Genomic DNA, 72089 nt, shown 5'->3' on the forward strand with positions numbered 1-72089 from the left:
GAGGGCCTGTTGCTGAGAGACGCTGTGGCAAATGTGCAAATATCATCATCCTTTGTGCTTTGTGGACCTATCAACAAAACTAAGCTCCAGTAAGAGATCCCCGCGATGCGGAGGGGCTTAATTCCTCGGTTTCCTCCGGCAGGTCCCACACAGGAGGACATGTGGGTACCATGACCTAGTCTCCCAGCCTCAGAAGACAACCCCAAATCTCTCTAGGAGTGAAGAGAAAGGGCTTGAAAGCGCTGTGGACAGACAGAGGGAAAGAGGGTTTGGAAGGAGAAGAGCAGTTAACAGCAGTAGCTAAACTGTAACCCCCTATCTCTGCCCTCCAGACCGCACCCCAACCGAAGCCAGCGCACCCCGCCCGCGGGCCGCAGGCGCAGGGCTTATATTCACGCGCGTCCCTCACGACTGTGCCATCGGGCCTGGGCTCACCGGGTGGCCTCTGGTTGCAGGTTCAATGTGTAGGCTCCACTCGTGGGGTGTGGGCGCGTTTGAGAAGGGTAAGGTAAAGGGCCTGGCAAGAGGGGCTGGCGTGCCCAGGGGTTCGGGACGCGGCGGGGGCTGGGGGTGGAGAGAGGGGTCCCGGAGGTGCAAGTCTGGGTTCTTTAGAGCCGTTCACCTGCCCTTCAGGAGGCCGCTGAATGGCTCTCTCTGGACCAGGACGGACCCAGGAACACAACTGGGACAACCGGTATTCCTGGTAGATACCGGGGCATGTGCAGGGCGGGCGGGGAGGGGCGCGCCGGGCGGGGGGCCGCCGCAGCCCCGAGGCGTCCGGGGACCCGAGCTCGGGCCGGGCGGGTCCCTGGCTCGCTGCTGGAGGTGACCCCAGAGCCCCGCGCCCCCTCCGCAGAGCGCGGCTCGGATCCCCGCGCCCTTCCCGCCCTCTGATGCCGGCGCTCTGAGCGAGCCGCTCTGCGTCCCGGAGGCTCCGCCGGGCGGCCGGGGGCCGGGGGGCCGGGCGGGGCTGTAGCTAGATACCTCTATGGAAAAGGGCTTTCTTTAAAAGTGGGGCGGGGGGGAAGAAACAAAGAGAAAGGAGAGAGAGGAGAGAGAGAGAGAGAGAGAGAGAGAGAGAGAGAGAGAGAGAGAGAGAGAGAAAGGAAGAAAAGAAAAGAAAAGAAAAGAAAAGAAAAGAAAAGAAAAGAGAGAAAGAAAAAGAAAGAAAAAAGGAGAGAAAGAAAGAAAAAGAGAGAAAGAAAGAAAAAGAGAGAAAGAAAGAAAAAGAGAGAAAGAGAGGAAAGGACGGCGCCCCGGGGCTGGGGTTGCGCGCAGCGCGCCCCGAGGCCGCCCCTCCCCGCAGCCGCCAGGCGGCGGGTGCGAAGCGCTCCGCTCGCGGGCCCCGGGGGCCGAGCGCCCACCTCTGCCCGCCGCCCGCCGCCCCGCCGCGCAGCCCCAGCCCGCCCTCCCCGGCGGCCCCGAGCGTGGGAAAGCCCGGCGAGCGGAGCCGGCCCGCGATGGCGGCCGCGCACGTTGCTCGCGGCGGGGGAGCGGCCGCGACTCCGGAGCAGGGCGTGGGGCGGCCCCGCGCTGGGTCGGCGGGCGCCTGGCCTCGCGCCGCGGGGCCGCCGGGAGGGGAGGGGAGGGGCGGGGAGGGGCGGCCGGCGCCGCGGCGGAGGGAGCCCCGCCCCGGCCGGTATAAGGCCGGGCCCGTCCGGGCGGCGGCGGCGGCGGCAGCGGCGGCGGCGGCACAGGGGCGCTGACCCTTCGCTCCGGGGCTCGGCGAGCCTCCCCCCTCGCATAAGGCTTTGCCTTTCCAACTTCAGCTACAGTGTTAGCTAAGTTCGGAAGGGAGACCCCAGAAGACCCCCGGCCCTTCCCGCCGCTCCTGGCCGCGGTCGTCGTCGCGTCCCTGCGCACCTGGCTGTGGCGCTCGGCGTGCTCCCGGCTCCTCGCACTCCTGTGAACGCGCTCCTCACCGGCGGCGGGCCAGCGAGCGGGGGCGCCCGGGGTCATGACCGGGGCGAGCGCGCCACGCCGCGCGGGAGGATGCTGCGGTGAGCGGGCGGCGGCGCGGGCGGGCGGGGCGCGGGCGGGCGGGCGGGGCGCGCGGGCGGAGCGCGGCGGCCGCGGCTCTGCGGCTCGCGGGACGCGCCCTTGGGTGGGCGTTGAGCGAGAGGCGAGTTTCAGGCGTGCGAAGGGCGCTTGCGAGGACTGAGCGGCCTGGGCGCTTGCGTTGCCTCGTTTAAAAAAATGGAGCCGAGGAAGGGTGCCAGAGCTTTCCCCACCGTGTGTGAAGTTGTGCAGTGCTGGCCAGTGGGTCGTGCCGAGTGGGAGTGAGTGTCAACTTGGTAAAATGTACGTGGCTTACCCCACAAAATGGTTTTTAATGGTCATGTTTAACTGTCACGTTAAATGTATACAAATTCCAACCTTGTCTTACTCCAGTGACAAAATATGCTTTTGATCTTCGGCCCCTGTGTCTTTGCAGGATCCTTCACGAGCTACCTGACCTCCGCAAAATTCCTTCTCTACCTTGGACATTTTTTGTCCACTTGGGTAAGTGAGCGTATACAGTACATCTTACAACATACTTTCACAATTTCTTGTTTCCTTTGACTTGGGCCAGTTGTTTTACGCCATCTTCCAGTTTTGTTACGCAGCTAAAGAAATAAATTATCCGAACGTAGGCTTTAATGAAAAACTTTTTTTTTCACCAAGGGTATTTTCTCATAGGTGTTAGTAAATACTATTTAATTATCAGGTTATTACACTTTATGTAGATTGGCAACTATCCAAAGGCAGCATTAACTAGGACACTAATATTTGCATTGTTTGTAAACAGTATTTTGCATTATTAGGCCTAGTAAATGGTAATATTTGCTGCTAAGAATGAATGGATGTCTCATATACGTTCTCTTCTTTCATATTCTAAGATATTTCTTTGTTTTCTTTTTTAAAAAAATATATATTGATTTCAGAGAGAGGAAGGGAGAGGGAGAGAGAGAGATAGAAACATCAATGATGAGAGAGTCATTGATCGGCCGCCTCCTGCACGCCCCCAACCGAGGATCGAGCCCACAACCCAGGCATGTGCCCTGACCAGGAATCGAACCCCTATTGCCTGGATTCCAGGTCGATGCTCAACCGCTGAGCTACGCCCAGCTGGGCTGTATTTTCTTTTGTTAAATTTTTAAGTTTCAGCATATTGCACTATGAAAATACAATAGAATAGTAGAGTGACTGACAGGCTAAAAATAGCATCCTAAGTTAATTTAAATAAAATTGACCCCCAGAACAAATATCTGAGTGATGAAAATTCTGATCTTTAAAAGTGTTACCTGTAGGTAGATATGTGTGGGCCATCTCAGGCTACCTTGAAACCATCATGCAATAAAAATCATCAACTGATTCATAATTCTTCCTCTGACTTCCTCTGTGGTCTTGGAAGGGTCCCAGTGTTTCTGTGGGCCTGGGTTCTTTCATCAACCCCCTGCAAAAGAAAAGAATAATCCCAAAAGGATGTTGGATGTGTGTTTAATTAATGATTATACTCTTTAAAATTAAACAATTGTTCTTATTGTTTAAAAGCAGTAAATCTGAGTATATTCTAGTCATGCCTCATATGTGATATTTAATTAAAAACAACCATAAGTAAGGAGAAAGGATTTTGAGAGAAAATTTTGTGAATGTTGCTTTCTTTTTAAATTGGAAACTTGTATTGAATCATTCTTAAGACATGAATGTACACTATTGTATGAGGAAATCTGTACCCCCTGCCCTTAGGAAATTCTTACGCTAGGTTATCAGCTCTTTAAGAAATAGCAATTCACAGATGGCCCTTTTAGGAAGGCAGGCTCCTACCTTCTCAGAGGCTTAGACAGGGATGACTGCAAATACAGGTAAACAAAGTGGAACTGGCGTGAGTTTGTTTCATTTCCAGTAGCTGATGATTCTAAGTAGAAGTCTAGTGAAACCACTCTCAATTAATGTAAATCAGTAGTTTGATTTTCCAGTTTAATTCAGTAAGTATTAAAAAAACAATAAGTAAAAAAACAGTAAGTGATGGAGAATCTGAAATTCTTATCTTGTGGTCTGGACCTATATATTAGAGCCACAATGTGTGTCACTTCCAAATACTGATAAGTTTAGGGTTTATGTGATATTTTGTTAATGGGTTGAGAGGTCAGATTTGCCAAAAGAGTGTTACTGTGGTTTTTTCCGGAGGAATTTTTGTCATGTTAATGAAAAGTCCCACTGTAAAGTGACAGAAGTTTATACCAATTTTACAAGTAAGTTGAGCAAAGGGAGTTCTTGTGGGGAAGATGTATTTAAAAAAACAAACAAAAACCCCAGCAACTACAATCATATAAGGTTTAGAGGATTTTTACTTTTCACTGCAAAGGACTGCAGAAGAGGAGTGTTGTCTAACTCTAAATAATTTTACCTTTTGATTTTTGTATCCTCTTTGACATCCTGCCTGATTTTATTACAACATAACATGTGTGCTTATGTATATGCATCTATCTATCTATTCCCCTGCCAACGCTCCCAAACCATGGTTTCCTATACACTGAACATGAAGTGTTAGAGTAGATTATATGAGGTTAGATTTGTATAGGGTTGAATGCTTTTTACTTCTTACTTCATTTCTATCTGCCAGTGGGTCTACACGTTTTACTCTATACTGTCAGAACACAAAGTACTGTAAGAAGTGGATTCTGCCCAGGAACTTTTAATATAGTTTAGTATGGGCTTTAAAAACTATAATAACAAAAAGATAACTTATAGTATAAGGCAGTGAAAACAGTCTCTGTTTATAGCCCAGATGTCTGCATGGCTCCAGTCCTCACTTCCTTCAGGTCCCTGCTCATCAAGGTCTCTGTCACTGCTTCATGCAAAAGGCCACCTTCCAACCCCATCCTACTTTATTTTTTTGTCATTGCGTTTACACTGCTTGTTCTATTCTAGATTTATTTTTGGTCTGTGTTCACTGGGATGAAAGCACGGACCTTGATTTTCATGCGCAGCTGAATTTCTAGTGCCTTCATAGTAGCCTCTCAAGGATTAAGTAGATGAATGACAGATATTCAGTTGGTCTTCGGCTCTTAGTCTACTGGGTGTAGATGGACATGTAATCAAATCATCAAAGTGTAATAAGAGCTTATGGGAGGGCAGGAAATGGACATAAGGAAGGAATGGGTGGGCTTGCAATTGCACTTGGTGAACATTTACTTAGAGTTTAACCGATTTGAGGGATTTGTGAGCATAGAATCTGTTGTCTCTTAAAACCAAAAGCCTTTGGAAATTGGAGTAACTAGAGCAATTTTACTCCTTTCCATCAAGGAAGTGGCATGCCCTACAGGAAAAAGCAAGAGAGAAAATTTTCACTTAATAGCACTTGTTTTGATACTCTAGAGGAATCTAAAACAAATTCCTTTGGAAAAATGATAGGAGTAGAAAGACAAAAGAAAGAAGCAATAGCAGTAGGATAATATTTCATACTCTTTAGGTTAAAAAAGAGGAAATTCACTCATGGAGGCAACCTATCATTTGGAGAGCATGTATGTGTTTTAGTATTTTCCTTGGGAGCTATTCAGAGGAGTGGAGGTTAGAATCAGGTACCTCATTTTTATTGACATCTTTATCTTAATATATGAAATTGTCTTTTTTATTGGTTTCAAACAAATTGTATGTGTATGGTACATTTTTAAACATTTAGTACAGTTGTATTTGAACTCTACCAATTCCTACTCAAGTGGAAAAATTTTTTTATGATCAAAGCAAACTTTAAAAAATAGCTCTCTCAGAAATATTCATCATGGTACAGATTAATTCTCAAACTTCTTGAACATTTGAAAACAAATCTAATGTACTAGAACAGTAGAGTTAATTAATCAGTCTAGGTTTTTGCCACCTATTCTTTATTCACTCATTCACAACTGGGATCCACTCCATATCCACCCCTTTGTTGACTCCACAGTTGTTTGTTATACGTCTACTCCAGGCCATGCACTGTGCTGAGGGCTGAAAGGGCAGAAGGTCCTAGAGCTCATCTTTCAGACCATCAGGTGATAATCAGTTTTTCAAACATGGTGCTTCCAGTGTGTGTTTGTTTTAGTGTTTACTTGACTATATCCAGTCTACCCTCTAAGGCCCAAGTCATATGTTAACTTTGAATCATGACTCTAATTTATGTTCATAATCCTCTACACTAAGGTTTCTCTACCTTGGAACTATTGACATCTTGGGCTGAGTAATTCTTTGTTGTGGGGGACTGTCCTGTGCATTGTAGATGCCAGTAATTGGACCCCCTCCCCCGAGTTGTGACAAGCCAAAACAGCTCCAGACATTGCCAGGTGATCCCTGAAGGGCAAAATCAACCCCCACTTAAAAAATACTGGTGTACATGAAATTTATTGTAAACCAGTGCTACTGTGCATGTGCATCAATTTAAGCTTTAAATGCATAAGATTGTGGCTTTGACTTCATTAAAATTTTAAACTCACTTGACATACCAGGATAATACTTTACTCCTGGTCGTTAAATTTATCAGAACAATGTTAACAGATTTGGGAAAGAACTAGGAGTGTAAGTACTTCCATATATGGTCAAATCCATAAGGAATCTAGCCTGAAAATTTAGTTTCCTGTAGTGATTTCCAGGGACAGGTTATGATAGAACAGTGTTGTCTTATTTTATGTTAATCTATTAGTCAGGAATGGAGCCTAAAATCTCATAATAAGGTCCATTATAGATTTCTTATACATTAATTTACCTAACTCATTTAAAAGTTTGTCATTCCACATTTTGCAGTAGTGAATTCCTTAATTCCCTATATGCTCTGGAATGAAAAAATAAGTTATTTTTCCCCCTTTCAAAACCAATCTGTATTAAAATGTAAAAATGGCTACTTGATATGCATTTATTTCTGATATCTTCTTTCATTCAGTGCCAGAATTTGCCCATATAAATTTCAGCCTTCTGGTTGCCCTGCTGTATTATGACTTTGAAATTTGTTTGTGAGATAGAGCATAGATTTTAGAATATTAGAGGTAAAAGAGGCTTTAGAGATCACATAGTCCATTCTTATCATTTGACAAACTAGGAAACTGGTTTTTCCCCCCTTTTTTTTGGCATTCAAGGCATACTAATGTTTATTAACTCTACTGTAGCTTCATTCTGTTTCAGCAGCAAACTACTTCAGGATAGGTAAATTCCAGGCTCAGTTAGAACCTGACACACAAGGAAACAAGGTTTTATCTTAAAACACCTTCTTGGGTTTGGAAACTGCTTTTTTTACTAGAATGAAAAGGACTTTGGGTATTTTCATTAGTATCATGCTTTTTCAGGCTTACTTAGCCCTTGAGCAAGAATATTTTCTATTGTGCCAGCATGAACAGTGCTGGCATTGACACCTGACCAGTATTTAGTCCATAGAGGAATTGACCTTGAAAACCGCACAATGTAGCCAGAAAGTGTCCGTTTGATAAGAAAGCAATTTCCTGAGTATAACTGACTGGAAACTAAAACTATTTCAGCCAAACATTTTCTCTTCTCTTATTCAAGGGAGATCGAATGTGGCACTTTGCTGTATCTGTGTTTCTGGTGGAGCTCTACGGAAACAGCCTCCTCTTGACCGCAGTCTATGGGCTGGTGGTGGCAGGGTCCGTTCTGGTCCTAGGAGCCATCATTGGTGACTGGGTGGATAAGAATGCCAGGCTTAAAGGTGAGTGTTGTTATAGCTGTGCCTTTGCATTCATGGGACCGGTGCCCGAGCTATAGAGAAACCACTGTGGCTCATCCACTGCAGGCCTGAAGGCCACACTGCGTGATGGGAGGTTGGTGGCAGCGCCTCTGCCTGGAGGGCTGTGGGCTCCTGCACAAGGTTAGGATGACAGAATATTGAGCTTATAGATTTTCGGGGGGATCTTTGGCTGTTCATAAATTGCAGGTGTTAATGATTAACAACATAGCACTTTTCTGAGAACCAGGTTAAACATTGAAAGTTTGCTTGACTCTGGCGTTCTTTCTAACCATGACTTACACTGGAGCCTTTTTAGTGTGAGGTTCCTGGGTCAGCTTTAACATGTATCCTCAGTAGGGTTACTGTCTCTAACATAGAGGTTGTATGTAGGGGAATTAAAAACTAAAGATTCAAGAGAGAATATCTGAGTTTGGATCAGAGAGAGCTGAATTATACATTTTTGAGGGAAAAGAAGAAATAATAATATATTAACATTTACTCTAGAGTATTAATATTGAAATCTTCAGTTTTATTTCAGAAAGAGAGATTGAGCAGTCAGTTATTCAGACTAATAGGGCAAAGTTTTCCTGAATTGCTCATTATACATAGGAGCATAGAAACATTCTACATAGAGATGTTTAACCTTATGATTGTTGAGCACTGAAATCGTAGGTTAGGGAGAATGTTGAGTTGGAGGAAAGTGCAGTGGGCTAGCAGTCTTCCTCTTGGATCCATGTAATCAACTTATATGTCACCCTCCATGAAAATCTTCTCTGATGTCTCTAGGCTGAGTTAACCATTTCTTCCTCTGTTCTCCCATCAGGCTTAGTTAATACCTGTGCTATTCTACTTATACTCTGATAATTATCTGTTCACATGTCTGTTCTTCCTCTAGCCTATGAGGTACTGCAAGCTAAGAACCTCATTCAGTTGCTATTTAATCCTTGTGCAATAAGTGAATGCATCAATGAATGAGTTATGTGTTGGTATTTTATTTCAAACTAATCTCAAAAAGAGTTTGTTTGTTTTTTTCTTGAGGCTTTGATATGACCCTTCCAAGCCACAGTGAGCTTTACTGTCCTTAAAGACAAAAGCTATAATTATACCTTACATATACAACTCTTTATGTTTTCCAAAGTGCTTTAATAAGTATTTTATTTGAGCATCGTAATGACTCTAAGTAAAGAAGGCAGGTATGTACTGGCATCCTCAACTTACAGACACAGACAGGTATCCTGTCATAGGTCCTGTACTCTAGTAGGTGGCAGAGAAAAGACTATAAGATGTCCTTACCTGTAATACTTACCTGTCCTTACTCCAGCACTTTATCTACTTGGGTGCCTCAGTCTAAGAAAGTTGGCATTTTCTGTGAGGAAAGGTGTAGCTTAGAATATAATAACAATGATAAACAGTATTAGATGCCAAAAGAAACACTGCAGCTTTATTCCTGACAAATTTTTACATGTCTCTTCTATCTATCTGTTCTACCTTATCAGATTCAGCCTGAGAGTAGGAGGTTACGATTCCGTGACCTCTTCCTTAACCTCCTTCATCATTTCCTACATGTTCTTATTTTAGCTTAAGCAGCAAAGAGGTGAGAGGTGGATCTTGTCTGTGTAATATAGTTCTGTTTATGATAGTAAACTTCCATGAGAATAAACTAAGTGAAAATGTGGCGGTTATGAATGGTTTCAACTAACAGAAAAAAGTAATGGGGACTTCATCATTCTGCCTGCAGGTTTTAGTGGTAGGGTATGATTTGGTAGGTTGTCCTGTGAATAGCTGAGGCAGGATTTACTTCAGTAATTTTTAAATTTTATTTCCTGCAGTAATTTGCATATGCATTATATAGTAGAACACTGATGTGTGGATAAAAACAGCCCCATTGAGACATTTTGGTGTAGTGTTTAGTGAACACTTTGTTTCTCTGTACAGTGGCCCAGACTTCGCTGGTGATACAGAATGTTTCGGTCATCCTGTGTGGCATTATCCTGATGATGGTTTTCTTACATAAAGACGAGCTTCTGACCATGTACCATGGATGGGTTCTTGTAAGTTCTCAGTGAGATTCTTGATGGCAGAAAATTGAACTTCTGGTAGTGGTAAAAGATGAAAACCCTTTGAGGCTAGGGAGTATCTTTTTTCAAATGGGACCTTTTAATATTGATCTCTGTGTCTATGTTAATATCCTCCCAATTTTTTGTTTTGTTTAGTTTTTGGGGTTTTTTGTTGTTGTTGTTGTTTTTGCCTGAAACAGGTACTCATTAAGAGTTGTTTGAATTTAAATTTTGTCCTATTGTGGTTTTTTTCTATTTGTTTTCAACAGCATGTCTAAGAGTTTATTGTATAACTCAGTTGTTAGTTTTCAGCTCATTAGTATTAACCTGTAATTTGCTCACAGTACATAAGAAATATTATCTATATATAAATATATATATATTTTAATCAGTCATGATTGTATTCTTCCAATAAATGATTGTGTACTTTTTTGGGGGGGACATGGACTAGTTAGTTTCTCACACTATGATTTTATGATAGCTTTATGGAAAAGAGAGACATAGGGTATGGTAGAAAATAATGGATTTGATGTCACTATTGACTCTTATGTATATTTGGATTGATATTGTAGAGTGTCAAAGCCAGATATGACGGTAGAAATCTTGGAGTCTATGTCTTTCATTTTGTTGATGTAAAAACTAAGACAAAATTGACATAGCTGATTGCCCACTGTTATGCAACTAGAAAGTGTTCGAACTCTCTCTTAAATGCAGGTTTCACTTGCCCTTTAATGTTTCTTCCAAAGGAGATATCTGTGGGGGAAACAGTAAAAACTATCCCTATGATACAGTTTATGATAATTGTCACATAAATATGCATATGACTATTATAATTTTCATATTATATGTACAACGGATGATACGAATTAGGAAGATACTATGCTCTTTAACTTGACCATGGGGATCTATTGTTTCATAGGTACAAGGCAAAATGATTGGTTATAAATGAAATTAAAATCAAAGTTTGATTATTATGCCACCAAAGACCATTTTAAAGCACATTGCATGCTAAGGTATAGCTTCAGTGTGATAGCACTGACATTTTTAATTCAACTTTTCCCTGTAATTCCTTAGACTTCCTGCTACATCTTGATCATCACTATTGCAAACATTGCAAATCTGGCCAGTACTGCTACTGCAATCACAATCCAAAGGGACTGGATTGTCGTTGTTGCAGGAGAAGACAGAAGCAAATTAGCAGGTAATTTGGTTTTCTCTTTCAACTAAATGGATTATATTAGGATTTACTTTTAATCGGTAATAAATAGGACTATAAGCCTTTTTTTTTTTTTCTGGGTATTTTTTTAAGGACAATAAATCGAAAGCATAGTCTTTTTCTTACCACATTATCAGTCTCCGTGCAAAGATTTATCTCAATGCTATAAAGTTAATTTATAGGATAGTGAACTTTTTTATTGTATGCAAACCTGGCAAAAGGAAGAACATTTCTTTTGAGCTGTTTCTTTTTAAAAAGTTTTGTTAACTGTTTCTGAATGTTTACTTAAGACTTAGAAGAGTGAATTTCACAGGGGGTCTTATTGGTCATACTATGGATATTATTAACTGTACTTATCAGTCATACTATGGATATTATTTTTCTCCAAACCAAATGGAAATAGCTTAATTCTAGGGGAGATTTTGTAAGTTAATTCATTCTACTTTAAAGTTATAATCTATAACTTTTATAACTACATTATGTATGATGTAGTATAATTGCTGTTACAAATACTAAAGAAATAAAGGAGAGAATGCAGTTTTTAAGAAGCTTACAATCTTAGTTCATTGGAAAACATATACAAGAGGCCCAAGAGAGACTGAGGAATGCTTACAAAGCTTCATGCCCTGTTACATCAGTATCACTTGGGCTCAGAATAACCTACCTCACTCAACATTCCCTACCTGCCCCTCATGCAGCACAGAGACAACAATTGGATTGATAATTACACAAGGTAAAGAAAGAAGGCCAAACCTATCTACTGATCAGATCAGCTGAATCAACATTGAGATAATGTGGATCACAAACACATTGCCCAACCATCCTGACAGACAAGAAAAGCATTCCTCATGACTTAAATAGCTTTTCTAGGACACAGAAGGCAAGATTAGGTGCTGAGGTTAGCAAACAACTTTGACTGGACCATGTGTTTTTTTTAAAAAAAAAGATAGAAAGGAGGTGGTGAGAGAAGGAACAAAATCTGTGGAAAGTCTAGAAGAAAAAGAATTTGCTTGAATCATCACTTTGCGGTAACAGAGTGGTACTTAAGTAAGAATGCCACGGTGATTTTAGAGGATGGTGTGTGCACAGGATGAATTCAGCACATGTGAATCTGTGCTGCATGAAATTCTCTCTGGAGCTAAAGTGGAGATTCTCACTGATTTTTCTTCCTGTGGTCATTTACTAATAAGAAATGATCCCATATCTCTTTTTGTCACATTGAACTATAAGATAAATCATCTTAACATACGAGTTTAGGTATGTAATACATGTCCGTGTTTTAAAATTCGAAGGGCATAAAAGGATATATTATGAAAATAGATCATATATGTGTGTTGGAATATATCTTGGGGAAAAAGTTGGCTTTGAAAATGATTTTCTTTCCCTCATGTGATTTTTTTAACTCATTTTGACTCTGAGGTCTGAGCAATCTGTAAAAAAAAAAAGTCTTGAGTAAAGACAAAGTTACTCAGAATCTTTAATTTTTTTCTAAGTATGTAAATAAATAAGTAAATAAAATAAATAATACATAACCTTGTGGGACCTTTGTGACTAGGCCGTGATGTCCCAGAATAACAACAATATATGACTGGCCATTTCTCAGCTATCTTTCTTTGTATCAGGAATTATTGCAGAGTGGAGGACTCTAGGCCACCTAGTCTATTTTCTAACCTTCTGGAGTTTCTCAAGTGTAAGGAAGGAAGTAAGCTGCCTGTTGAACTCTTGTCCACTGTGAGTTAGCTTTTGGTAAGTGGTGCTCATTCAGCCAGCAGTGGAGGTCAGTAGCCTAGTGAAGAAAAAACCTGCATGCTGTCTTTCCTCAAGTTTTAACCCCAGTACGGGTGTTAATTAGAAACCATGTTTCAAAACAGGATGCAAAAACTGTTTCAGTTCTGAGGGTCAGCAAGGGTCTAACCGGGGATTGTCGGTGCCATTTCTGCTTTAAGGCTGAACTAAAGAACAACAAAAAAGCAGGATAAAGGAAAAATAGATGGGAGACGGGAAAAGTACACGTAGAGGGGATTCCAGGTAGCTCCGAGGTTGTGTCTCTGTACACAGAGGGCCTACTCCAGGCAGGGATAATTTATGTGAATCCAATGATTTTTGAGGTTGCTAGCAAAGACTTCAAACCCAAGCAGAGCAGGGGTGGCTGAACCTGTGTGAATGTGGGTGCTCTGTGTGTGCATTGTGGGTCTGTGTGAGGGGGTGAAGGAGGGATGCGTGCATAAAGAGAAAAGATGAGCTGTATGCTAATTGCTCCCATTCCCTTATCCCATTGTTTATTTTTATTGTTGACAGTATTACAGAGATTTCGTCCCACTCCTCTTGCCCCCTCCACCCCAGGCCTTCACCACACTAATGTCTGTGTCCATGGGCTGTGCATATATGCATATAAATTATTTGGTTAATCTCTTCCGGTCCCCACCACACACCCCTCCCCTCTGAGATCTGTCAGTCTTGATTTCAGAGTAGGTTTTAAAGTTGGAAGTTGTATCACTTCGAGTAAAGACAGGAGAAAATGTCTGTAGAAGGTTGTAAAGTTTTAGAATTTCAGTGGCCTCAGGCTAAAATATAGCTGTTACCTTGTAGTTTAGACAGCTCCAGAAAAGGTATTGTTTTTCACATACTGTTAATTAATCTGTTAACCAATTTGCCTAGGCACTTGATTTAGTGTTTCATTGAAACATTCCCTTGTGCCCGTCAAACCTGTTTAAAACTCACTTCCTTTTCACAGACTTTTTGCTCCATCTGTTGTTTTATTTCCTTTCCTATTTACTTTGTTAATCACTATTTATTAATAGCTTCTGAGGTTTTTCTTGTCCACCATTCTAGAGCAACATCTGCTGGTTAGCGTGATCAAGTATGGCAGATAAATTTTGTGTTTGAACACTATTGACTAAAAATTGATTTCGTATTTGATGGATACAGACCTGCTGGCTGCTATTTGCTCAGCAGATCTGCTATTTTAAATTATTATTCTATGAGATGTAATATACCCTTTATAATAGCAGGCAGTTATTTAATGTCATGTTCTGTGTCACAGCTGCTGAAAACAGTTAAATTGGTTTTAAATGAGCACACATTTATCTGTTTGCATAGAATTTGTAAAAAGGGTATGTTTGCGCATTCAGATGACTAATTTTTCTCTAGCCTATTACCAGTGAAATGATTAGGTCTTTCAAAAAATATATTATTTAATTCACTCTGCTTCAGAAAAACATAAGCTATCTTCTAAATTACACCTAAACATTATTAAGTTCCTAAATCTAATGTAAGAGATAGAAATTGGTCGCATGAAGAAGTTTCATGAGCACTTGAAAACTGAGATAGTGAAAGAGCCACAAGTAGTTGTAACTCAATTAATTTTGTTGTTATTCTGGGGCTTTCAGATCCCAAGTGTCTCTTTCCATTAGTACTTGATTTTGGGATTCAAATTATTGAGTTACTTTGATCAATTCTGCATTTTTCTGTTAGCATATGAGTTGGAAATTCATTAGTGGGGGGCAGATGGAAGTTGAGTGAAGCCTCTGTTAAAATGGTAATGTAGGAGATCAATGAAAACTGCCTTGGCCTCTCCAGCGAAAGGTGAAATGTATCAAAGTTCTCCTGTTATCATATAAGCATTATACACTCATAGGACTAATTGGAAGGTAATTTAGGACCAGGAAGAACTAGAGAAGGAATGAAGGCAGTTTTCTGTTAATGTACTTTTAGTCACGTATTGCTTTTTCCATACAAAGCAGTGTTGATAGGACTTGCATGTTGATAGGACTTGCCTCATTACCTTTCACTTGGTGAGAGAGAGGAGACAGTAGGTCATTTTCTTGACTTCCCCTCCTTTATTCATCTTGTCCTCTACTCAGCGGTCTGTGTCCATGGTCACACCCCAGACCTGTCATCACCACTAAACTCTCCCCTTCCATAGTCTCAGTCTTAGGCATCCATGTCTTGAACTACCACCTATTTTCCCAGCTCACTCTTCCTGGTACCCAGCCCCAATGGCCCTCTAACTTGGTTGTTAGCTACAAGTCGTTAATTCCACTGCGTCTTCACTGTTTATGAGCCCTCTTGTCTCCCTTGCTTACCCAGCTTAAATTCCAAGGTCAGTGGTTCTGGCCACATGATCGTCAGCTCGCTTGGCCTTTTCTCCTCTTGTCACTTTCCTTTTGTAAGACCCTGGTTAAATCCGCCTCTCCACAGGGGAACATGGAGAACACACACCACCTTGCTCACTGCTCTTACTTAAAGGTCGTGGCCACTGGGTTCAAGTTGGCTATTTCATGCTGCCAGATGATCGTACTATTTTCTCTGTTCCTTTCCTTCTCCCCCTTTCCTAAAAATCTACTTCATTCCTTCATTCCTTTGTCGGCATGGATTCAGCACCTCCTCTCCCATTCTCACTTGCTTTGTGTTTTACTGGGAAAATGAAAGGAATGAGAAGAGAACTTCCATGTGCTCCCAACATCACATTGCTTTTTCTATCTGTACTCGAAGCCATGTATGTGGCCTGTGCTCTTGTTGCTAATGATGAATTGTTTGTGCTCCTATCTAAGAACAACTCTCCCACCTGTACCATAGATTTACATTCTGTACCTTGTCATCTACTGTGTCATTCCCATTATAGTATAGAAACACGCTATAATTTTTCTCTTCTTAAATATCCCTGTCTTTACCCACCTACCACCCCATTTCTTTGTTCTCTTCAGTGAAACTTAACAGAAAGAGATGTCTTTGCTCACTCTTTCCAGTTCCTGCCCTTGGTCAGGGCCTTGTTCCATAATGCCAGGGGAGCAACATTTACATTGTGAATGCTGGCCATGCCACTCACTCATTGTAACATACATGGTGTCCCCTGGAGTTGGCATCAGTCTCTTAAACCAACTTCAACCAAGCATCTGTCCTTTCTGCTCTAGCAGAACTGCTCCTTTGGAAGTCCTCATTACCTTCCATGTGACCAGTCCAGAGCATCTTCTCAGTGCTCATTTCCTGACTTAGCAGCCCTTTCCAGTCAATTACTCCCTTATCTTGGAAACACTGTTACGTTTTAGCTTCTAGGATGCCATGCTCTCCTGGTCTTTCTCCTCTTTGGCTAGTTCCTCCTCATCTTCCTGACCTCCAAAAAGTTGCATGCTCAGGACTCAGTTTTCAGACCCTTTCTCTTCTTGATCTACACTCACTCCCATGATGATCTCATCTAGTCTCATTACATTTAAAACCTACCAGCTGATGACTTGCAAAATAGCGTATACTCTTCCCTGAAACCAAACTCTGCCTCATGTGGCCTCTTGAATGTCAGTGGAACTATCAGAATCAAAATCTCTAGAACCAAATGTTTGTTCTTTTGCCCCAAACCTAACTCTTCTGAAGTCTTTCCCCTTTCTCAGTTAAGTGACAACTCTGTCTTCCCAGGAGCTGCTCAGGAAAAAAGATTTAGAGCCATTCCTAATTCCTCTCTTTCTGTCATACAACATATCTAATCTTTTTGCAAGTCTTCGAGATTTTACCTGTATAGTACATCCAGTGTCTGTTTCTCCATCTTCATTTTTATATCCTGGTCCATGCTGCCATCATCTCCCATTTGTCTCCTTGCCTCTATTCTTGTCTGACGTACCCTTCATTCTTACTCTGCAGTCTTTTCTCAGCACAGCAGCTAAAGGGCACCTTTAAAACTATGTCAGACTGCACCATTTCTTTGACAATAAGCTTCCAATGGTTTCATTCTGTGTAAAAGTTATTTCCATGTAATGTCACAAGAACCTTACATGAGTGGGCCAGTCTGCCCTCTCTCTCTGACCTCATCTTTTCCTATCCTTTCCCTTTCTTACCCTGCTCCAGTCCTACTGGCCTCCTTGCTGTTCCTCTAACAAACACTCTGGCATGCTCCTCTCGCCCCAGGACTTTTGTGCTCCCCTTGGTTTGGGATTCTTTTTTCACCAAAGTCCGCATGACTCACTGTTTTGTTTGCCGCTACTTCCTGTCTTTGCTGCGATGCTCCCTCTTTTTCATTGAGCTCTTCCCTGACCTTGCCGTGTTTAAAACTGAAGTGTCCCTTTTTCCTGAGCGACCTCCATGCCCCATTTCTGCTTTCTTTTTCACCATAATACTTAATGACCATCTGATGTACTATGTATTTGTAGGCTTGCCAATTTATTGTCTTTCTTTCCCCATGGGAATGTAAACTCCATGAAGACAGAAGGATATTCTTCATTTTCTTTATAGTGCTAAATGGTGCCCAGCTCATAATAGGCATTTAATAAATGTTTGTTGAAAATAAAATGAATGCAGAGTCACAATTGTATTCATCTTAAAAGCTGATCTTAGACTATTTTATACAATCCCAAGGGAATTATGACTTTTGAGGAAAATATATTATGACTTGATCCAAACAACAAATAACTTTCTAAGAAAATGGTTATGGTTTGCTCATAGAGTGCTTTTAGAAATTTATGTCAGGAATCTACACGCTTGGTCTCTGAATTTGTATTATGTAAGTGGCAGTCTCTCCCATAGGTTTACACACTTATCTGCATCTTTCACCTACCTCTGTAGATATGAATGCTACAGTTCGAAGGATTGACCAGTTAACCAACATCTTGGCTCCCATGGCTGTTGGCCAGATTATGACATTTGGCTCTGCGGTCATTGGCTGTGGTTTCATTTCTGGATGGAATTTGGTGTCCATGTGTGTGGAGTACTTTCTGCTCTGGAAGGTTTACCAGAAAACCCCTGCTTTAGCTGTGAAAGCAACTCTTAAAGTAGAAGAAGCTGAGTTGAAACAGCTGAATTTACACAAAGGTAAATTCAACACAATGATCAATTCTTTTATTCTGATATCCAGACCTTAAATGTTGGTGAAGACCAAAGTGTTTTGAATTTATATCAGATTTTATTACCACCGAAGGCCTACGTGAGGCTAAATATATCACTTTGGTAGGTAAAAAAACCCCAGGTTTTTGAGGGTCTGAGGAAGGACTTTGGGACCTCAAAGGGTTGGAATGGGACCCCTGACCCTTTTCCTTAATGTGAGTAGTAGACACAGAGGGGCAGTTAATTGGGGGGGGTGGCTAGGAAGAATTAAGCTATAGGAATGGGAAGAAAAATGAGAACAACAGAATTCTTAGGAGTTAAGTGCCATTTGAGGTGATTTGTAAGGCAGTGGAAGGGAGTGAGGACATGAAGGTGGATCTTTCCCAAGAAGAGGAAGATGGGCTTTTGGACAAATGGAATCTTAACAAGGCCCCAGAAAATAAGATGCTTTGTTTTTCTAGGCAATCATTGTATTTTGATCTGATGAGTTTTACTTTGGTGGGAGTATAATTTCAAAGAGCACGTGAGCAATTGAAGTCAATAGTATTTTGTTTATTTAATGTAGTTGCTACTTGGAGACTGTTTCTTGGCTGTAATTCTTAGATAAGAAAAAAAACACACATATTGTAGTAGCCAAGGGTACCAAGGGGGAGGGAAAGAGAAGAAAAAATACCATGTAAAATAATTGGCTGCTTTCCCCATGCCCTCTCCTCTAAATAATGATGTACTTTATTAACAGAAACTGAGCCAAAATCCTTGGAGGGAACTCATCTAATGGGTGACAAAGACCCTAACATCCATGAGCTTGAACATGAGCAAGATGCAAGCTGTGCCTCCCAGATGGCTGAGCCCTTCCGCACCTTCCGAGATGGATGGGTCTCCTATTACAATCAGCCAGTGTTTCTGGCAGGCATGGGTCTTGCTTTCCTCTATATGACTGTCCTGGGCTTTGATTGCATCACTACAGGGTATGCCTACACTCAGGGGCTGAGTGGGTCCATCCTTAGTATTTTGATGGGAGCATCAGCCATAACTGGAATAATGGGAACTGTGGCTTTTACTTGGCTTCGTCGAAAATGTGGCCTGGTTCGGACAGGTCTGATCTCAGGATTTGCACAGCTTTCCTGTTTGATCTTGTGTGCGATCTCTGTGTTCATGCCTGGAAGCCCTTTGGACTTGTCTGTTTCTCCTTTTAAAGACATCCGTTCTAGGTTCATTCAAGCAGAGCCACTGTCCACAATGCCTACAGACTCACCTGAAACCATCTTTACAACTGAAATGCACATGTCAAACGGGTCTGTTTCTACTGATGTTGCCCTGGAGATGAATCTTACCTCTGAGTCCATAATCTCTGTCAGTCTGCTGTTTGCAGGCGTCATTGCTGCTAGAATTGGTAAGACATCTCCTTTTGTGTGTGAATGAACTAAAGTATCTTTTTGCAATATGGGTTCAGAGAATACAACAATATTCCCTGAACGTTAATTTAAGCAAAACCCACTGTTCATCCTATATATAATCCAGTCTTTTATTATGAAATTTTTATTTTATAGTTTAAAACATGGTATTTGCACTTTTATAAAAAATTATTGGAGCTTGAAAATTTTTTCTAAATATTTTAAGTATTACTCTTTTAAATAATACTTTTAAATTTATCTCTATTGTTGAAAGTATTACATATGTCCCCCTTTCCTCCCCATTGACCCCCTCCATCCCACTGCCAACCCCTCCCCAGGCCTTGCCCGAACTATTGTGTATCCATGGCTAAGTATGACTTTTTTAATGTTATTTAATTAACTTCTAAAAAGAGATTAGCTATGATAATTATATTGCCATTTGGTAATTTAGAGTTTATATTGCTATAACTCTACCAAAAGGACTATAATTTAGAGGCTATGTCTATGGTACAAGGCAAAAAATAAGTTGGTACTTTTTTTTGGTTTAAATTTTAAAAAAAGACATGGTAGTTAGAAAAAAATAATCTTTCCAAGGTCCTCTCTAGCTGATGTGTATTTATTGTACACTTTGCCAAACAAATGGATTTTATAGCCTTGGAAAGAAACATAATGTAAAGACTTCTTACAAGGCAAAATTTAAGTAATCATTAATAGAGTGCTGATGAATTATCTCGTCCTGAATTCATTCTTGAAATGAAACCGTATTTTTATCTTGTGATACAAGCAGTTTATTAATTTATCAAAGACATTAATATTCAAGTAAGACAGCTTTATTGCAGGGGCTTTAGAACCCAAGCAGTAAATGTAATAATGGTTTAAAGTTTCCTTACACTTTAACCATAACAATATATGGGTCAGTTCATTTTAAACTTGAAAAATACTAGTGCAGTCATACGCTGCTTAACGAGGGGGACACTTGCTGAGAAATGTGCTGGTAGGCGGTTTCGTTGTGTGAACATGGTAGAGCTCACTTACACAAACCTAGATGGCATAGCCTACGCTGTATGGTGTAGCCTGTTACTCCTGGGTTACAAGCCTGTACAGCATGTTACTGTGCAAAACAACACCAGATTAAATTAAGCACAAGAGAAAATGATGCAATCAGAGTTTTGGAAACTTGAGATATGTGAGGCTGCTGCCAGCGTAACGCAACACACTGTTTCACAGCAAACTTTTTTTTTTTTTTTAATACGTAGAAAGTACACTTTAAAATAAGGAGAAAAGGTAGGGTATAGTAAATACATAAACCAGTAACTCAGTCATTTATTATCATTATCGAGTATTGTATACTGTGCATAATTGTATGCGCTATATTTTTTTATACATCTGGAAGTGCAGGAGATTTGTTTACACAGCATCACCACAAACGTGCAACACATAGTGCTACCACGTTACCACGGCGCTGGGCAACGTCACTGGGCAATATGAAGTTTTCGGCTCTAGCATAACTGTATGGGACCACCGTTGGATATGCAGTTTGTCATTGGCCATAACATCATTGTTCGGCACATGACTGTACTTAACAGAGAATTATGTCTCTGATTTCAGAGTTTTGCTTTCATAGTATGAATAATCACAGAAAAACAGAATTAAGAAGTTTGTAGATTAGACTTATTTTTGTCTGGTGGCTATAAATATCATTTCTTAGAGCCACTAATAACCTGGTATTTATTAATGAAAAATAATTCTCTAAGGCAAGGCTATGATAAACATACATATGGTGACTTTAAAGTAATAGGGCTAAAATGTGTATTTTTCACATATCAACAGACTTTTAACCTATAAATCTGAAATATATGGCTATAAACTTTAGAGACTGACCATCTCTAAAAAAATATCTTTTATTATAGGTCTTTGGTCCTTTGATTTAACTGTGACACAGTTGCTGCAGGAGAATGTAATTGAATCTGAAAGAGGCATTATAAATGGTGTACAGAACTCCATGAACTATCTTCTTGATCTTCTGCATTTCATCATGGTCATCCTGGCTCCGAACCCTGAAGCTTTTGGCTTGCTTGTGTTGATTTCAGTCTCCTTTGTGGCAATGGGCCACATCATGTATTTCCGATTTGCCCAGAAAATTCTGGGCAACAAGCTTTTTGTCTGTGGTCCTGTTGAAAAAGAAGTTACGAATGAAAATGAAGCTAACACATCTGTTGTGTAATACAGTTAGCTGTTTTTATGCTTGTTACTAGATTATGTAGAGCACATGTGCTTATTTTTACTTCAGAATTCCAATAAATGGCTGGGCATCTCTCTCTGGTTTTACCACACCTGTATCTTGAGGGCTAAAAGCTATTTAGGAAACCTAAGTCAGCTGAATGAACTGGTTAACTTCCGTTATGTTAAGGATGGAAAAAAAGGTAGGAAAAGAGAAAATTTTAGACATGGAGACTAAATGCCAACACTGATTTTCCCTATTTCTCATGAGTAGATAAAATTTTACATAAAAGAGTGTGAATTAAGTTATTTTTGGGCAGATATTTTATTATCTGTACTAGAATTCAGATGTCAGTTTTCCCTAAAACTCACTCTTGTTCAAGTCTAGCTAATTTACTTTTTTTTGGTATTTTATTCTGTTATATTATAAAAACAAATTCTATGCCAAACATGAAGATTAAAGTTTGATAACCAGTATTATCCTTATTGATCCTATCAACCTTAAGGGATTTGTATCTGTGTGGAAAACAAAATATTTCACTAGAATTCTCTAATAGGGTTATGGTTTAACTTTAGAGACCACCTTGGTATTTTTACTATCAGTGCAAAATATTGTATTAGTATATGCAGCACTTTGTAAAATGGCTATCATGTAAGCTGCAGGTAGAAGCAAAGCTGCAGAGTAGATTTATAGCACAGTGCATGCACAATAACTTCAATATGCCAATAGTTTGGCCACAGAAACTAGAAGCTGAAAGTCGCACAGAAGGGCAAAGATCTGCATTTAACTCCCGCCACACTCATTAATGATCTCTATGTTAGACTATGAGGGAGTCAGCTTTCTGCCTGGCAGGTTAACTGTAGAAAGCAAGCCCACACTTGGGAAGGTTTTGTCAATCTCTTGATTTAATTGAACACAGCGAGGTAGAGAATTTTTACTTTTACTGTTTTGTACCCGGGAGTTACTTTTGCCTAGTTGTAGAGCAAGACTGTTCCTAAATGTATTCCTTTTAAATGTCTCTGAAAAGAATGGAGGGGAAAAAATATGTTTGTATATATTTTTTAAAACTGTTTTACAAGTCCTTTTGCAACATGCCAGTACCAACATGGTACTTTGCCTTAACCGTTTATGCACTTTCATGGAGACTGCAATACGTTGCTATGAGCACTTTCTTAATCCTTATGGTTCAGTCTTTTTCTTCTTTCTATGGTATGACATAATGAGTTGCTACGTTGTAAAATCTTTGTAAAATATTTCTATATAAAAATGTTTTTAAAATCCTGATTTCTTTGTCCTCAATTGTGTTCTTTAATTATTTAAAATTGCTTTTGTTACAGATCATGTGTTTTGGATAATGTATTTTTTTCTCTACAAAGGGCTACAGTTTCACAATGACTCACCATTTTTAGTGTTACCTCTAGTTTATGGTGGCTTGGGTAAAACTGTAGTAAACACGAGGCCCAGTACTGTTTCTTTGACTCTGACAAACCACATTAAGCTCCCCGAGTTCTATTTTCTCTTCTGTAAATTGAATATGGTAGTATAAAACCAACTCTGCATACCTCACAACTTTCCTTGTTGAGGCAAATCATATGGAAGCACTTTGTGGACTAGAAGATGACGTGGTATTATATTATTAAAAGTTGATCCTAACTAATGACAGTTAAAATAGATTCCTGCTGATAGTCCAGAGAGAGAGAGTAGAGCCGCATTCTACATTCAACAAATGTTTACTGATTTATGCCCCAAATTTATGGCCCTGGGATGCAGCTATGACTCAGACATGGTTGATCAGAGGCTCCTTTTCTTTCCCCTAAAATTGGGAGCTTGGGAACTTTTAGCGTCACCCTGTAGCTACTAACCTGCTCGTGACTTTTGAACAGACTGCAGATGCCCCTGTTCGGCTGCTGACTTGAACAGGTCACTTGCTCTCTCCCACAGGGCCTGAGCTGGGGCTGGAGATCTGCCCTGAGTGTTTGTGGCTGTGACTGAGGGCCTGTGACCTTGTAAAATGAATAGAAACATATTAGCAAAGGAAGGTCTCGGCTCTAAATATGGGCATTTTGGCAGACTGTGGGCTTAGAGAGAGAGGGCCTGTGTAAGAGGAAGGAGCATGAAATTGCGGCGTTAATAGGAGTTTTCACAGCTGCCTCCTTTCTGCAGAATACTGTTCAGAGCAGGAAGAGGGAAGGGAAAGAATCTGCTGGGCTGGGCAGCCTTTGGTGTTTATTGCCGAAGGGCACAGAAGTAGGACGGGTGTGGATGATGAGGTGGGTATCTCTCTGTGTCTGGGTGTGTTTCTAAATGGGAGACAAACTCAAATACAACGTCAATTTGGTAATACAAGTGAGTGAAGTAGATTAGATATAGGAAAAACAGTCTTTCATTTAACGTGTGATTGCATTTCACTCCAGGATCACATTTAAATATGTTCCCACTTAGAAACAAATTCCTCACATTTTTTTTCATGCTTTTTGCTCTTCCATGCAGTCTCCTCCTCGTGGTTATTAATATCTTTCAGCACGGACATCCTTTGGTGGCCTATGAACCACAGCAATGCTAGCTGGATTCATTTCCATAAAGAGATGCCTAGTCGCATTTTTATTTTTATTATTTACTTGAAACATTGGACTTGCTTGATACTCCTTTCATTACCGATCCCCTTTTTTAAGAAAGGAAGACAAGGGTGTAAGTAAGAAATTACTTTACTATTTAACATAAAACAAAAAGCAATGCCAGAGGGGTGCTAAGGGGAGCATGGCATTTGAAGAGCTGTTGGGAGGCAGCAGAGTGGGCTTAGAGCTACGGCGAACTGGACAGCAGGCAAGAGGAGCTGGGGATCTGAAGTTTGGCGTTAAATCTCCACAAAATTATACGTACTGGCAACTAAAAATGATTTTCTAGTCAAATACAAATACATCTGTGGGCCACATGTGAGTGACCCATGGGCTGCCATTTTTTTAGCTTTTCTCTAAGAGGTTGGTTTGTGAACAAGAGAATGACTTGAATACAGTGGAGGAGATATACATACAAAAATTGTGGGGTGTAGAGAACAAGGGAGAACTGGACAAACATTTGTGGTAAAAAATATTGAACCATTAGGCATTTAAAAATAAAATCTCTTCATTTATTACCTGCCATATTGCACTCAGTGAAAATTCTGCCCCATACTAGTTCTTTATTCTGTGTGTGGTTTGCACTGATGGGTTAAAGGATAATTATTATTTAATAATAAAAACTTTAAAAGTTTGCCTGAATGGTAAGCCTAGTATGCTCCTGTTTTAAAAAGAAAGCACAGAGTTTTAAGTTGTCCAGAGCTTCTCTTTCTGTCCCATTCCCTGAATTCTCAGAAGTACTCACTGGGAACAGTTGAATGTATCTTTACATTCATAGAGAGTTTCTTCTAAATGAAGTTATAAAAAATAACTATGTTCTCATTTGGCTTGTTTGCTAAGATTATATTGACATCTATATCTGTTGACTGATCAATCAATGCATTTCCCCCCCAGAATTCTCAGGGTTAAAGTCATGTTTGCATTAAGACTCTTGATATAGTAATTAAAATTTTTTAAACTATAGAAGAGAGTAATTAAAAAATTTAAAAACATAGAAGTGGATATACAAATTACCTAGTCTAACATGTTATTATGACTGAGAAATAAATTTAGTCTGAGACTCCTTTCAGGCAAGACTGAAGACTGCTGAGTGTTACCGTTTCCCTCCCAAATGACACTTGAAACCCTTTATTACTTCAGCTAAACATTGCTTTAAAAAACGAATGTCTTTTTTTCTCTTTTGGTTCACCTTTCAGAAGAGTCTTTGCTATTAGAACATCTTTGTTTTACAAAATAGCAATTCAAGAATAGAATCAAAATGTTAGAAGAACCTTGTGACGTTTATCACAAACCAGTCTGACCTGGCTACGTTTAGCCAAACTTGAAAAGTTAAGTGACTTTTTACCGTATATGGAAATTTGTTTACATTTTCCAAGTCCAAAAGGGAGCAAGCATTTTATCTAAAGAATTAACAAAGAGGAGTTCAAAGTACAAGTACATGCTTGCTTTCCATGTTCTTCACCCTGGCCCCTGGGTGAGTTAGTGTATATTTTTCTATTCGAACATTTTCCTGATTGCATTTCACTGGGAGAAAAGTACACGTGAAAGTTCTAGAAACACTTTGTTTAAATGTGTCTTAGAGAACAGTTGTCCTTAACTGGTGTGTGCAGTTGCAGTGATGATAATACAGAAGTTAATTGAATTAAGTATATTGAAGATGTTAAGTGGATAAATATGCCTTATAGTAACTAAAACACCTCAGGGAAGATCAATGTTTTGCAGAACTCATTTTCAAAGACCTTACAGTAAATAATTCCTAATAAGTAGGACATAGTCATATGGTAAATCAAACCTAAACTAATATTTGAACTTGATGTATGTATATAAATATTCTAAGAAGAATGGTGGTCCAATGGTAGATTTAATTTTTATTTAGTACAATGTATTGACCAAATAGATATATATCTTCTTATCTGTTTATTCTAAGGTATTTAAGTAAAAGATAATACATGGAAAGGAACTAACATTTAAACATCTTTTATTTCTCAGCGCTTTATTCATTTAACTCAGTGAAAAAGATATATAAGCTTTATAGGTGAGGACACTGAGTCTTGGAATAAGTGCCTCGTGCTTCCACAGCTGTAAGTGGCAGACGGATTCTAAACCTACTTCTGTCTCTCTCCAAAGGCTCCTTCTCTCCTCCCTACCACACGGCCCCAGCATGAGCTTTTTCTAATGGGCAGGTTCAGAAAATCCGTAATATCCTTAAGGGGTCTATTTGTTCATGGCAAACATTTCAACTTACACAGTGAAATGAGCAAAACTCTACTGATTCGTTGACCATGTGGGTTTCTAATTGAGTTTCCAGGGAGCTAAAGTTTCTTGCAATACTTAAGATGTCACAAGTTTCAAACGGCTTGGTTGGTCCTTGTGCAGTACTTACCATACTATGGGCTTCCCTGGTACCTCTATGAGGTGGGCTAGGGAAACGGCTCGGAGTGGCAGGGACCCGAGTCCAAATGCTGGCCTTGCCAATTACTAGCTTCTGTGCTTTTGGGCAAATTGTTTAGTTTTCCTGAACTTCTTTGTTTGCATGATGGGAATATTAATACCTCTCTCTTAGGGGATTAGCACTCTTAGCCCAGTACTTGATATATACAGTTCTCAATAAAGTATTTCTTAAATTCATATGAGGAAAAAATTGAGGATATTATGTTTCAACATAATTTATTGTTACCAATTAATTTTACATGTTTTTTTTTTTTTTCAGATGTGACATATTCACTTTGACAGTGGAAGTTAACAAAGAGAACTATCTAGAAGAAAAAGACACTGAATTAAGTTTAGTTTCAGTTCTTTGTAGAACAAATAGCTTAGATTTCCACTGTGGGCATTATAAAGAACCTCTATGAGAAGAAAAAGAGGAATTAAAAGTCTAATATTATTTTATAGACTTCTGGGTCTATCTAGAAAAGAAGGAGAGAGAAACAGAGGGCAGAAAGATGGTGAGGGGAAGAGAGAGGGAGAGAGGGAGGCAGGGAGGCAGGGAGGCAGGGAGGGAGGGAGGGAGGAAGGAAGGAAGGAAGGAAGGAAGGAAGGGAGGGAGGGAGGGAGGGAGGGAAGGAAGGAAGGAAGGAAGGAAGGAAGGAAGGAAGGAAGGAAGGAAGGAAGGAAGGAAGGGAAGGAGGGAGGGAGGGAGGGAAGGAAGGAAGGAAGGAAGGAAGGAAGGAAGGAAGGAAGGAAGGAAGGAAGGAAGGAAGGAAGGAAGGAAGGGAAGGAGGGAGGGAGGGAGGGAAGGAAGGAAGGAAGGAAGGAAGGAAGGAAGGAAGGAAGGAAGGAAGGAAGGAAGGAAGGAAGGAAGGAAGGAAGGAAGGAAGGAAGGAAGGAAGGGTGGTCTTGGGAAGAACAGAGAGGAAAGTCACGGCACGAGTGTTGAGTCCCGGAGAGTCGGGCAGTCAGAGCACATCTACGTGCCCCTCCTTCCTCTTCCAGTGCCACTGGAACGACAGCAGAAGGTAGCCCAGCCCCTCCGCTTGTTCCTTTGAGGACAGGCAGGGCAGAATTGAACAGATCGCAGACAAATCCCTGGCATAAAGAAGGCAACGAGAACATCTCCCGTACAGGCCCTCGCCCAGAAGGTGTGAGCTGCCCGGGGAATGCCGGGTGGCAGGAGCCGCCTGGGGCCGGGGCAGTGGGCAGGGGCGGCGTGGAAACGCCTGGTCCTGCCCGCCCCGGGGAGGGCGATGCTTCAGCGAGGGCCGGGCTCCAGCACAAAAGCCCTCCTTTTCCCGTACTGGACGTGAAACCCCGGTTGCTTTGTGTTTTCTGCTCACGTATCTTAAAGATGACCACCTATTGACATGCCCGCTTGTAGAAATCCTCCCAGCCAGAGTGATATCTTTTGGGGGAAAACAATCTACTCAACAGTAGAGGAGATCCACATAAGCTACCTGAATTCATCAACCTAGCCTTTCTTTCCTAAGTATGAATAAATAAATAATGATGACCGGATATTGGGGGAAAACCAACAGCACCGAACAATAGGACTAAGATGAATAAGTAAAACGATGGACCAGAAAGAACCCAGATAATTCAGGTAAGAAACAATTTCTTTTCAATTCTAGTTAATAGCCTCAGAGAAATTAAAAAAGGAATATCTATAAAGCAAGTACAAAATCTTACGCAAAAAAGAAACATGAGGAACTTACTGGAAATTAAAAATATGGTTGCCCCGCCCAGCCAGTGTTGCTCAGCGGTTGAGTGTCGACCCATGCACCAAGACAAGGGGTCACTGGTCTGATTCCCAGGCAGGGCACATGCCCAGGTTGCAGGCTTGATCCCCAGTAGAGGGTGTGCAGGAGGCAGCCGATCGGCGTTTCTCTCTCATTAATGTTTCTATCTCTCTCCCTCTCCCTTCCTCTCTCTCTAAAATCAATAAAAAATTTTAAAAAATATATATGGTTGCCCCACAAAATTCAATAAAAAGATGGATTTAAAAGTAGAGCAAAGAGGCAAAAATAAGGCATGAGAGAAAAATAAGTGACCTTAAAGATTAATCCAGGATGTCAAATATCTTTCTATTGAGAAATCAAGTAAGAAGTAGCAGAAAAATGGAGGAGATGAAGGGGAGGGGAGAGGGAAGGAGGAGGAACTGAATTACTTTAATGATATACTGAAGAGTTCATATGTTTCTTGTCTAATAGAAAAAAAGGCAATAGAAACTTTCGTTTGTAGTTGAGAAACTTGTACCAGAAAGTCATTTCTATATAGGAAACATAGTAAACTGTGGCATGATTCTGAGGACTTGTTGGAGTAAAAGACAAGGAAATTAATTTTACTTTGATTCTTACATCATTTTCTTTGGCAAAGTTTTTCTTACATAAGATTACATTTCTTTCTCCTGAGGTCCAATCATAATGCTTGATTTTGCAATGAATAATATAAACTAATAATAATGTCCTATGTGCTATTCGTTTTTAGTTTTCAGAATTAGCCTTTAAACAAAGCTCAGAATCTTTTTAATAAAGTTATAAATCAAAGACAAGGGGGTCTGTAAATGTAAATACTATAAGTACTGATCATTGCAAAGTCCTGATGTAGTTGACAACACCTGGGAGTTGGGGGTAGAGAAGAGGTGGAGGATAGTGTAAGGTTCTTATTTCCTCCTTTTAGAGAAAGAATTAAGATACTGCTTTAAAATTATGTAACAATTAAGGGAATTTAAGCATATTATTTGAAATTATATGAATTATATTATTTAAAAATATGTGAAATTATGAAATAGTTCATATGACATGAATTATGTGATCAATAAAAGAGCTACAAAGTATAGAGTAACCACCAAAACCTGGGAGAAGGTTAGGAAAAAAGCAGCAAGTAGTGTGAAATGAATTACTCCGTCACGGCAACTCATTGAGAGTTACTGTCTTAGTTGCTAAATGAAGAAATAGATATTAGTAGTATTGAGAATTAATGTAGCTGGCTTAACATCAGCCACTCCAGCAGATCCTAATAACTGCCTAAGTCTTTTATTTATATATTTATTAACAAGCTCAATTCTTCTTTAATACAATCCCTAATGAACCCAATGGTTGAATTATTATTATTTTTTATTGATTTCACAGGGAGAGGAAGGGAAAGGGAGAGAGAGAAACATCAATGATGAGTCATCATTGATCGGCTGCCTCCTGCAGGCCCCCACTGGGGATCGAGCCCGCAGCCCAGGCCTGTGCCCTGACCGGGAATCGAACCGTGACCGCCTGGATCATCAAACCGTGATCGCCTGGTTCATAGGTCGATGCGCAACCACAGAGCCACGCTGGCTGGGCTGGTTGAATTATTGACAGAACAACTTACACTGTTCATTGAGGAATACAAGTCTAGGAAAGCAGGAGCAGACTTTGTCAAAAGCCTAATGTTATGATATTAATAGTCATTGAGTTGACGAAATATGTAGCAGATTGCCTTCTTTTGAAAGTGAAAAGTGTATTTGTGTGAAGTGGAAGGAAAAGACTGTGACCTGGGAACTCTAAGTTAATTGCAGTATTTGTAATGTAAACATATGTCACAATGTGTACTAAATCATGTTTTATTATTTTCATCAAATGCAGTTGTGTTGACTATAGATTGTAGGTTATTTGTATCTGGTACTTCTTTTTTACCCTTCCCATTTCTAGTCATCCTTTCTTTAATTTTCACTCTCTTTTTTTTTCTGGCAGTATTTTATTTATTTATTTCTCAGTGTTTTACATTTCTGAAGGCTTTTGGACTATTGGTTTTAAGTAAGTAAATGCATACAGGTCTTACAAACAGTTTTATGTTAAGTTCAAAGTGATGACACGTGCTTTAGGTAACACGTTGTAGAAATTCTAGCTTAATTTCCAAATGATTAAGTAAATGAACACTCAGGAAGACATCTACTGACCTTTCAGTGTCAATATTTATAAAACAAGAGTCACAGCGTTCACGTGATTATGAAAAGCTGGTGCTTTCATTGGCTGGCGGAGAGTGTAAAACTCACATTCTCCTAAACAGAGGGAAAGAGCCTGAGGATGAGGCTACTACCTAAAGAACCAAGAATAATGTGAAGGGATTATCTCTAGGTGGTGTAATAAAGGGTGTAACTGTAACTTTTCATTTGCTACCATTTTGTTCTGTTTGAATTTTGATAAGCAGCAGCAGCACCATCACCACAAACCCAACACAGTTCTCTAGAATGCGTTTATGAACACATTACCAGTTTGGATATGGAGTTTAGGTCTCTCCGTTTTTAACTAATTTCAATTAGAAGACTCCTTTTTACTTTTGGGGAAATAGAAATAGAGAGATATCAGTAGTATTGAGAATTAGATGTAGCTGACCTAACATCAGCCACTCTAGCAGATCCTAATAAATACCTAAGGTTGTTTTTTTTTAATCTATACATTTATTTATAAGCTCATTCTTCTCAAATACAATTCCTAATGAACCCAATGATTGAATTATTGAGAGAACAACTTACACTGTTCATTTGGAAATACAAATGAACTACTCCCCTTTTCCAGTATTTTATATTTCATGTGCATATCTAATAATAGTTACTAATTAGAGACCATTTTCTACCTGAAATCCACATCTATTAATATAATTCAAAGTACTAACCCCAGAATATAATTTGTAATCTGGCTAAAGGAAAAACTCACATGATGAACTCAACAAACTGCTAAGAGGAGCTTATTGTGAAACTGTTTTGTGTCACTCAGTGCCAAAACATTGTTTTTCAGTGTCAAAATAGACATAGAGTTTCCAGGAAATTGTGGAATTGAAATGAAGCAGAGACCTGGAGAAAGCACTGTTAGCTAGTTCCTCATCACCAATCATTGGAGGCAGATGCTTGCTGCTTGGTGAATTATTTCATTTCCAGTTTGCAGATGCAGAAAGTGAGAGTTCTAGAAAAGTAGACATGTTTTCAGTAGCAAATCAGTGTCAGTCATTGTCAAGATTTACACAGTAGTCCTCACAAGAAGGATTCTGAAGGATGTTAGTTAATTTATTGAGACCCTGTATCTTGCTTGAAGGTAGATAGGTCCATTAAAAAAGGAGGCCATTACTCTGCATTTCTCCACAGTTTATCTCATTCAAACTATTGAAATTAACTATCTTCATCTCATAAAACTCACACCTACTGTCCTGCACAATATATCACTTTACAGGACTCGAGTTTCCAAATAGTTTGAGTCATTGGGTGCTTGCTATGGGCCTGTCTGAGTTTGGTGAATGAAAAATAAAGATATCAGGGATATTCAAGAGCTGGTAATTTAGTGGGGAAAAGCAACACATATTAATAATATCTTCACACTGTAATGTGAATTTGCTGTGCTTGAGGTGTTCATTGGGTGCTATGGGAGGTCAGAGGGCAACATTTACACCAACTTGGAGTTAGGGAAGGCTTCCTAGAAAAGGCAATATTTCAGTTGTGTATCTTCTGTTTCTTTGTTTAATGGTATTTATTTGCTCATTTAAAAATTCTGAATAATACATGAAAATATAAACAGAGTAAAACTCACCCCAAATCTCTTTACCTTGAGATAATCCTAACTGACATTTTGGTGAGTACCTTTCCAGGTGTGTGTGTGTAGACATAATTTTATATAAACGTGGCCATATTTCATGTGTTATTCAGTATCCTGATTTGCTTTTTATTTAACAATATATCCTGGACATCTTTCCAGATCAATGAATTTAGAATTACATCTCCTTTCATGTCTATATAGTATTCCATTATATTTTGTGCCTCAATTTGTCTACCTAGTCCTTTATTAAAGTTCAATTAAGTTCTTTCCTGTTTTTTTTTTACTGTTTTGAATAATGCCATATTTAATATCATTGTATATACACCTATATCTTTGGATACTTGGGCAATTATTTCCACAGATAATTCTCTGGAAGAATTACTAGATCATGTTATACACATTTGAAATTTTGATTCACAAATGCCAAACTGATCTCCAGAAAAGTTTGCAAATACAAATTCCATGTTTTCCTTTGCCTTTGTCAACATTAAATTTTATCTATTATGTCTTTGCCAATCTGATAAATGAAAAGTGGTCTTTTTATTTGAATGTGCATTTCATTAATCATTAGTAAGTTTAAACATTTTTTACATTTTTTAACCTATTTTATTTGTTTTTGTGAATAACATGTATAGGTTTCTTATTGGCATGTTTATCACCATCTGGTTGATTTGTAAAAGATCTTTGTATGCTAGGGATGTTAATGTTTGCTTGTCATATATACTATAATCATTATTTCACTTCCTTGTTTGACTCTTATATGGTTTGAAAATATGTGTCAGGTTAATCAGTCTTTTCTATTTTGATTTTGACTTTTGTGGGGGCTGTCAAAAGGCCTCTCCACATCAAAAAGCCCGTATTTTTTCTATTACTTTTAGAGTTTTTTTTCCATATTTAAATACTTATAATCCATCTAGAATCAACTCTGATATAAAATGTGAGATAGAGTTTCTGTTAGTCACCTATGTTGAGTGATCTCTTTCCCTTAATTTAAAATACAGCATAGTGATACAGTGATTAAGAGAACAGGTCTTGGAGTTAGGCCACCTGGGTCCAAATTCTGGCTTCATTACTTATTACTGGGCAAACCTGATTTCTCCTATATAAAATGGGGGTAATAAGAGTAGCCACCTATTGGAGTTGTCAGGACTGCATACGTTATTATTTGTAAAGGGCTTAGTAGGATACATGGCACATACTGAGAGCTCACTAAATAGTAGCTATTATTGGGTATCAAATTCATGTTATGTGAGATTATTTCTAGACTATTCTGTTACACTCAGTAAAGTCTAGAAATGTATAGGTCAGTACCAATTCTAGCTTTATAACATATGTGGACAAGTTCTCTTATTCTTTTTCAGGTTTTTCCTGATTCTTCTAGCATTTTTATTTTTCTAGATGAGCTTTAGGGTCATGTTTTCAGTCCCTAACAAGCTTATTCAGATTTTGATTGTCATTACAGAGAATTGCTCCTATTAGGAGAAATTGATATCTTCGTAATTTTTAGTTTTTGTTTCCATTAAATTGGTATTTTCCCCACTGGTTCCAGTGTTTCTTTGTGTTGCTTACTAAATGCTTATGGTTTTATTTGTGTGGGTCCTTCTTACTTCTCGATACTGAATATTCTGAGCTAAGTCTTGGAGAGTGAACAGGAGTAAGCCAGACAAGGAAGGAGAAAAGTTGTTTGGGAAGGACCTTGTTAGGTGCCAGGAGTCATAGTTATGTTTGGAACATTCCTAGAAATAATGTTCTTCAGTCAATACACAGGAGATACAAGCAGTAAACTGAGTTGGAAAGAAAAAAAATCTGGTCTTTCCTGCAAAGAAATGGGGTGGGGCTGGCAGCCAATGTAAGAAATATTTATGCAGCTGTTGCCGGAAATAGTCCAAGAAACTTCTGGGGACTGGCAACAATATACATGTTCAGCTTTTCTGAACCTACTGACTTGTTTTAAAAATATCAAAGTCCAGTATGCTTTTAATCTGCATGCATGAATCAAGGATTTCAAATATGGATTGATGTGTGTTTGTGGGTGTTTTGAACAGAGCGGGACCTGGCAGGTTTGTGAAGTGGTTCCAGTTTTCCTTCACTTGCCATTTGATCTCATTTTCAGCCCATCCCACCTCGACTTCAGAACCATGACCTTGGAATGCTATCTCTAGGGTTTAATTCCTGCCCAGGTACTCGCATCCTGTGCCCCGTTCAGGCTGACACTAAGCAGCCCTCTCCCTCAAATATCTACGCATAACCAGCTGGCTTTAGTCAATCCGTGCTTAGCCAGGTGAGGGAATAAACAGCATTATGCTTATTTCCTCCTACAGAATGTACCTCAAAGCACTTTTTACCCAGAGCTGTCCATCAGATCTCAGAATTTTAAACATATTTATGATTGCTCATCCTGTGCCATTTTATTACTGTTCTCTACAACACCTAGGAATATAGGGTTGTAGTCTCCCCTTTACCAAGCCCTTTAAAAATATATGTATATTTGGATAAGGGCACGAGTCCAGGTCATGAGTCTAGAGCCTGAGTCCAGGCATGAGTCCAGGTCATGAGTCTAAGGGCATGAGTCCAACCTACAACACAACTGTTGAAAAAAGCAAGAATTAGGCCATTGCTTTCCTCTGTCCAGATTAATTAATCTTAGATCTCCAATGAGATAGCCAGGAAGACAGAGTTCATCCAGTATTGTCCTCACACGAATTAAAATTTTTATACCTTTCCAACTTAAAAAACACTGGCAGTTCCATTAATAACGTGGTTTCCTCTATTATTCAACATGGCCTACAGGGACTGTAGGAAGAATTGTAAAAAAGCAAACAGAGTATAATAACTAAAAAAGTCACCAATTTACTATGCAAAAAACATAGATCGAAAATGTTCTAAAGTTAAATCGTAATATGGTTGCACGACTCTACGGATATACTAAAAAACATTTTCTTGTACACTTTACGTAGGTGAAGTGTATGGTATGTAAATTCTATTTCAATAAAGCTGTTTTTAAAAACCTATAGAAACCCAGGTACTTTAGAGCCAAAAATACAAAAAAAGAAACATAGTTATCAGTTCTCTTAATTTGACAGTGACTGCTGTGAATAATGACAGCTGAAGTAGCTGGAGTGGCTTCTTTGGAGTGGGCAGTTTATGTTAAGTCTAATTTAGTGATCACAATAAGCTTATGAGGAAGAAACACTATCATCCTTATTTTAAACTTGAGAATTTGGTGCTCAAAGAGGCTAAATACCTTGGCTAAAGCTATGCAGTTAGTAGAGATGAAGTTGCTATTTGAGCCTAGGCATCTGTCTCCTGAGCTCAGCTCTGAAACACTGAGCTAATCCAAGCACCCAGGACTGGCTTGGTTTGGGCTGTCCTTTGCTGTAAACAGCAGTGATCCTGAATGTTAGTATTGTCTCCAGAAGACCTAAACAAGTTCTTTTATCTAACTGGTTCTAGTTGTGGCTTTTTTTGGGCAATAGGAAATATAAAAGTTATTTACATATAATAACTTCTCAATGATCTTTACTTAATTTACCAGACATTTTATGGAAAAAAAAGTCTATCAGATTTTGCAATATGGATTTAAAGTACCCAGGATTAGAGTAGATTGCTGTGGAAAGGGATCCCTGTGCCTCATATAAACAAACAAGAATGGCAAATATTTCCCATACCTGTGAAACCATTATTTGTTTCAAGCAAGGTACTCGGAACACTGCCATGGTGTCATATTTCTCTGCATTTTTAGAAACTCCAACATCTTTATCAATGACTATATATCTCACTAGCTCAGGGGAAAGAAACTAAGATTGTCATGTCAGATATATAACCTCATTCCTCTGGAGAGGAGCTCAGCCTCCAAAATAAATAAAAAACAGACTTGAATTTTGCTGTTAGCTTGTGAGGAAGTACAAGGAAAAATAAGTTATCATTATTGAATGTTCAATTTTAGTATTTTAGATGCAAAACCAAGCCTTTGTCTCTTGCAGGAAATCTTGTACTAAAGAGCAATAGGAACGGCTACTCATGAAAATGTTGACGTTGGAACATTCTTAAGATCAATATTTGAGATTATTTCTTCCCCTTCTCTTTCAACAGGGCTCAGGGTGTGGCAAGTCGATTTTCTAGGATAATTTTTGATTTAAAGAAATAGGCTTTAATTGATTGTCTGTTTGAGGCCCAGAACAAACCCTTGGAAGGACATATAAGACACAGAGGGAAGAATAAAATAGAATCCTCTCTTTTTAAGAACTTGCAATCTAGTAGACAGGATAAGACAAGCATGCCAATAACTCCAAAGCAAGGCATACTGGGAAAGGCAGTCAATTAAGATGTTAGATGAGCTCATCACTGTGTTGGGGCTTGTGTTAAGTGGAACAATAGAGGTTTCAAATAAAATACTAAGCACCAGAGATCCTGTTGGGTTATAAGAAAATGACTTCAGGGAGAATATGGAATAAATAAGTCTTTGGTTGTATAGAACACGTGGTTTGGAAGAATCCATTTCTGTCAAATACATTTTTTTAAAAAGCAAGTAGTCTAGTTTGGCCGAAGAAGTGGGTACCTGTACAACACTGGCAGGGATGGGAAACCAGCAGAGTGTATCAGTAGCATAGCGGTCATGAATGCTTGTTTAATACTGATGTCTTAGATTAAAATTTATAGAGAATGGGAGAATCAATTACGTTTTTCATCTGAACTTTTGGAAGTGGAAGAAGCAGGGTATAGTTTGGAATGGAGCAGAAATGGGCTGAGATAACAACAGGAAGAAATTTAAACCACTAGGGTGAAAAATAATGACTTTAGTACAAATCAGAAAAAGACCATCCTAGCCTGTTTGGCTCAGTGGTTAGAGTGTCAGCCCTTGGCCTGTGAAGGGTCTTGGGTTTGATTCTGGTCAAGGGCATGTACCTTGGTTCAGGCTCGATCCCAGGCCCTGGTCGGGGCATGTGTGGGAAGCAACCAATCGATGTGTCTCTCTCACATTGATGTCCCCCGCCCTCCACTCTTTCTGAAAAGCAATGGAAAAAATATCCTTGTGTGAGGATTAAAACAACAACAACAACAATCAGAGAAAGACCATTTACATATCAAAGGTAGAGACAACAATGGAATTTCTAGAAAGACCGGATAGGGAGAACAAATAAGACATCTATCATGAGCTCAAGGTTCCAAGCCTGGTTGAATGAAACAGTGATAAATTAACAGAAACAATGTAATAGAGAGAAAATGGCTCATGGAGGAAGATGATATGATGTTTTACATTTTTGTTTTATTGAATTTCAGGTGCAAACAACTGGAAACATGAGTCTGTAGCAAGGTGGAGAAGTCAGGTGCCCAAGAGTGATCATTGAAGCTAAGGAGTAAACACAATCATGGATAGAGCAGGGAAAGAGGACAGTATTAGAGTAGAATTGCTCAGAAACTCTGCAATTAGCAGCTGAAAATGCGGCAAAAGTAAGAATGAGGAAGGAGAAGAATAAAAAGTGGAGAGTTAGACACGGGAGCCTAGAGTGTCGAGGAGTACTCCCAGGTTGTACAAAAAACTACCCCGGAGCCAAGTTATCTCCATGTTCAGACATAACATTAACTATCTTGTCTGAAATGCTCTCATGCTTTGATTTTAGCTCTTAGAATAAAGCCTAACAATATTACTTTACCCACTTCCAGTTCTTGGAAATTTTCTCTAGTAAAATCTGATTATAGTGTCTAAATCTTTCACACAATTTTCTGCATCTTTATTCCTGATAAAGGCCTATCATTCATACATATGCATCCTTCCTCCCAATGCCAAGAATAGAGAGGATGGCGTATGCACTGCATAAAAGAGGAAAATGAGAGAAAAGCATTAGTTTACAACTTCTCACTTTTCCTTTAGGTATGATTTTCTAGAAGATTGGTCCAGTTGATACAGAACATGGTCTTGGTCCTGTTATGGGTTCAGTTATATCTCCTCAAAATTCATATGTCGATGTCCCAACCCCCAGTAGCCCAAACGTGACCTTTTTTGGAAATAGGGTTGTTGTGGTTAAGATGAGGTCATACTGGAGTAGGGTAGGCTCTAAGGGGAGATTTGGACACAGATACCCACAGGAAGAACAGCATGTAAAGATGAAGGCAGAAATCGGGGTGATGTAGACAAACCCAAGGAATGACAAAGATTGTCAGCAAACCATCAGAAGCTAGAAAATAGACTCCTTCCGGGCCCTCAGAAAGAACCAACCCTGCTGACAATTTGACCTTGCCACAATGTAGGACAATGAATTTCTGTTGTTTAAGCCACACGGTCAGTGGTACCTCGTTACGACAGCCCTAGGAATCTAATACAGGTCCATAACCAAGTAGGTCAACAATGTATTTTTCCAGGTGGTGCACATTGAAATCATGTACCACAGAGAGAACAGTGACTTAGTTCACTCTGAAGACAAATGTATTCACATTACCTTTATTTAAAACGGCTTCATTTTCCAAATCCATTTTATTTCCCAGAGACAGCAGTTCTTTGAGTAGAGTTTACATTGGGAGAGAACAGCCAGTTTTGGAGAATAAATCTCTTCCACTATTTGGGACTGTCGACTCTCCTAAGCCAGTCTAATAATAGAACTGGCCTGCTCACAATGATTGGCCATGGTACAGTTGAGCCATCAGAGAGGTGTTATAAAAATAAAGCCAGACAAAATTGCCTGTTAAGAAGTGAAAGCTCTGAATAGGTGTTTTTAACATAGGTAATGATTATGATTTCTGGAAATGTACTATTGGTGCTGTCTTTTGATATTCAGTGTCACTGGAAAAAAAAATACCGACTACCATTTTATAAAGTAGCCTTTGGTATAACTTTAGACATTTATAGCTCATCTTGGCTGCACCTGGTTTGGCAAAAGATTCTCCCTATACAGTGGAAACATTTTTTGATGGTCAAGTTGCTGAGTGGTGGCTTCCATGGCGCAGATGCTGTACTTACTTTGGGTACCTTTTATGCATGTTCAGCAGTGTGTATTTCTATTTACACGACCTTTAGAAGTTGTCCTGTGGCCAAAGCTTTTCTTCTCAGAGGGAAGAAAATTACTCAGATTCTGGCTAACATCCACTGGATTTAAAATATTATTTTATAAAACATGATACAAATCCATCATTGGCCAAATATTGCTAAAATCTAAGACTCCTCTTCTCTCAAACTGAAAAAAGCAAAGGCTTTCAAATGATCATAATCTGCAGAATCCTTATATGTGTATGTGGTAACTACAAATGACTCATGAAATAATTGTCAAAATAAACCTCTCTGAGTCTAAGACTGAGGGGACATGGTGCCTCACTGGTGACACTTACCATGATGATCCTGTCCTGCTTGTAGACATGCTTATCCCTGTATCTGGTTCATTCCAGCTCCCTGTCCAGTGCTTTTCAGAGATGAAGATAAAAGTACTAGCCCTTCATCAGCAGGTTTTTAAACGTTGAATGGCTGTCCAATTAGGCAACTGTCCAAGTCAGTAAAAAGGTAGGGGAAGAAGGGTGTGGCCACCTGTGATAACTGAGCATTCAGTGAAGTAGGCCAGCCATAATCACAACAGCCGGCCTGATGATAATAATCTATTCCTGGCTCTTAGTCTCGGCATTTGGAAACAGAGGGAAGGTAGGAATGAGGGAGAGTGGCGTCTTCAGTTCTCCACCATCTCTCCCTTCCCTGTGTTCCCCCAGGGTGGAAAACTGTAGACTCTGTTCTTTTAAAAGACGCAGCTGCCACTCAGCTGATTTTTGCCACGGAAAGTGGGCCAACGATGGACAGATTTCCTTATTTTCCAAGAGAGGCCAGATAATTTTTTTTTAAATGTCGAATCTTCAGTTTTTGTAAATGTTGGAAACTGTATTAGTTTCCTATTGCTGCTGTAACAAATTACCACACATTTAGTGGCTTAACCAATATAAATGTATGCTCTTACGTTTCTGGAGGTCGGAAGTGTCAAATGGGTTCCACTGGGTTAAAATCAGGGTGTTTCCCAGGCCCTGCTCCCTCTAGTAGCTTCAGAGGAGATTGCTTTTCTTCGCCTCTTCTGGTTTCTAGAGGCTACCTGCATTCATTGGTTTGTAGCCTCTTCTTCCACCTTCAAAGCCAATAGCAGCTTCTTCGAACCCCTCTCTGTTTGACCCTCTCCTTTCTTCATCACATATCCTTTCCTGCCTCCAGCTCTCCTGCCTCCCTCTTTCCCTTGCAAAAACCATTGTGATTACATTGGGCTCCCATAAGTAATTCCAGACGCCCTCCCATCTCAGGGTCCTTAATCACATCTGCAAAGTCCCTTTTTCCTTGGAAGGTGACATATTTATAGGTCCTGGGGATTAGGACATGGACATCATGGGGGGGCATTATTCAGTCTCCTCAAAAACTCATTTTTTTTTTTTTTAAGGGAAGGCCCAAATAAAACATTTCCGTGGCCACTATTTTGTGATTTCTGGTTAAACTCTGGCTGTACCGTCTTGAAGAGTGAGTGTTTGTCCTTTAGAGATGTTATCTGAGCCAGCAGTGTTCTCTGTGTATGTGAAGAAAGAGGAACGTCTGCAGCTCACATGGATGGGGAGTTCTCTGAAGGGAGCTGGGCATGGTAGTTCACATCCGCCCTGGACTGCTGTGCATGACAGAATTTCACACACCACTGTGGACTATCCGGCTGGAGCACCTCAGGAATTTAGTCTAGATAGAATGATTTGGGGGTAATGAGCAGTAACAGAAAGACAGTCCCTGTGGGGCAAGAGTGGAGTTTTCCAAAGAGGGAGATTTGCATGGCAGAGATTATATGTAAGGTTCAGGGATTACACAAGAAAAGTGCAGACAGGGCAGCGGGGTTAGGGGTTGGGGAGGGTCCGTGTAGTAACTACTGCAATGGCTTACACTTGTTGGGTGCTTTGCCCCTAGACTATTTCTCTTGAACTACATGACTCTTTTCTTGGCCCAATTCTTCTGTTAAGAATTGTAAAGTGTGGTACATCGTGCAGCTTTGAAGGGTGATGCTGTGGAAAACAAATGGGTTGAGCAGAAAAAAGAATGGCCTGTCTTATCTGCTAGTCTCATGTGAAGGAGTGGCAGCCTTTCTCAAAAGGGACTGTGATTGCAAAGTCTAGATGATTCTCTAATGCAAAATGAGCCATGCTGGATGCCAGAGCTCAAAGGAGTGGGGAGGAACAACTTCTGACTATATAGTTCAGAAAAGATATAGGGGACAAAGCCCGATCCAGAATCTACCAGAGGAAGCATCTCACTGAGAGAAGTGGGCAGGTGAAGGAAGTGGAAGAATGAAGCTGGACACAGGTTGCAGTCATTTGTTACATTTTACAAACCTGGTGGGATAACTCTCCACTGATCAGACCATTAACTTTTACCTTTGGGCAACAATTTGAAAATTTTACATATTGGTTTTCTGACAATATTTCTGACAAAATTTCAGTGGAATTTAGGGGACAACAGAGTGAACACTAGTTCATGTCACTATATTCCATTTGAGCTATCAGCAGAACAATTTTTTATTCATATCTGAGCTATGTTCATGTATGATCTCTTTCAGGGCATGGTTTCCTCTTAGTTGCTGCAACTTCCAAAGTTTTTCCCCTAGTTTCCCCTGGGGAGGAGCTTGGGCACCGATGCAACCTGGCACGATGAATGTAACATTAACTTCCCTCATAACAACATCTGATTATTCTGGTTGCTTTTCAGTTTTGTTGGCCACTTGTATGGATCTGGCAGAGACAGAATCAGCACAATGACTAAGCAATTTTTAAAATCATGATTTATAATATGTCCAGGTCAAAGCTGGAAGCAGGGCAGGTAGGATGAATTGGAACCATGTTTGGCTGGAGTTGTTTTGTCTGCTGGCAAAAATACTGCTTACTAGCTCATTCCAGAAAGTACTAGTCATTTTGCTGAGAATATGTGTACACACACTGCAAACATGGGTGAAGAAAGACTCTACCTTACTCATTGTTGTAACCTGAACGCCACACTCAGTGTGGGTGCCGAGTTTGTTCTCAATGAAGGAATAATACATAAATGGACTTTGGTCGTGCAGCACCTGTGTCACCTCAGGCAAGTTACTCATCTTGTTAAATAACAGAACAACATTTGTCTCACAAAAAACTTATAAGGACTAAGTAGAGTGATTAAGGTATTCTGTAATTCTGAAGTCACAAAAATGTATTGAGTTATTATTTGTGCAATTTGGATTAGATTTTACCTTCTTTGTGTACTGTGTCCTTTAGGAGAAAACACTAATAATCTCACTGATTATCTGGTCTAGGTACCTCCTAAATGATTATAGTCCTTATTTAAGACCATCTCAGCTAACTAAGCTTTCAGTGTCCAGATGCTATTAATTTAAGCAAATTGTTTTTGAACATTTTTCCTTGGGGAAAAAAAAGCCAGAACTAAGTCCATATCCGTATCAAATAGAGTATGTTCTGCAAACTAGGACAAGCTCATAAATATTGGCTGGAATCTCAGTCAAAGGATAGGGATTTGGAGTCTTTTTATACGTGGAAGGACTGATCTTATTAATCTCATTAAAGAAATGTTGAGCAAACTTCTCTGTACTAAAACAGAGTTAATTGGCTTGAAGGAAACAAGCTGATGAGATATGTTAGAGAAGCAGATTTGATTATTGACAAAACATTTCCCTTGCACAAAGGCACTGGTTTACTGGTTGTTGAAAACAACGGGAAACTTCAAATATTACCTTTTTATGAACTAGAACAATGGAGTTGTAGGAAACTCCTCCAACTGATTACAAAGTTGGGCAACAGCAAGCGAAAACTGAAGTTGAGCTCAGAGGATTCGCATGAGGTCTGATGAAGCCTCTGCCATCAGTGGTTACCTCAGTCCCTCTTCCCCAAAACAACATGTAGGCAGATGGCATTAACACCCAGGCAAAACACCAGAGCCTCCTCTCTAAACAACCCAAACACTTATTTGAAGAGAGCAAAGATGTCTAGCTTTAAGTCAAAAATATGGACAAAATATTGAAGGCTTTGCTGTGCTTGCAGAACAATATTTAAATAGTAATAACCTTACAATGTGAAAAAGTAAAAGTGTAGGGGGATAGGGGGATGAAAATGACAGTAGAAGGAAAGGCAAGAATGGAAATACACTGGTAGAACGATCATTCACTGCTGTTCTAGACCCTTGGGATACAGAGAAAGGAAACAATCAGACAGAATTCCTTATCTTCATGGATCTTACTAACATTATGCCATTGGTAAGTGAGGCTGCAAGAGATACTGCAGAAGCTGATGGAATAAGAAATAAAGGTTTAGATATAGTATTATTTAAAGATATAAAGATAACTAATTTTAAAAACTATAAATACATCGAGAAGAGTAGAAATGAGTAAGTGACCTGAATTTTAAGGTCTCATAAATGGCATGAATTAGATACTGACTAAAGTAGATATATCAAAACAGAGATAAAATCATGATATCTAGAATTAGGAAGGCAACCACCGAAGCTACAAACAGGAACGACTGAAAGAGTTTGCCTCTGGGGTGTGGTGGCACTGAGGGTGAGAAAGGTGAAAATGTTAATTTTGTTTTCATCATGAGTCCTATTTGCTTTGCTACCGCCTGCATGTATTGTATTGATTAATGTATATATTTTAAATTAAGTGACTTCTAAGAACAGTTCTAATCAAAGAATGAGACTCATTTTTCATCTACCAAGTGTCATGAGATTAAGCATGAAATCATTAGAAATGGATTTTCCTTTCTGAATATTTTAGTAAGTGTTTAAAAATAGATATTTCATTGTCTTCTCTTGGCTATAATGAATGGTGGAGTCCAAAGAACAGATCTGTGAAGGTAAGTGCTGGAAATGAAAGATACCAAGCAGTTTGTAGAGTGTATTATTAGAGCAGCTTGGGTGGAGTTCATTTGAAGAAAATCATGCTTTTATTTCCCATTGTTTACCTGAGCTTAGCCTGCAGTGTTTAGGAAAGTGGAGCTAACATTTATTGAATGCTTATTTTGTGTAAAGAGCTTTGGATATGGTAAATCACTTAACATATTCAACAAACTTATAACATTGGTATTAATTTTTACATTTGATAGATAAGGAAAGTAAAGATTAGACACATGGTGAAACTTGCTAATGGCAATCCAGTGTGAAAGTGGAGAGCTACATTTGCAAACATCGCTGTTTCTCCCTCTCTCTCTCCCTTCCACTCTCTCTGAAAAGCCATGGAAAAAATATCCTCGAGTGGGGATTAAAAAAAAAATCGTAATTTTGTCTGAAAAGTTATCTATATGAGTACAGAGGTGGAAAGATGTGGCTCAGTAGGAACTCATGCAAAAATTTGTCCATCTCATCAATCTCAAGCCTTCATTATCATCTTTACAATGACAACTCCCAAATACTTGTTTCCAGTCCAGACCTTTACATAGCTCCAGTCTTGAATGTCTAATAGTTCTCAACCAATTCCTCTTCTTCGATTTGGATGTTTGAAAGGCTCCTCAGACTCAGCAGGTCCAAGATTAAACTTTAAAATTATCCCCTTCAAACCATAGCCTCTTCCAATACCCCCAATCAGTGAATATTACTACCATGTGTAATATGGTAGTAATACTTCATTGACACTTCTTTCTCCCTCATCTTCTTCTTATCTTTAACTCCTCTCAAGATTCTGACTATTTTAACTCCTAGAATCTGAGAATTTGTTAGGCTTTTATCTCCACCACTACCTTATCAGTCCACGGGACCTTCATTTCTCCCCTGTCCATCTGGTCTCAATGTTTCTACTCTGGCCCTCTTCACCCCGTTTAACACATCAGCCCAAGTGATATTTTCATCACACGAATGTGATTAGCTCACACATCTACCACCAGATTAAGTTCCTCTAATGTATTTTTATTCTTCTCACATACACATACAAATAAAAATCATGCTTCCCCAGCCTTGTGTCAGCAATCTCCTCTTTGCCCTCTCTACTCCAGTTGTACGGGCTTTCTTTCAGTTCCTTGAACACACTCTAGACCCTCTTGTCACAGAGCCTTTGCATAGGTTGTTCCTTCTATCTGAAATATTTTCCCCCCTCATCATCTAGTGAATGCCTACTCACCCCTCAGGTCTCCATTCAAGTGGCATTTCCATTGGGAAGCCCTCCCCAGCTCCCTAGCTCTCTGAGATTCTTTTGTTTCATGTTCTTATGGTTACATGTTCTGTTGCTGCCTTTGGAGCTCTTATCTCAATTTAGAATTCATTCATTGGTTTGCATAACACATATTTGTTGAAAATTTATTCTTTCCAGGCTCTGGCCTAAGTGCTGCGGATTTAGTGGTGAATAAAAAATTCCTTCCTAAGGATATTCATGTAGCGATGGAAGAGATAGACTATAATCAAATCAACAAATAAAATATAAAGTATAAATATAAAGTTGACTATGGGGTGGGGGAGGAAGTTCCCCACGTAAGGAGGTTAGAGTTTGGGTTTGTGGGAGCTCCTGAGAGACCTGGGCCTTTCGTGCTGACTGAAGGAAACAGGGATAAAGTGTAGATGGTGGAAGAGAGACCGTGAGCCTCTCTTGGGAAGGAGCCCTGACCTCTCTCTTTTTTCCTGCCAGTGGGCAGGTGGTGGACAAAGGAAGGCAGTCTTACGGAGAGCGTGAGTGTTTCTGGGCCACCCCCTCACTCGTGGATAATCAATGATACTTTCACAGGTGTCATTATTTGCTCAGCGTCCGTCTCCCCCAATGTACAACTTTTTGGTTGCCTTTTTAGCTTTAGGTTTTATGTTGATTTTGTTCAGTTATTTCTCTACTTCAGCTGTGGCTTTAGGAAGAAGCTACATAAAGGTGGGGGCTGTGTCTGCTTTTGCTCTCTCTACATCTCCAGTGCCTCGAACAGTGCTTAGCACATAACAGGAGCTCAATAAATATGTTTAATGAACAAATTTGTAATGAAAGAATTGAGGATTTGAACTGGCAGAAAGGTTGATATATGTAGTGTGATGAGGCTGCCGATAAAAGAGGCTGATGTTCACAGCAGAGAGAGGGCTGAATCTTGCTCTCCTCTTCTCTGAACCGTATGCCTATCAGATTTCACTTGTTTCCAGCTACTACACAGAAGAAGAGTATAGCTAACCTCTCAGAAATGTTGGAGAGGTGTGCTAGGCAATTTTAGCTGCCAGAAAAAGGGAAGAGTATCATCTCAGGCTACCCCAAGTACTGAGGGGTTTATTATAAATATATTTGTAGAAAGAGAGTGATAGAACTTTCATGGAAACACAGGAATAGCCCTATAAGTGGCCTCATGGGGGATAAAACACACTTTGGAAACTGGGTTATTTTGTGACTCCTTCAGTGTCAAAAGTTGAAAGTCAATTCTCCATCTTAATGGTGACCCAACTCTTTTTCTGTTTCTTCTTGTACTGCTCTTTTCATTAAAAATCAAGTATGTTATTTCTAACCCTAAACATCTTTTTCTACTTCATACTTGCCCATAGTTTCTGCTTAGTTACTCAATAGTGTTCTGAGTATCTTGGGTGAATCTCCCTCATCTCCCTCCATCATAGCCATCCTGCTATTTTTTAACCACTTTGTATACCCCTCTCAATATTGAAAGTTATCCAACTGATATTCTGTTTTTATCTGTGGCTTTAAGAAGATGCTTCTCAGTAGTTTCCTGCCCTCCCAGATTGTGTCTCTTCTCCTCTGTTTCAGGAAGTCGCAATTTCTGCTCTGATAGCACCTGACCCATCTTCCCCTGTGCTAAAACCCTCAGAAAGAGCAGTTGGATGTGGGAGCATCCTTTCTCATATCAATCTCTCCTGGACTTCAAGACTTCCTTTTCCCAGGTATCCACAAAGATTGATCTTTTGTCTCTGGAAATCTTTCTCATCCCCCAGGTTAATCAGTGTGTCTTTCTCAATTTTGTTTCCAGTCTTCTTCTGTTCCTGTTTTGATAACAAGGAGGAAACATGTTTTCTAAACCACTACAGTTCCTACTAGAGGCAGAGAACATCGTGCACAATTCTTTGGTTGCCTTCTTAGCTTTAGATTTTATATTGATTTCGTTCAGTTATTTCTGTACTTGGGCTGAGAATCTGTGTATGTGTCTAAGCACCTATTGGACAGCACCAAGTTAGTGCGTTGTAAGAAGTTCAAAGTGGTTTATTTCACTTAGCATAATGTCCTCAAGGTTCATTCATGTTTCCACATTTTACAGAATTTCCTTCTTTCTTAAGGTTGAACATTTTCTTTATCCATTCATCTGTCTATGGACATTTAGGTTGTTTCCACCTTTTGGATATTGTGAATAGTGCTGCAGTAGACACAGGAGTGCTAATGTCTCTTAAAGATCCTGGTTTCAATTACTGCATAATTTCATTTAAATGAAGTATTTAAAATAGTCAAATTAATAGAATCAAAGAGTGAAATGGTGATTGCCAGCGGCTGGGGAGGGGGAGAAATGTGGCATTGCTAATCAAAAGGTGTAACGTTTCAGTTAAGCAAGATAAATAAGCTCTAGACATCAGCTTATTCACTCAGTACCTCTAGTCAACAAGCATGTATTTTACACTTGAGATTTTATTAAGAGAGCGGTTCTCATGTGTTCTTACCACAATAAAATAACAATAGGCAAATACAAAATTTTTACAAGTTGAGATTAATCTTCCCCATTAACATCCTTTCATGTTTCTACTTCAGTTAAAGCCCTAGATCTGGTGTTCATCTTCCATTAGTTCTCCCTTGCCCTCACTCCATGCATTTAATTAGTTGGATAATCTTAAATATTTTTGAAATATGCTTCCTCTCCTCCATTCCTATTTTTATTCCTCTAGTTCAGTTCCTACTCACATGATACCCATGGAAAGGTACTCAATGGATGGTTGAAAAGTGAATGAAATTCATCTGTATTTTCTAATTTCTTCATATCAGATTTTCTTAAACAGAAAATGGGAGAAGGAGTATAGAGAGATTAATTTTTCCCCTCACCTTGCCTGTGATATCAGGGTTTAGAAGACTGTAGAATGGGAAACGTGAAGAGAAGCAGTGTGTGGTATGACTTTGGCAAATAAAAGTATTTGTGAGACAACATTAAAAAGATGTGGAAAGCTTAGTCTACCTATGTTTTTGCCTGGCTGTTTCAACAGGAAATATGTATGTTACCAAATGCCCAAGATAGAGAAGTTAGCAGATTTTGAGGAAGTAAAGAAGCAGCAGTGAAAATAGTTCATATTCCTCATGTACAGCCTGTTTGTTTATGGCTCGTCCTGCCAGAGCCTCTGCTTTCTTCACCGGGCAGTGGAGTGCACCAAGTCACATGAAGGTTTATAGAACTAGTTTCATGGCTAATTCAGGCAAATCTTTATGGTTTCTTCCTTTAAAGGCCATGCAGTTAAAGAAAAGTGCTTACTCTTCCTGTCTTACAATTCACGTTGGAATGAACTAAAAATAATTTTCAGGAGACTGCTGTTAATAATTACAGAGAAAGCATTTTATGGTTTCCCAGCCAGAGCATTTTTTGTGTTAACGATAATAACACATTGGTTGACAACTTCTTTCTCTACGTCACCCATTTTAATTATCTTACCTTCAATAGCACTTATTTCTAAGACAGATGCCACAACTGTCCCACTAACCGATCACATGTCCCTTATTAGCTAAAGGCTCCACCAAGGCAAATCAGACTCTGATCTTTGATCTCTTCTGAGCTGTTGAATAGTCTGTCTTCAGCTTTCCAGGAATTAGAGAGTCAGTCTGAAATCTAGAGATAGAGAATAAGTCCATAAAATAGACTATGGTCCACTTCCAGATTCTCTGGGGTGTCTTGAGAATAAATTGTCTGAGTATATATATCATTGAATATACTCGACTTGCAGCTGTGGTGGTCTATCCTGTATTCTTGTTAGAAGAAATAAAGAAAACAAACATGTAGTTGCCTCCTGTGTGTCAGGCAGTATGTGAATCATGCCCATATATGCTGGCTTATTCAAACTTCATAAGTCAGTAAGGCATTATTTTTAGATTTTACAGATACCCAAAAGATTTTGACTCAAGTCACACAGCTAGTAAATGGCAGAACAGGGATATCAACCTGGCCTGGCTTCTGTCAAAATGCATGCCTCTTGCAATATACAGCATGTGCCAAGCAGTAAGCTCATGGTGATTTGCACCAGGAGGGAAGAGATATCTGGAGCTGTAGCTACCACAACCCACCACTTGTGCCAGTCTTAATTCTCAACCTTCAGTTTGTGGTCACCCATCAAAACATGGCATCTTTAATGACACTTTGGCATTTGATGACCTGTCCTCTATCTGTTAATTTCACTCTTTGGTTGCTTCAGACTTTTGTTTAACTTCTGGAAGAAAGAAATACTTAATAGTGTCATAGTATCACATGCTAGAACTTAGATTTGTTCTAGGTACTGCTGCGTTTTCAAAGCATGAACTTGGATAAGTTATTGATCTTCTTGGTACTTAGTCCCCTTACATGTAAAATGAGTAGATTGGATAAGATTGTCTAAGGCTTCTTTCTTCTCTGGTAATCATTTTTAACCTTGAGAGTTCATTGTATTTTCATATTAGGATGTAGTATTATTTAAACTCTCATTCAAGAAATTTAAAATAAAACCTCTCATTGAGGAAACTGAGGCTCCGGGAGTTTAAGGAACTTGCTCAACATCACAGAACTAACAGATGGTTGATCTTTAATTTGAACCCAGACAGGTTAGAGTATAAAGTCATATCTTCCTAATATGGCACATAAACTCTTCATGAGCTGGCCTGTCTACATCTCCAGACTTAACTCTTACATTCCAACTTTATATTCTAGTAGCTGATATGTTTGAGCAAGTCATGGGCAGAGTATACTCAGGATTTAAATTGTATTCATATCTCTGGGTCTTTGCTTATGTTCATAACTTCCCCCTGTGGAATATCTTTACTTCTTCTCACTACCTGGCTAGTCCCTGTTTGTTCCTTCATAGTTCATGTGTCTTCATTTCCAGAAAGTTTCTCAGATTCTCTAGTCGGAGTGAATGTTCCTCTTCCTTGCTCCCACAGCACATCCTGCATACTTTTATCTTCAAATTTACTGCATTTTCTTGTGTTTTATTCTGTCTCCTCCATTAAATCATAAGCTCTTAGCAAGAATGCATCTTGTCCTATTCATTTTTGTGTACCAGGGTCTAGCATGGGCTCACTAAGTATTATTTGAACATAACTGAATGGAATGATGCCCCAAACAGGGCTTTACCCTTTCATTTCTCAAGTTATTTTTCTGAGTATGGTTATATTCACATCCTCATTTCATGAGTGGAGAAATGCAGGCTCTATAACCGAGGATAAACCCTCAAAATCCTGCCCATGATCACGTTTCTAGAAAGAGTTATCTATGCATGTTTTCCTCATGTCTTCACTTCCCTATCATAGCTTTAAGCTCTCCAAGCCACCATTCCACTCAAACTGTCCTGGCCAAGATCTCAGTGGTGGCCACATTGCAGAATCCAGCATATACCTTCAGTTCTTTTCTTAGTTTATTTTCTGAGTACTCTTTCCATTTGAAATTCTCTTTCCTTGGTTTCTGTAGTACACAACCTAGTGTAACACACCATAGAGTGTCCTTTCTAACCCATCTGACCAACCCTTTCATTTCCCTTTGATAGCATCTCTTCCTCTACTTAAGAATTGGAGTTCTTCAAAGATCAGTCTTGAACCCTTGTTTCTTTCTTACTCATTTTTTCCTATGAAGTCTCATTGACTCCCACAGTGTATATAAAAATACTTTGTATACACTAATAACTCAGAGATAGGTCTCTAACACAGATCTCCCTTCTGAGCTACAAACTTATAATACAACATTTACTTGATTGCTTCTCATACATCTCAGTTTCAACATTTCTGAATCTGAACTCATTTTCTTATCCCACAAGCTTACCCTTCATCTAGTATTCTCAATCTCCCCATCCTCCTGATTGTTCATGATAGAAATGTTGATGTTACCTTGACTATTGTCTCTTTTTTAAGCATCTGTCAATGCCACCTTATAAATGAATCTCAAATCTGTTCTCTGTTTATCCGCTGCCACTCTTTTGGCTCAACTGCCACTATCTCTTGGCTGAACTATAGAAGTAACCTCCCAACTGGACATTTACTCTCATCCACTCTTGCCATCATCTTGGTTTGCTCATCTCCTCCAGTCCTTTCTACTTATAGATCACTAGAACGTTCTTTCCAAAATGAAAAAAAAGTTAATCATGTTATATTCCTGCTTTAAACCTTAAAATGTTTCCTATTTCTCTTAGGATAAAACAGAAAATCCTAACACGGCTTATAAGGCCCTGTATGATCAGCTCTTACCTTTCCATTTCTCCAAACTCTTCTTATTTTGGCCCTAATTACAATCATAACTATATCATTATTTGTGTGCTTCTTTTTCATTTTTCTTTTTAAAATGTAAATTCTATGAAATCTGTGTCCAAGTCTGTTTTGTTGATCAATGACTCACAGAAACCTAGCACAATGCCTAGTATGCAAGAGTCAATAAGTATTTGTTGAATAGATGAATGAATCAATTTATTAATAAGTTCTTTTTGGTGCATAGAAATAGGTTACCCTGTTGGGCTCCCCCTCTGGGGAATTCTCCCATTTCAAACATCTTAAGAGTTATTATTTTTAAGAAATAGATCCACCCATATTGCATACCAAATTATTCACCTTTATTTCTATCACTTGTTTGCTCATGTATAAAATTCAACTATGTGCCAAGCACAAAGGTAATAGAAGTGAAAGAACAGCAAGATACAGTGAGCAGAAAACCCCACAAAAACATAAAGATATATCAAACTTTTTTTTTTTTTTTTAATGCTTTCGAACAAATATTTACTAATTTGAGTATCAGTGTACTGGAATAGCTCTCTGAGATTTGAAGAATGATTTTTGTGGCTACTGCTACGAAGGAGGTGGGTCTGCCCAACTTTTTCTGCTGTGTGTTCCAAAATGTTTTGGCTATGATGCTTTTTTAGTTTGCTCAAGCTCTAAGTGGCATTGATGATTCTGCTGAACATTAGTGCATTTTTAATATGATGACTCTGAGAAACTAGTCTAACCCTTTTAGGAAAGTGTTGTCATGTGGTTTATTGCCTTCAGCACGAGTATCTTGGTTGTTTTCCACAAACTTTTTGTAAAGCTATAAGGCCTGACTGAACGTTGTAGGAAATTTGACCTATAATTTGTGAGGCCAGTTGTTTCCTCATGCAATCTTATAGAACTCAGCTTAAGAATGGAGTGAAAGGTAGCCATTTAGTAGTGGACTAAATTCCACATTGGTCATTATTTAGCCAACCATCATCAAGCTTTCTTCATTAGATAATTCTAAGCAGGAGGTTACATAATACCTCATATCACTGTGATTCAGCATTTTCAGTGAGTGAGCACCATTGCACTGTTGCAAGAGAGGAGCCCTGGCTGGTTTGGCTCAGTGGTTAGAGAGTCGGCCCAAGGACTGAAGGGTCCCAAGTTCGATTCCAACCAAGGGCATGTACCTCACTTGCAGGCTGGATCCCTGGCCACAGTTGAGGTACGTGTAGGAGGCAACCAATCAATGTGTCTTTCTCACATTGATGTCTCCCCCCTCTCTCTCTCCCTTCCACTCTCTCTGAAAAGCAATGGAAAAAATATCCTTGGGTGAGGATTTTTTAAAAAAAAGTGAGGAATGGCCAGGGTGATGATCATGAGTAGGAGAAAATCAAGACGTATTTAATTAACTAAAAATATTTATAGGTCATAAATGTTAGAACTATCGGAAATTCATACGACTTGGTTATTATTTGTATGCTGCTGTTTTTTTTCTTCCCAGAGAGAAATCTCAATACACTGGTACTTGAATTAATACAGGGGAGCTAGCAAATGACAGGTGTGAAAAAATACCTAGGGCCACGTGTTTAACCATAATTTTATTTATTTTAATTACTAAATCTTTTGCACCCAGGAAATCAGCACAGTTTTTTTCCTGAATATATGAAAACTTGTAATTTTAGTGGAGCATTAATGTTTTATTTTATTAAGAATATTTAGTGAGAAGAAGTTGACTCTCTTAGACTTCCATAAACATTGTGAGTTTTTGTAGTTTGGGACAAAACATGTAGCATTAAAGTACTACAAATTCCTGGACTGAAATCTAGAGCAAAGTTCAAATCCTTTCCTCTTTTTTTCTTGGCAGACTCTGTGTCTTCCTATTTAACCACAATCTTTATGTCACTCTGTTAGAAGGTTTTGTGGGGAGGAAAATGAGAGACCGTGGCATTATAATGTGTTTAAATTTTTTTCTAGAATCGCCACTTAGTATTAATTCAGAAAAAAATATGATAACTGAAATATTTTTGACTGAAATACGCTACTTAATTATATCTCCTGGATAAACTTCTAGGCATTGCAGTTCCTTGAGCTACACTACTGAAAATCTTTATAAAATAAAACCTTTCCCTTCCCTATATTGGGTGAGTAGAGTGGACACAGTCAAAACTTTATTTCATGGCTGAACTCCTAAAATCAGCCTCAGTGAACACTTCTGACCCGGGTTCTATGGCTGTATGCATGTGTATGAACGGAAACCTCAAGTGACGCACATCCCCAGATACCCTTTCTGCCAAGCTCAGCCTGACTTTAGAACACCAGGTGCACTAACCACAGTTCATGGAAGGGAAAACTTCGGTGCTTGTGTTTTTAATGTTTTCCCGCGTCTATTCTGACATCTGCTACAGTGAGGGAAAGTACAGCTCCCAGGTTTGGCCCAGGAGCAATTGCCACAAAGCTTCTTCTCTCCCTTCTTTCTCTGTCACTTGTGCCCAAACGGCTCAGGATAAAATGCATTTTCAGTATTTAGTGTATTTTTTCCTTTTGGTGAAGGAATGGAAACTTAGAAAAGAGAAACCACTAAATGAGCTCATAACTGTTGAAAAATGCTGAGTGTACTCAAAGGCAGCTAGAAAGGTCTTGCGGAGCAGGAGAAGGGAGGGCAGAGATGAGAGGGCAGAGCTGGGAGGGGGCTGCGGAGAGTCTGGAAGTTGAGCTCTCCAAGGTTGACAACCTTCTCCAAGGTTGAGGAAGGGGAAGAAGCTTGACCGACACTCGGTGTCTTCCTTGGGAAGACATTCCCTGTGGGAGGACGGTCATCAGGAGTGAGGAAGGTGCCTGAGAGAGCTGAAGCTCCAAGGCTGAGCGTTGCTGGGGCAGGAGGATGACAAGACACAGAGGAGGGATAATAGCGGCCTTGCAGTGGTGAGCACAACACCATGACTTGGTAATAATGGGCCATAAGCGGGAGGGATCCATAAAAGAATATAAAGTTACCAATACAGAGTATGTTCAATAGTAAGTATTTAGAATAAAAAAGAAATCACAACAAATTACAGCTTACATTTGCTATTTCACCAAACATGCAGCCATGGGGACCCATGGCCAAGGTTCCTCTTAAGGCTTGGGAAGAGCTCCGGCAAGAGAAGTGGCTAAAGCTTAAAGCTTCATTACTTCATGGTAAATCCATCTCTGGTCATAAGGATATAAATGCCACTAGAGTAAACACAGCACAGTATTACATTTCACACAGCATCTCAAAGGAGCTTTTGTGGAAGAAGATGATGGATACCTTTATAATAATGGCCTCCAAATGTTCAGAATGTACTCAGGACAGCTCTAACTTCTGATTTTTTCACAAAACTTAAATAAGAACATGCCTATAAAAGTGCTTTAAAAACTTGTTTCTTTCTAAATGTTAGATTTTTCCCCCTTACTTTCTGAAAAATGGGATTACAAGATAAAAGAGCATTTAAGAAACCACAGGACAGAAAGTAAGGTCCTAGAACACAGAGCATTGGTTAATTGACAAGATAAGAAGTTATGGTTGTAGAGAAAAAAGCAGGAAGTTAGGGCATCACGTTAATATAAATAATGGGGGTGGAGCTGTACCTTGTAATTAGGTCCAAGGTTTTCTCATTTAATGAGTGAACAGTGTGGAGTGGAATAAGTCAGGTTGAGATGATCAACTAGAAAGAACTTGTGAGGTAAAGATTAGAGTAGTTCCCAACTCCGTCTGCGCATTAATAATCACCTGGAGAATTTTAAAACATGTCAATGCCCTGGTCTCACAGGCCAATTGAATCAGAATCTAGAGGTGGACCTAGATTGGCAGGTTTTGAAAAACTATCAGGTGATTCTTGCATGCATTCAGAATTGAGAATTATGAATTAGAGCCATGGTTCTCAACTGAAGAAGTTTTTATCATCCTGTTGGTCCAGCTGGCCTCATCTCTTACCAATTAAATCTATCCCGGGGCAAGATCTAAGCATTATCAGTTGTTTTGTGTGTGTGTGTGTGTGTGTGTGTGTGTGTTTTAGCATTATCAGTTTTTAAAATTCCCAAGGTGCCCAGCTTCACTCATAGAGTGAAATTACATTGTGTGATAGACCTTCTGTATTAAAATCATAGTTTCAGCCTTGAAGTTTAAGGCACTGAAAGGAATCTAGATACTACTGTCTGTCTTTGTTCTGATGTGTCAGTGAACCTTTCTAACTTAACAAAATTAGAATAACAGAAGTTTGTAAACTGGAGGAGACTTTAGAGAAGTAACCCAGCTCCCTCTTTTTACACCTGAGAAATAAGAAGTCCAGAAAGGATAGTGGAATTATTCATGATCACTCGGATAGTTAATGACAGAGTGGGGTTCTCTTATCAAATTTTTTTCAATCTTTTGCCACAACGCTGGCTACATTAGAGCTCTTTGTTTTGAAATGACAAACACCAGAAGGGATATGACTTAATTTATGAAATCTACAACTTACATGAACAGGGTTAAAGTGAACTTGTTCACAAAGCTCTAGAACACTGAAAGTAAAAGTTGCCCTTGAAACATTAAAAAAATTATTTTAGAACAAATAATTAAACCTTTTACAAAAAACAGAAGCTAACCCCCAACATGCATTTGGAAAGTTACTGGCCATAACAAACATCACATGATCTCGCTTATACATGGAATCTAAAGAACTTAATAAACTGATGAACAGAATAGATTCAATGACATGGAAGCACAGATGAGACTGACGAATGTCAGAGGGATGGAGGAGGGTGGGTGGAGGGGGAGAGAGTAACCAAAGAATGTATATGCATATATGCACAACCCAAGGACATGGACTATGGTGGGGAGAGGGACTGGGGAGAGGGAAGGGACCGGGTGGAACGGGTCATTGGGGAGAAAAAGGGACATCTGTAATATTTTAAAGAAAAATAAAATTTTAAAATTAAAAAAAAGAAAAAAGAATCCTTCAAACGAAAGAGACAGCTATTGGGTAGCCATTGTGTTTTATTTAGGAGTGGGGGAAGGGGTTGGGTTAGACCTGAGAAAATGCTTGGGTTCCCTAAGGTCACAAGCTAAACTATAACAGGAAGTTTTGCAATCAATAGACCCTCAATCATGTGGCTTTCATGTGTTTTCGTATTTTCTGAGTTGGTTAGTCCAATTTCTGACCTAACCCAACATTGAAAATTGGATCATAAAATTAGGATTCAGAAAGGTCACCATGGCTGAAACGAATGACCAATATCTAAGCAGATGCAATGCAGTGGGGAGAGAAGAACACAAGGGCTGTACTCGGACACGGCACAGTGCAGAGGGGAAGAGCACTCCTCCCCCGATAGCATTTGAATGGTTGTTATTAAAGAGGGTTTCCAAGTTTAAGGCCCAGAGGCCATTCGTAAGCCTTAGGGGTCTATAATGCCCCAGAAATTGCTTGTAAGCCTTTGGTGCATGTCTACAGTCTACTTTTTTTTTTTTCCCCCTGGTGATAGGGCCTATATAACGTTTATTAAATTTTAAAATCAGAAAAACCAGATTAGACCTAAAGGTTATAAATGGAGAAAATAAAAGGGAGCTACAGACAGATTTTACCTCAATGTGAGGAAGAAACTTCTCAGTTAAGCTGTCCAAAAATGGAATAAACTCTCATGGGAGGTTTCAGATTTCCAGACCATTTGGCAAGAATGTTTATAAAGAGGATTTAAGCAACAGATGGGTAGTTGAAATGTTTTTATGTTTCTACAAAACAAACAACTTTGTGCGTGGAGAGAATTCCTGAATACAACTAATGTGAATCTTGCTATAGTTAGGAAGTCTCAGCATTGAGGCTTTGGGCCACAGAAGCCATGACAGGAATTGGAGGTAATAGGGGTGTCTCCTCTAGGCAGATCCTGGGTCACAGATTGTTAGACCGAAAGGCACCCTTGGGGGTTTGTCTTGCCTTTGAGTGTAGAGGAAGGATTCACTCTACGCCAAATTGATTTATGGTGCTTGATAGACAAAATGCCCACAAAGTGCTACTACAGAGAAGGTAGAGAAATAAAAGGTTGAAATACAGTGGTTAAAGCATGGACTGTTGAATCCAGGCCTGAATTTCACTCCCGAGTCCATATTTACTGGTTGTGTGTGACCTTGGAGAAGTTACACAGCCACGCTGCACTTCATTTCCTCATATATAAAATGAAAATGACAGTAGTAACTACATTATAGGTTAGAAAATCAAATAAACATGAAAAGTCATGTAAAGAATTAAAAACAGTGATTTTTTAAAAGTTAGCTATATGATTATTGTTATTCCTAGTTACTGGTTGAAAATATTTGAATTCTATTAAAAACTATCATTTATTCACTGGGTGGTGTAGGGAAAATTCCTTAACCTCTCTGGCTTCATGTTTCCTAACTATAAAACAGTGACCACATTGACTTTAGATAAAGATAACATCCCATTTAATACTGCCCTTAAGAACTAAAAGTGTCAACATACCCTGAAAGGTCTTACTGAGGAAGCAGAGTTCAACAATAATTTACAAATTTAGGTTTATATTAGCACATTAATTCTTCATCTGGGAGCAATGCTTTAGATTAGGTTTGGAAATCATTAGCAAGCTGTACTAATCTGCTCCCTCTTCAAGCTTCGTTAGAGCCTCACCCATGTTTTGAGCCTGCTGTCTCTAGAACTCCATTTAAAACTTTTAATTCAGAATATTTGAGAGTTATTTATATTTTTTCTATCTGTCGATTTCAAGGGCTTCATAATAATTTCTGCTTCAGCCCCCAGCCAGAGTTGGGATTCCCAGAACTAGGGAAGAGCTCTGCCTCCCAAGCACTCAGAACAGTGGACACATCCTAACAGATGACAGGCTCCTCTGCTGGAATGTTTTTGCAACAGGCAGTGCCCTGCCAATTGGTTAGGGAGATTTGTCAAGCATTAGTCTATTTATAAAGTTTTTCTTTTGTCTTAAAAAGAGGCCTTGTGTATATGTATTTAATGTGTAAGAATGTATAATCTTTAATTAATAGCTGATGAAGCCTCATATGAAGGGTAATAGGTTTTTGCTTTTAAATTTAGCTTCAAATGCTAAATTAGTAGTGTGTGCAAACACACATCATTATAGTCTCATGGGTTTGGGCTCTGCGACTTAGAGGTTTGTGATAATTGGCTGCCAATGTGTAAGTGTGCAAACTAAGTCATCTTCTTTATACCATAAATTAATAGCATACCCAAACACTTCAGAGGCTTAAAAGAACTGCTTTTAAGTACTTTATAAACAACTTCTGAAATGCTTATTATAATTTAGTGCTCTTATCTATTCTTTACATCTTTCCTTGAGGCGAGTCGGAGACTTAAAAAGTACACAAGGACAACCTTCAAATCTGCGTTCTTGGCATTTTTTGAAAGGAATTTTATCAGGCACTTCTGTTCGGCCCATGCTTCTGGGTTTTTTTGTTTGTTTGTTTTGTTTTGTTTTCCCCATCATCTGCCATGTCCCACTTGGGTGCTGTTTTAATTTATTATTCATGCAAAGTATTTGAGACCTAGTCTGTGCTGATTTGCAGATGTCAGATTTTCCTCGGGCAGTTCAACTTCTGGATGTCTGGGAAATCTGCTATCTATCTGTGTGTTGGGTTGAACGTGAAGTAATCAGGAAGAAGACAGGCCCTCATATGACTTTCCTTCATTACTGGGAAATGTCTCTGGGGGAGCCTTCCTGATCAGACTTCAGTAGTCTAGAGCTGTATCAGAGAGAAGTCAGAGTGCTAAACCCATCTACTCTCTCAGCCCACAAGCTCGCTGAACCTTGCTTCCTCTAGTGTATAGAGCAGTCCTTTTCAGAAGAGCGCCATGCTTTAAATGTTTGCTCTTTGAACATGTCCTTTCCCAAAGCAAAATAACTATTTAAGGATCATTTCTAGAACATCCTATGTTCAAGAACAGAGGAGCTGTGACTTTAGTCAAACTCATAGATACAAACTTTTTTCAGTGTTGAAGCAACTGGAATTTAGGACTGAAGTCCAAACTTCAGATAAGTATAAAACTGGGAGAATGAGCCCCTCCCTTTCTCCTGTGCACCTGAGCAGCTAACAATATCGACCGTGTAACTTTCCCATCCCTGTCAGCCAGGTCACATCCCCATGCCTTTGCCCTCTCCCGAAGGCCTCCCTCACGGATCCCAACTCCACATGTGAGGGATCTAAGGCCTTTTCATTTAGGACTCAGCTCAAGCATAACCTCCCTGTAAAACAGTCCTGGTCACTGCCCCCATGTAGGTGAGCCCCTCACCACCATGTAATTCATACTCCTCTTACAGAGTCATCTTTGCACGCTGCGTCTGTTTCCCCGATTGGATTCTTCACCTGGATGTTTGCTCCTCTAAGGCAGAGTGCATTTCTGGATCATCACATCCAGCACAGTGTCCATCTAGGTAGAACCCGCCTCTAATACCCGTTTGTAGCATGACTAAGATTTATAGCATGACTGAGAGAATTATAAGCAGCAGATCATTTCATAAACGATGAACAGAATTAGTGCAGAGTCCCGAAGTTACAATTTTAGGTAGGTCATTGTTAGGCAATTACTCTGAAATGAAAGCAGGGAAAGTGAAGCTTATTTCAAAACAGGTAAAATTCCACTAAACAATTATGCATGCCAATAAAAAACAGATACCTAGTCAGAATTAATGCAAAGTGTAAATAATAAAATTTTTGTTGTTTTATAAAAGCAGGTGTGATTTCTTACTTTTAAGTAGATAGCATATCTCATACTAGGCTTTTAAAAAGTTGCCTGGTAGAGATTCTTCTTTATTTTGGCAGGAAGTGTCATGGCTTTTAAGAACTATTCCTTTTAAAGCACTGCCTCTGATCTGAAACAAAAGAAAAAATGATATACTGACACCGAAATTTTTATTTTCAGGAATTTCACAGGAATAAAATTAAGTTATACCTTAAAAGCTGAAAGTAAAATAAACAAAATTATAATAAAACACTAAGTAATTATGACCATGACTGATTAGAATTTGTGAAGTACCTGAAATAATAAGATATTTAAGTAAGAATGCAATTTTATTAATTTCAAATAGGACCTGTGCCTGGGTTAGCGTGCATTTCAGTAAAATCCTGCTTTAAGGACCTTATGAATGGCTAGCAACTCTAGGAGGTAAACAGTGTGGCTGGGTCACCTCACGTTGAAATGTTCCCACAGGCACATGTTCACTCCACACTTTAACGTAGTTTGTACATTAGGGTAAAAATTACCCATGAGATTGTTGTTTGCTCTGTTGATTTTCTTCTTTAAAGATGTGCAAAAGGAAAATTTTAAATTAGCCCATTTCTAAATTACCTCAGATTTTCCGTTAGAGAAAAGGTTGAATTAATGAGAGATTGTTGATTTTAAAAGTCGAATGTGTGGAGGTACTTGAAAACAATTTTTCACTTCATTCATGAATGCAAGCTGATTCAAAATGATTTTTAATCCATTGCTATTAAGATGAGAGTGGTAGTATACAGAATTTTAATTCCAAAATTTCCCCCCCCAAAATTTCAGGTTCTAATTAATATCTCAGTCAGATCGCAAAGTGCTTCCATGTCGTCAGCATCTCTACGGCGGGAATCTTTGCCTTGCAGTTCTTAGAACCGATCGCTGAGACTGGTGACTGGTGTAACAACTGGCACATTGACCCGAGACAACATGAAATGAAAAGGAAATATTCTCAATCATGTGATGTTTGGATTAGAAAATGACCTGTGCACTTTTCAACTTCAGTTTTTATAAACGAGCACAACTTGAGCTGGGCTTGCAAAAAATAGGTGAAGAGAAAGAAAGGGAAGGGGAAGAACATACGTCCTGTAGGAAGAGGAGTAGTGGTGGCAATGGAGAGGACAGAGACCCAGGGAGGAGCTTACCTTGTCTCACAACTTAAGCCCTGCGTCTGGTTTTGAAACTCCTGTGTTTCCTGAGTGTAGCTGATTTCAAAGAGTAACCTTTCCATTGGGCCAGTCTGGCCTGAGCCACAGTGGGCAGGGAACTTGTAGACCTTGAGGTCTGTTTGGAAAATTGAGGAATTGAAGGTGATTCCCGCCCTCTTTTTCTCCACTGGAATGATCCCAAATATTTTCAAGTTTTCTGCACACCTTTATCCTCTTCGCCTTCTCATTCTAAGTATATGACTTTATCTCTTAAGTAATAAAATAAAGCCCATTTATTTCCCTTCTCTATTCTTCCAACATTAATAATTTCACCCACCACTCTCTCCTCCCATCCAGTCTCCCTCCCCGCTTAGGACTTCATTTCTATCAGTTACGCTTTGTCTCTTCCCTCTTAAAAGAACAAGCCAGAAAGACTAAAAGAATTTTCCCTTGGTTCTGCCTCCACCTCAAACTACTGCTTTATGTTTCTTCCTCCTTTTGGCACCAAAATCCACGTAAAATTTGTCTCCATTTGCTTTAACTACCTGATTTCTCTTTGCCAATCAGCCTCTGTTTCCACAACTGCTTAGAATGTGTGCTGCTTGGGTTCCTAGTGACTTTCACAGTTGACAAGTCTGGAACCTCTTTCTCAGTTCTCACCTTCCTTCACTGCTTTGCAACAATAATACTATTGATTTTTTTTTGTCGTTGTTCTCTTTCTACCTTTTTCACTGTTCCTCCTCAGCTTCTCTCTTTCTTTCTGCTTCTTCACCCTGACCTTTAAATATTTTTGTTCACCCAGGATTTACTCAGCATTCTTTATTCCCATCATTCACTCCCTGAGTTAGTCATTCCATGTATTCTCACAGGGTCACCGTGACCAATATAGAATCTATTCCCCCTGCACTGCGCCCTCTTTGAGCTCCATTTATGTATTAATGACAGCAGCTTTGACATCTATGTAACCGTGGACACTTTATAGAAGTCTTTGGACTTTCAGGTTTGTTTGTTTTTTAATCTGTAAAATGTTGCTGTAAGATTAAAAAATATAAAATTTCTTGCCATGTTCTAGGAATAATAGAGGCAAATGGAAATTATTTTTTATTACCAAAACATATTTGGTTGAGCTGTGAAGGATGAAAAGTAGCTTTAGTAAGCATGATGGGGATGGTTGTGGGGGAAGCTGGGATAGAAGGTGTCAAAGAGGGGAAGCACCACATTTTGCTTAGAGATGAACTAATGCTGTGGGGTAGATACAGAGCATGACTATGCCTGTGGCAAATGTACAGATTAGCAAGGATGAGAAAGCAGAACTAGCCCCAGCCAAGGAATTTAAAATGCTGAGTGCTATTTTACTTAAATAGCAGCACACTCCAAATAAAAACATTGTCTTACTTTTTTTTTTTTTGATGAATTAGTGTTTTCCTTAAATTTATGCATGTAGAAGTAATAATCAAACAACTAATTATATATTGTCTATAATCAAAATAGCACAGATTGAACTATGTTGAAGATATACTTTCTCTGTGACTTTTTACATTGAACCTCAAGTGTTATAAAAATTCACCTATTCATTGATTTCTTTTTTTTTTTTTTTTTTGCATATTGCTTTGTGCCACCACAGTTGCACGGTGGTGCCAATTATTATAAGACACACATGCTTGCCTCAAGAAGCTAAAAAAGAGAGCTGTATAACTAGATAATACACACGATAGATATGTGCAAGGTAAGGAAAGAAAGGAGATCATTTTGCTCAAAGCGATAAGCAAAACAACCCATGACTGGGGCTTGCCCTCCTTGGCCAAGTTGCTGTAACAATTCAGGAATGCTGATAGGTATTTGTCCCAGGTGTCTCTCTCTGGGTCCGTTTCCTAAAATAGTCTGTGGCTCAGCTCAAGACTGTGCTCTGCCACCTTTTCTTTCTCCTCACTATCAACACTTCTTCTTTCTACATCACATTCCCATAAGCACGGTCTTGCTACTTCACCAAACTATCCATCTATCCATGACTCCCTCCCTTCCTTCCTTCTTTCTTTCTTTTTTTCTTCCTCACCTGAGGATATTTTTTCCATTGATTTTTAGAGAGAGTGGAAGGGATGGAGGGAGGAAGAGAGAGAGAGAGAGAGAGAGAGAGAGAGAGAGAGAGAAACATCGATGTGAAAGAGACACATCAATTGGTTGGGTTGCCTCCCACACAAGCCGTACCGGAGAAGGGATTGAACCCAGGTACAAAACCGGGAATCAAAACTGAAACTCTTGGTGCATGGGTGACACTCTAACCACTGAGCAACATTAGGCAGGGCACCATGACCTATTTCACTTTACTAACTTTTAAGTTAGTCATGTTCCAGCATCTTAGAACTTATCTGAGAATTTTAGAACCTGTGGTTTGAATGTTCTGATCTCAGGTCTTGTTACCTGGGGGAGACGATGAGGCTTTGGTTCTTGCCTTCTTGAAGGAAAGATTTCAATCGAGAGACAAAGTGCAGCAAAGTAAGAATTTATTGACCGCAGCAAAAATATACTTAGGACAGTGAAACAAGGAAGGACATAGAAGAAACAACAAGAGAGCCTAGGCTGGGTTACTTTGGCTCACTGGGAAGTCAGAGGAAAGAGGGCCTTGGAGAAAGGAACAGTGGGGTTAGCCTGGGAGAGCTGCCACTGACCGTTGCTCCCCTGGTTGCAGGTCTTGTGGGGTCCCTTAGAGGGAAGAAGAGGGAAGGGAATGGCGCAGGCATGCTCTCCTGGGGGAGAACATGTGCTGAGTCCTTCATCCTGAGCATATCTATCTCTCTTGCAGGCAAAAGTTTTAGGGGAGTTCTCAGGGGAGGGTCTCAATGAATATTCATCAGCTTTCCAGGTGTGCTCTTTCAGGGTCATGGTCTCCACTGACTGGTTGGTGCCAAGGCTGGGGTCATTAGTCATTGTAGATGGTCCTGAGGCAGCCAAGGCATCACTTGTCTGGTTTTGCTGCTTTTCTGAGCCTGGAGCTGAAATACAACTGAGGCCTAGCTGTTGTCTTTAGGGAGGAAGAGGTCAGGGGAATCTAAACCTCATGACTAGTGATATGAAAATTCAGAGGTTCAAACTGCATGACCAGCAATATGCTAGAGGAGAAGAGGTTACCCTGGTGGGTGAGGTTCTTGTGTTCACAGTTTTGCCCCTTGCTAGGCATCTGGGGCTTTTTGCCCTGGTGAGTTTCTGGCCCTGGCCCATTGTCCTTGCTCTCCTCATGTCTGTCCAATGGCCTGTAACAGTTTCGGGATAACGTTTGAAGCTTTGAAGATGTTGAATAAGATTAATGTACTTGCTTGTGCAGTTTACTTGATTCATCATAAAACTATTTGAAAGATAATCTGGATTTTTAAAGTTAGAGACTAAAATGATTGTTTCTTTCATTATTAAAAGGTTGAAGAATCAAATGCTATATCTTCAAATGTTTGTTTAACTGAATCAATTAATTACATGCGAAAAACTCAAGATAAAAAAAACTTGGAGGAAAAAATTAGTATTTTACTCTTCAATAGGTCTAATAAAAAAAGAATCAACACTCCTTGTATTTCAGTCAGGACACACTGCTGGTACTTGTTCCCATGAACAAACATCCTCTTGTGAAGGAAGGGCCAATGTTTTCTTCCTGTCCAAGAAAACTGATTACAGTGACTGTTTCTATTTTGGTAAGAATGTAAACACATTTCAGTGAGAGCAAAAAGCAAAGCATAGCATGGTTGGTGATTCAGCAAAAATGTGGATGGCTTTGGCCAGAGAAAAACAATTAAAACCTTCTTAGTGTCATTTCTATTGACTCTCAGAAACATTGCTTTTAAAGTTTCCTTGAGGAGAAAAATTAGACTGTTTATAAAAATCCCCTTATTTCTAAGCGTATGGTAGAATCATAGCAAAAGTGACTGATAAGGAGGACATTTCCTGGGAATGAGATAATAATTCAGTATTTGGTTAGACATTGCCTTTCAGATAACTTTGTCTGCCAAATTTGAGGTTTCTGTGTTTTGAACTACAAACTGTCAAAGTTAATGTTTTCATGAGAACAAAGAATGGAATGGCTTTTCAATTACCTTTCAGGTGACGCCTGCATGCTTGGCCTGTGAACATGGTGATGTGTTTGCTGTCTGAGCTTTTATCTTATTTCAGGAAATTAATTACTCAACACCAAGGCAACCATATTTTATATCCCTGTCAGAACAGGTAAAGTCTAGCTGTAAGACTTACGTGGGGAGACAGGGTCAGGCTATACTGGCAGGGTAAGTTTTCCACGCTCACAGAAGAGTGTGATTATACACATAGTGTAACCAACATAAGTGGAGGTGAGACACTACATTGGGGAGATTTATTGGAAAATTATAGTTTGGTTATTCATTCATTCAACAAATATGTATTGACCATGTACCATATTGACACAGCCTCTGGCCTCACAAAGCTTGCAGTCTAATGGTGGAGACCAATAAGCAAACAGGTGTAATCAGGATAACATTTTGAAAATGCTAACAGATGTAATTTTAATTCCCATTAAATCATAATATTCTGTAGCTCCCCACCATGTATGCACACAGATGGACCATACAATCCAAACGTGGGCTAAGGAGAGATTGTCATAAAGATGAATAAGAGCTGGAGGCTAAATTATGTCAGGCAAAAGTGCAAACAAGTCTGAAATCCTGGATCCCAGCGAGAGCGTTTGAGAGACCAAAAGAGTTCAACATGGCTGGAGTGGGAAAGGAAGCGGAAAAAGATGAGACCTGCGCAGTGAGCAGACGCAGATCATGTCATGTCTAGTAAGCCCTGTTACCGTGTATTTGGTGTATTTGAAAAATTGCAAGGAGGCCACTGTGACTGAAACCATCTAAGAGGAATATTTAAAATCATCAGTGTGAGTGGTGAGCAATTTGAACATTAAAGTTCAATAAATTTATCCAGCTTGCTGAACTATGAAATAGTTAATGAGGCCCTTGTGATCCAATTTGGATGAGTGCCTTCGGTGAGCAAGAAAAATGAAAAAGAATTTGGGTGTTTGGTCAAGTTGCCTTCATATCAGAATTGGATAGAGGGGAGTGATGAAGTCTGCACAGCATCCCGGGGGGGGGGGGGGAGGAGCATTCTCAAATATTCTAAAGGCTCATTTGTGACAAGAGTAAGCTTAGGCCCTGGCTCAGGAAAGCACAGGAGAAAGTCCAGGAGACAGCTCTGAGCACTATCCTCCATGCCCTTACTAGAGGTAGCTTTCTAAAAGGAATGGGAATTTGCATTCATAAGAGGCTTTGAATATGATCCTGGAAAGAGCTGTAGAGCCCCATAATGAGGTTGAAGGGAGAGTGAGACAGGCCTTAGGCACTACACTTCGTAGTTACTATTTAACTATAAGAATCGGAGGCATCCAGAGACCTAGTCTATATATAGTACATGCCTAAGAAAGAGCGCTAGGGGTCAAAATCAGAAAAAAACAAATCATTTGAGGGTCTAAAATTCAAGCAAGAATCCAGGAACAAGAAGAAGAAAAGCAAAAAGCTTGTGAATGAAGGGGGTCTAGGTCTGGAATTTTTGCAATAAGCAAAGTAATGATGCTTGGATTCTCCTTTCTTGGTCACTAGCTGTTCTGGCATAAATAGTCTTTGATTAAGATATAGGGTCATTGTAGACAAATACAGAAGTGAGGGATATTGCTGACAAGATAGTCACCATTGACTGGAGCTATCACCTGCAAGAACACTCATCAAGGAAGGCCACAGTAAACCAGAGAAGTTACCAAGATCCACCACCTGGAACTATTGACATTGGGAAACTCTTGTCAAAAGAAACCAAGAAAAACCACAGCTGAGAGTCCCAAGATGAAAATGGCCCTTGGGAGGGGAAATAGAGGATCAGGCTGGAAGGCCCTACAGCTCAGTGGTCTCTATCCAGCTTTCTCTGAAATTCCAATAGAAATCGCTTTTGATATAAGAAGGGGATAGAGATGGGGGGATGGGGAAATAGACTCCAGGCAGGGGCTTAGACCAGCTCATACAGAACTATAACCTCTCCTTGGACTTGTGGTAGCAGCGACAAGAAAGATGGCTGTATAAAGCCAAGAAATGTATGATGTCTTTTATCGTTTGCAAAGCAGCAGGTCAGAAATGAGATTCCTTCACTGGTGACAAGGTGGACTGTTGCATCCCAGTGAGTTTTTTATTAATACATTGCCTTTTGGTGAACCTAAGCTTCCTTCCTTTGTGATTTTGCTTATACCCAAGCAGAACATATGTTTATATAGGAATCATTTCTTTTATTTAGGGCCAGAAATTGTTTAGAGGAATCTTGGGCAGAATTTTTTTCTTTGTTATTTTTAGTTCCACTATATATGTTATATTTGGCAATTTGAATTTAGATTCAAGCAATCAATTTCCCTTAAATCAAAAGACATCTATGAAGTTGTTAAAATAGGGAACTAAACATTCCTGAGTCTTAAGTTTCAAAGTGAATGGAAACACAAATACATTAAGTAATCCTGCACATGCCCTTGTGCTAGCTAGGTCTATTTCCTTAGAGTCTATTGTTTATATTTTTGTAAAAAGAATTAAAATAAATAATGCTTAAAGTAATATTTTGATTTTATTATTAAATTGTTAGAATTAAATGAATTTAAGTTGGCTAAAATCTTTCAAAATTTTCTAAAAAACACAACTTTTAAGGCAAATTATATTGAAATAGGGTGGGGAGAGGAGAAAATATCTATAGCAAGGCTAAAAGTAGTAAACAAGCAGAAAATGTAGATTTGAGTTTCTTGGTAATGAGGGAAAAATAAATCATATTGGATTATATAGTTCTCATTGTTTAATCTAAGGAGTTACACCTTTGTATCCAAAGGGAAAATTTGTTTTCCCCAACACTCTAAAAGCAATTTATCAAAAAAAAATACATATGAGACATTTAATAATATGATAGACAGTACATTCAATACATAGTTTGAGGAAATGCAGAAATAGTCTTCATATGGCTATTTCTTATAGCAATGCTTTCTAAAGTAGAAGGAAAGCAGTTAGTCAAATCTGTGAATGTATGTCTGTGTTAGAGTAAATTAGTAATGGGATTTTATTTTATTTTATGTGATCTGATTTCTGCAGTTGTGAACTGTTGAGCAGCTGGGGCAATGAGCTCCCCTCTCGTGATTCAAATGTAGCAGATGAGCCTATGAGGAGTGGAAAAGAGAATTCAAAGCCAAGCCTGCCCCTAAATCCCAGAATTCTGGGTTATAAATCAATAGGGGCTCCTCATGTGGCTACTACTTATGTAGGAAGCAAAGCCAAAGTTCTGTTGGACAAGTTAAACAGTCTTTTGCTAACTCTGGCCCAGATAGAAGTTCCTACTTACATTTTCATAGAAGTGGATTACCACAAAAACAAGGTTTGGAGAAAATTAATGGTTGTGGTTTTCAGATAATAAGTTGCTACTTGCATATTATTTGAAAAGAATATAAAGTATTCATTGACTATCTGAATAGAAAAATGCTTCAGCTATCATTTTCCAGCTCATGTGGTGGGATGTCCTATTGACACAGCTGTCTTAATCTATGCATGGCGAAATATTTGCTTACTAGTGATCATTCCTCATCACCATTTTGCTTAGAGGATCATTTTGGTGGTAAATATTGGGTAAGAAAATTTATACTCTTTTTTTACTTGAAATTTTTTACTGACATAGTTATAGATTCACATGCAGTTGTAAGGGGTAATATAGAGAGATACATAACCTTTAGGATTGGCTTTTTTCACTCAGCATAATTCTCTGAAGATCCATCTAAGTTATTGCAAATATCAGCAGTTTTTTTCTTTTTACTGTTGATGAATATCCTATGGAATGGTTGTTCTTCAGTTTAACCATTCATCTGTTGAAGGACATCTGCGCTGTGTCAAGTTTTTGGCTATTACAAATAAAGCTGCTATGAAAATATATGTACAACTTTCATTGTGGCTATAAGTTTTAATTTCTCTGGAATAAATGCCCCAATACTGTAGTTACTAAGTTAAATAGTAATTGGATGTTGAACTTGTATCAGAAACCACCAAGCTGTTTTCCAGAGTAGCTGTACATTTTTACTTCCTACCAGCCATGAATGTGTGATCTAGTTTTTGTACATACTCACCAGAGTTTGGTGTTGCCACCTTTTTAAAATTTTATTTTAGCCATTCTAATAGGCATATAGCGATATTTCATTGTGGTTTTAATTTGCATTTATCTGACGGCTAATAAGGTTCGGTACTTTTTCATGTGCTTATTTACCATCCATATGTCCTCTTCAGTAAAATGTTCCTGTCTTTTGTCCTGCTTTGTATTTTAAAGTGCACAACTTTCTAACTTCAGTTATGAATTATTTTATTTCATTTTATTTTTTAAATATATCTTTATTGATTTCAGAGAGAGGAAAGGAGAGGGAGAGAGAGAGAGATAGAAACATCAATAATGAGAGAGTCATTGATCAAGCCCTCAACCGGGCATGTGCCCTGACCGGGAATCGAACCCCGATCGTCTGGATCCTAGGTCGATGCTCAACCGCTGAGCCACGCCCAGCCGGGCAGTTATGAATTATTTTAAATTGGAAAGTACATTGATACCATGTACAATTATTTGTCATTGTTTCATTTCAAACATAGGTACCAACACATTCCCCACAGATATAGCCCTTATGTAGGTACTCAGGATTTATTTGAGAGCTCAGCAACCAAGAATCAGGGAAATGGCTTCCAAAACACTTTATATTGTTTTTAAATTTCATAAAATTTGGGGGATCCTTGGGGATTAACTGTTTCCGTTAATTAGCTAATAAATTAGGTCAGTCATGGGAAATAAATTTACATTTTTAAATACTTTTGGATATGCCCCACTCCCCATCAACAGTTAGTTTCAGCTAGAAGGAGAGTCTCTAAGAAGGTGCTGAGCCTGTGTCGGGGAGCTGGATTCAGCAGGACCTACAAGACAAGCACCAATTGCCATCCTTTGGCATGAGGTTTATTATCAGTGAGCCGCAGTGGAGAAGTGACACAGCAGCAAGAGGCGCTGGGACCTGACCTCTCAGTCACAGCCCAGCCCAGCGGCTGGTGCTCCATGGCAGCCTCTCCACAGTGAGTGAGCCACGATGACTGAAACAGAGAAAGGCGCAGAGGCCCAACAGAGAGGCGCGAGCTTCCGAGCCAGTGAAGGCAGCGTTGGTTAGGAGGGAACAGCAGAGAGCACAGGGGATGTGAGGAGGGAGCGGGACACGGCTTTACCATAGTTGTTTGGGAAAGAAGTCCGAATAGGAGGCAATCCCCAGACCCACGTGGAGAAATTTTACAGGTTTTTTTTCTTTCTTTCTTTCCTTCCAGGACCATACCACTAAGAGTGGCTATTAGAAACTATAAACCCTGGTGTGGGGCTGCTTGGTAGTGAGTAGTGTGAATAAATAACCCATTAAAAAAAATTGGAGTCTACATATATTAGCCCAGTCTCCATTCTCCTCAAACGCCAAGGCAATAGTCTGGGTAGAACCAACACCACCCCAGGTTAGAGGGAGGAAGAAATTCTATCCCAATAGGCTGAGAGATTGACCCGTATGACTTGAGTGAATAAAATGTTCCCCAATATTTCCCTGTCTTCCTCCTTAACTCCCACGATCTTTTACTTCTAATTTCAAAACCAAGCTTCTTAAATAGGTCGGCCCCATTTCCTTATTTCCTCTCTCTCTGACCTGACTTTTGCCCCCATCTCTCCTCCAGCATAGTTCTTGCTGATGATCTCCAAATGCTGAAAATGAGCTTGTTTTTTTTTTGAATTTCATCTTATTTGACCACTCAGCGGCGTTTGTGTTTGTTTTTCTATCTATCACTGCTAATGCCCCTCTTACCTCGCTACCTCTTCTTGTTGGACTTCTCTCCTGCCACCTGAAAAGTTGGGGCCCCAAGACTGTTGCTAAACTTTTCTCTGATCCCCACCCATACATGGGGATGCCGCCGTGCCTCTGCGAAGCCCTCCTGTTCTCTCCGTTGAATCAAACTTACCCAGCTCACCCTCTTCCCGTTACTCTGAACCACCTGCAACCCCCCAAGTCGCTCTCCACTGTGTTATTTTTAAAAAGTCGCCTTGTCACCTCTCTGCTCTTCGAGTCTAGCTCCGGCCAGCGCCAGCAGCCTCGGGCTCCAGCAGCCACCCTCCTCTCGGCTCCCGGTCTCAAGCTTTGCACCGCGCAGTCCCCCCGCCCGGAACACTCCTGCCGTCCTCCCTCCCCTCCCACCTAGTCCAGTTGTGTCCCGATCATTCCTGTTTTAGCCAAAATGTTCCTTCCCCACAAAACCCCCTGACGAAGCCAAAATAGATCAGGTCCATCGATCAGGTCCATCGCTCACGTCCTTCAGAGCCTTCTGAGTTCTACTTTTAAATTTTTTCACTGTTTTTATATATTTGGGTATTTGATTAATTTGTGTCTCTCTTACTAGACTCTAAGCTCCAGAGGAGGCAGTACCTTGGCAGACAGTCCTCTGCATCTCCAGAACCCAGTGCAGAGGAGGAAGAAACCAACTGGTTGTAACTGTTCAAGGGCCTGGAGATCCCCCCTGCCCTCCCACCCCCCCTCCAGGCCGCCAGGGAGTGGGTCCCTCCGCAGCCAGAGGGCAAGGGGACCCTGAAGGAGGTGCGCTGGGCCTCGGAAGTGAGCATGGCCCCGTCTCAAACTCAATTGTGTCAAGTTCAACTTTTAGTGCTCTTCTTTTCTGATTGTTTAAATAACTCCTCAAAGCCCTGCTCAGCCGGAAAGTTGTCTCAGATTTTATTTTTTAAGTGTTATTAAGTAACATTTGTACAACATTTTATAATTTACAAAGCATATGCATTTTCATTATCATTTGAATCTCCAAGTAC

The 72089-nt window shown here is 39.6% G+C and overlaps 1 protein-coding gene across 1 annotated transcript; it reads left to right on the top strand.

Moving 5' to 3' along the window:
* The first annotated feature begins 1669 nt into the window (after positions 1-1669).
* SLC40A1 (solute carrier family 40 member 1) lies at positions 1670-22669 on the top strand. The gene is made up of 8 exons (XM_081142309.1): positions 1670-2000; positions 2435-2502; positions 7513-7672; positions 9626-9741; positions 10822-10948; positions 17513-17758; positions 18510-19163; positions 21075-22669. Exons 1-8 carry the CDS (start codon positions 1958-1960, stop codon positions 21386-21388), a joined length of 1728 nt encoding a protein of 575 aa, XP_080998435.1. The 5' UTR covers positions 1670-1957; the 3' UTR covers positions 21389-22669.
* Positions 22670-72089: the final 49420 nt, after the last annotated feature.

Source organism: Miniopterus schreibersii, assembly GCF_964146895.1.
Source record: "Miniopterus schreibersii genome assembly, chromosome: 7".
NCBI lineage: Eukaryota > Metazoa > Chordata > Mammalia > Chiroptera > Miniopteridae > Miniopterus > Miniopterus schreibersii.

What these genes read in the sequence shown, in the direction of transcription:
- SLC40A1 (XM_081142309.1), top strand. Translation starts at nt 1,958, where the DNA reads ATGACCGGGGCGAGCGCGCCACGCCGCGCGGGAGGATGCTGCG. An exon ending in GACATTTTTTGTCCACTTGG is followed by an intron (nt 2,503 to 7,512) that starts GTAAGTGAGCGT and finishes CTCTTATTCAAG; the next exon opens with GGAGATCGAATGTGGCACTT. An exon ending in TGTACCATGGATGGGTTCTT is followed by an intron (nt 9,742 to 10,821) that starts GTAAGTTCTCAG and finishes GTAATTCCTTAG; the next exon opens with ACTTCCTGCTACATCTTGAT.